This window comes from Zosterops lateralis, assembly GCF_965231275.1.
Source record: "Zosterops lateralis genome assembly, chromosome: 10".
NCBI lineage: Eukaryota > Metazoa > Chordata > Aves > Passeriformes > Zosteropidae > Zosterops > Zosterops lateralis.
Window position 1 is genome coordinate 8,735,437 of NC_139770.1, and position 67,391 is coordinate 8,802,827.

A 67,391-nucleotide genomic window follows, 5' to 3' on the forward strand; every position below is an offset into this window, starting at 1 on the left:
TCCCAAGGGCACATCCCCAGTGCAGGAATGAGCCCAGAAGCCAGGATGACAGCCACCCTTCCTCCTCCTGCTGCCTCTCAGGGCTCCAGCACCTAGCAGGCCCTTTTCCCCCTGCAGAAACAGTGGCTGAGCTCTGCTGCAAGCACACGCCAGGGAAAGGGGCTGGCGGCCGCTGGCAGCCGCTTCCAGCGATTCCACCCTGGAGCTTGTGGCTGGGCTTTAGATCTGCTAAGCCTGCTTCAAACTTTGCACTGGGAGAAGTGATTTGTCTGCAAATGTTATGTGGTTAAAATAAATGCAGAGAATTTTAATCCTGGGAATTTGGAAAGTAGGAGATTTAAAATAACAAAACCCTTTCATATGGCACTTAATCCGAAATTAGCTGGGTTTTAAGTTTTACAGCAGTAGCTGATCATTCCTCGGCCACCTCCCGCTTGGCGTGGGAAGGGGGGGCTCCCCAGATTCCCGGAGCAGGGAGAAGTGGGGGCTGCAGGATGGGCTCTCCCGGCCCTGCCATGCCTCGCCGTGCCAGGGCGGTGCCGGAATAGTGACGGCACTCTTTTTTTGTTGACGTGGAATGGATCTCCCACAGCTACTTAAGGTTTTAATTGCCCTGTGATTAAAGTTTTCATTACTAAGCAATTAGCACCTGAAATTTTAAGTGCTGAAGTGTTTAACTGCATCCTGAAGCTGCCAGAGGTGAGGGGTGGTGGATGTGGGTGGGAGGGGAGAAGGTTTTGAAGTAGGGACCATGAGCAGCAGAAGGTGGATTCCTTGCTGGGTGTAACTGGGCTGGCACGGGTGCTGCCGGCCGCCCCAACCCGCTGGCAGCACCAAACTCCTGGCAGCACAGGGAGGAGCTCCCGGAGGGGCAAGCGCCCAGGAAGCCTGGGAAGGAGACAGGCTGGAGCCGCGCTGGTCTGGCGAGGAACACACCGGCTGGGCGAGCTGGCACCCAGCAGCGCTCCCTGCTGAGAACGGGGCCCCACGGGGCTCCTCTTGCACTGGGGATGGCACAAGGGACCCCCCAGCAGCCGCATGGCTGACCCAGGTGCCTGCTCAGATGCCGCCCCTCCGAGTGCAGCCCTTCGGAGAGAGGACTTGGAGATGTCACTTGATGCCATGATGGCCCCTACTACAATGATATCCAGCCCAGAAACACGGGGAAATCCCCATTCAGCTTCCCACATCCCCAGCACAGCTGCACTCCAGGTGAGCAGACAACGGAGGCCTCTTGCAGGGCTTTTTCTTGCATTCATCCAGTTCCACCCTTCAAACACATGTCCCCATACTTACCTCGTGGCAATGCACTCCTGAGACTGGCTGCCTGGTGAGGAATGTACTCCCTTCTGTTTGTTTTTAGACTCTTGCTGGGTAATTTCATTTGATGCCCCTTAGATCTTCTGAGAAAATAGGAATAATTGTTCCCTAATCACTTTTCCTTATGAAATTGCAGCTGAGGGTGCTGCATGCGAAGGAGATGAGGGGCTGGTGCAGCAGGCAGGGTGCATGGGTGCACCCGTGTGCGGGGCCATGGTCTGACAGACCCCGTGCATGTCCCTGTGTGGCATGGACCTGTCACCGGAGCACATCAGCCTGTGTTTGGAACTGGGGAGTGAAAGTCAGGCTTGCTCCAGTAGGATGGAGTCTCTGGGTGAGAAATTTCTTACGGAGAGAGGGCTGGGCTGGGAGGCTTGTCCTCTGAACCTTCCATGGCCGTTGCTGCTTTTCGAGGTTTTCCTTTCATGTCTGCCACTCCCTGTCTGCACAGGAATGCCTCCCAGGGACACCGTGAGCACCGCAGCTTCGCAGTGCAGGCTGGAGGCTATTCTAAGGCAGAGCATCACTAACTCGGGTCAGTGCTGCAGACAAACTCCCCTGCCTGTCCCACAGCCCCACGTTTCATCTCTCAGCCCATCCCTGTCCACGTCTTGCCGACACGGTGCTCGTTGCAGCCCTATTCAGCTCCAGCCATCACCTCAAGGTGCCAGGGAGGGGATCAGGGTTGAGTGTACGTGCGGGGACATTGTGTGGCTGGGAGCTGCCCGTGTTTACACAGACATGCCTATCCCCCAGCCACGCCATCACCCCGTCCCTCGGGGGCCACAGCAGCGCCATCCTCAGCACCGAGTCCGTGCCCAAGCAGGCGGGCTGGCACTACAGACCCAGCGCCTGCCAGCAAATACCACGCAGTTACCACAGTTATTTGGTATTGTGCAGACGCCGGAGCCCTGCCAGCGCTGCTCCCCAGGCTGCCCACCAGCTGCAGCACACAGGCAGCGAGCAGGGCTCCCTGGCCAGCGAGCTGCCCTGAAATCCTCAGCCCCCCAGCCGGGACCGCGGCGCTGCAGCCGCCGGCAGCAGGGAGCCTGAGGCCCCGGGGAGAGGCCGGCGGGCAGCACCAGCCCAGGGGGAGAGAGTGGGGGCTCATTAATTACAGCACGTGGGGAGCGACGCGATTGTATGGAGCATCTTCCCCCGGCCCGCGCACCCCCGCTGCCTGCTCCAATTTCTCATCCTATTCTGAAATAAATTCCTTTCGGGCTGAAATTTGCCAGGCATGGCTTGGCTCCAAGGGGAATTCTTGGAGAAAGTTTAAGTAAAATTGGTTCAGCCATTTTTGAGTTATTCAAGTGTGAATAAGCAATTTCCCCATGTGCTCCGTTCAGAAATTTTGTGCTTGGGTAACTCGGACCTCTGGAATTGCAGAATAAACGAGGTTTCTGCATCTCACTAAGCTGGTAGGGAGGGATTTCCCGGGAGTGACTTCACAGGGAGACAGCAAATCTTCCCACCCTGAGGCTGGCCTTTGGTTAATATTCTCAGCATCTCCACCAGTCCCTAGCCCTCTCCTTCCCCACTGATGCTGCATTATCCCCCCGTGCATGTGTTAACGATGCCAGCTTCATCACTCGCTTCTCTGCTGCTTATCTCCTTGAGTGACAGCATGTCCAAACCAACAACTTCGGCTTCTTCGCTCAAACTTTGGGATTTTCCACAAGTGCAATCCCTTTACTGCTGCTTTGCTCCCCAGCCACTTCCCTTTACCTGGAGAGTGCAATGCCTCACTTGCTGCGTGTCCTGTCCCTCACAGAGACTTGTCACAGTCATATATTGTATGTCTGTCTTAAATTAGCACCCTGGCTCTCTTGGGCATGACTTTTCCTTCAGGAATCATGCCCAGTGGTGCTGGGGCACTGTGGCAGTCCTCAGGGCACAGCATTCTGGTGAGACTCCCTGCAGTTCCCAGAGGATACCAGCATTCCTGCAGCAGGAATTGGTCATCTCCAAATTTTCTGCAGCCCAGGCAGAGCTCAGGTCTGTGCCAGCCTCTCTGGCCAGGACTTGGGAAGCCAAATCCTTCCATAACATGGAAGTAAAACGCCCATCCACAGCCCTGGTGGGAGTGTACAGCAGAAGGCAGAGGGGATATAGATGTGCTCTGTGTCTGTCCTCACAGAGGAGAGGTCAAACATAGCCAGCCCTGATAACCTCCCAAATTCCTGCTCCTGCCAGCAGCTGTGGGGAAGGTGGCCAGGAGTGTGGTCTTGTGGCCTCCCCGCTGTGCCAGTGCGGGGCCAGGGCTGGGGCTGCATGGCAAGGGAGTTTCTGGGGCAGGTTTCTGGGGCAGGAGCACTGTGAGGAGGTGCTGCTTGCAGATGGCAGGTGTCTGCAGGGACAGCCCAGATGGCTCTGCCAGGGGGACGGGGCCTCCCAGGGTGAAGCAACCAGCCATGCACCCCACTGCCCCTGGACCTGCTGGAGTTCCAGCCACTCCCAGGGACCAGGGGCATGAGCATTTCCCAACATCAGGGGCTTGGTGGATTTTGCTAAGCCCAAGTGAAGCCTCCTCAGGTATCTGAGGGGAGGATGCAGCGCAGAGGGTCAGGATAGGTCACAGCCCGTGTCCCACACCCATCATGGCAAATATGTGTCTGTCCTGAAGGATGTGGAAGTGCCAGCTCCAACAACCAGGACAGTGTGTGTGGATACACCATCCCGAGGGAGCAGAGTCTGTCCCAGACACGGCCCCAAGAGCTTCCCATAGAAAAGTCAGGACAGAGGGGAAAGAAGACTGAGGCACCCACAGGCTTGGAAGCTGTGGATGCATGGATGGTAACCAGCACCTTCTCTCACGAGGAATGTGATGGGGGAAGCACCTTGTGGGTAGGGGTCCTGGGAGGGGTCACTTCAGGGTGCTCTCTGTATGGTTTCAGCTTGGCCAGGATCTCAGCATTGATCCCCGTCTGTGTGGTGGGAATTGTGGTGCGAATAGGGTGGGGAAGCTTATGATACAATGAGATGGGATGAGTGAGGTAGGATGGGATGTATGGGATGAGCTGGGGGAGAATGGGGTGAGATGGGTTGGCAAAGGACGGGATGCATGAGAGACAGGATGGGACTGTGGAGAATGGGATGACAATGGGTGGCACAGGTAAACCAGGCTGCCAGTTGTGTGGCACAGAGGAGCCCACGGTCCCGTCATCACACACTCTACCAGGCTCACGCACTCACCCGCACCCGGAGGGGCGGGGGACAGGGCAGCACGGGCCGAGGCTCTGTGGGGCAGGCCGGGAGCGCGGCCCCTTTAAGAGCCCAGTTCCGCGGGCGGCCGCTGGGTGGGGCGCGCTCCCCGCCCTGCGCCTCCCGCGCCAGGGGGCGGGGCCACGGGGGGCGCGCCGAGCAGCGCCCGCCCCCTCCAATTCATCTTTCCGCTGAGGCTCCGCCCCCCGCCGCGGCACCCCCCAATCGGCGCCGCGCTCGCCGTCGCCAGGGGCGCCGGGTTGCCAGGGGCGGGGTGATTGGCGGGCAGGCCCCGCCCCGCTCGGCTCAGCAGCGGCGGCGGCGGCGGCGGCGCCAGAGCGCGAGCGTGGCGCGGCGGCGAGAGGAGCCGCGCGTGGCGCCGAGCTCGGGACTGCCCGGCGGGGCCGCCCGCACCGCCCCCGCCATGGCCGCGGCCCGCCCGGGGGCCCCCCCGCCGCCGCCGCCGCTGCTCCCCCTCCTGCTGCTCCTGCTGCTCCCCGGTGGCCGCCGCGCTTTGGAAGGTGAGTACCGGGCGGGCGTGCCCGTCCGCCGCACCGGGGCCCGGGCGATCGCGTACGGGTGCACGCATCCTCCGGGATGTCCCAGGCCCGTCGTCGCGCCGTGGATGCCCGGTGGTACCCGGGGAGGGCTCGCCGCCGCAGCCCCGCTCCCGGCGCTCAGCCGCCCTCAGTAGGTTTTAGAGTCAACGCCCCGTGGAACCGAGCCCGGCACGGCAGAGCCGCGGCATCCGCGGCCGGCGGCTGCTGGCAGGGAGCGGCGCCTCTTTGGATACTCGGTTCACGTTTCGAGGCTTTTCGCCACGACCGAGAGGGCTGGAAAATTAATATTTCTTTCAGTGGAAGCTCGCGGCGTGCCAAAACTGGTGGGGCCGCGGAAGGAGTGTCGGTGCGCCGTGTCCGGCTCCATCCCTTCCCCGGCAGGGCTCGCCGCGCCCGCTGCCTTAACCCCCGAACCTCCAGCCTGGGACCTCCGGGCCGAGTGGCCCGACAGGGTCTGCGCTCCGCGGCTCGCCCACCCTCGGGCTCCGATGGAGTTGGGAATAGAACGGGGAGTAATTCCCTCCTCCTTGGAGAGCGAACCCGGGTCCGCGGGGCAGCGCCGCTGCACCCCCAGCTCTGAGCGAGGAAAGAGGCTTTTGGCCCCTCTGGGGTACTGGGGTTTCACGGGCGGACAAGGCGGGTCGCCCCGGAGAGAAGAAGAGGGCCCGGGCGGGTTTTTGTCTCGGCGCAAAGTGTCCGGGGCTGCAGCCGGAGTGCCAGGGGCGGCGGCGTTCCCGTGTCCGGTAACCGAGCCCGCTGCCGGAGCGGCGGGAGGGGGCTGGAAGGGAGGGACGGAAGGGAGATCTCCCGGCCGTACGGGAGCTGTGCGTGCCCCCGCCCGGGCAGGGGGCGGCGGGGGCTGCTCGGAGGCGGTGTCGTGCTTCGGGCTCCCGCTGCCGTCGCCCCGCGTTGCGAGGTTGGGGCCGCGGCGCCGGGGGTGGTCGTGGGCAGGAGCCCTCCCCCGCTGCGGTGGTTGGGGGACGTCTTTCCTGTACCTTTGGGCTTTGTAGAAAGTTTTGGGGGTGCTTGTTGTCCGCGTTCCTTTTCATCCTCCCTCCATGCGATTTTTTTTGTTTTTTCTTTAAAATGAGAAAAACAAAAATTAAAACTCCTCGTCCTTGGTACGCTGTAGGAATCAAAGCCGTGGGCCTGCCGTGGGCTCCCGGCTAAGCGGGAACCCCGCGGCAGGAGGGGAAGGGGAGAAGCCGCCGGCACTCAGCTCTGGCGGGATGGAGGCTCCCGACCCCCGCCCGGGGATCCCTGCCTTCTGGAGAGGTGCCGGAGGATGAAGTTGTGGGCAGGGAGCCCGGCAGGGCCCCACGCTTGCGGAGAGCCCCGCCGCGCTTGAGGGTAGCCCCTCGCAACCTGCTTCCCATCAGCGGTTTAGGAATTTGGGAAGGAGAGCTGGCGTGGGAGCTGGCACCACCAGTGTGTATCACCTGGGGACAGTCCCTCCAGTCCCCGGGGAGACAGGGAGCCCCAGCCCCTGGCAACCCGGCCCCACTGCCGTCCGGGGATGGAGCAGTGTGAAGAGTCGGATGCAGAGAAAATAAACAGCCCCTGTTGAGGAATCGCTGGGGTTTTTAGCTTCCCCAGTGTGTGGAAGGGTCAGGGGCTGAACACACCATCTGAGGTCAGGGCCCAGCTGGGTACCAGCCCAGTGGGACCACTTTGGGGCTGGCTGGCAGCTGCCCTGCAGTTTTTGAGCTGGCCCAAATTCCTCGTGGGATTCTCTCTCTCTCTTTTTTTTTTTTTTTTTTTTTTTTTTTTTTTTTTTTTTTTTTTTTTTTTTTTTTGCTTTGCTTTGCTCGTTTTCAAGCTGGAGGGAAAGTTGCAGCTGGCCTGGAGAGCCTTCTGCCTTGCCCAGCTTAAGGGAGCCGCTGCTTGCATCAGGGTCAGCAAGCTCCCACTCTTCTGCTACGTTTGGCATTTCTGTCCACGCTCAACGCTGCTTCCTGATGGGGACTGGCGCGTTCCAGAGGTTACTGTAAATCTCATGTGCACGTTTGTTTGGATATTTTAGTGCTGATCATAAATCTGGCATGGCCATAAATCTGTACGCACGTCCTGCAGACAACGGCAGCGAGCAGTCCCCAGACCCAGCCACTTTACCGTCCCCTTCGAGATGCAACGGGCTGGGCTTGCGGCTGGTACCGGGCTGGAGGGGCTGGGGGCTTTGGGGCTGGATGGCGCTCCCCATTCCCGAGGGGATGGCGGGGAGTTGGGTTTCTTTACAAGGCCTCATGGGGGTGGAGGAGAAAAGCCGCGCTCGGCAGCAGCTCAGTGAGGGCTTTGTGCTGCCGAGGAGAAAATGGTTTCTCTCCAGATCCTGTAAGTGCGCTGGGTCTGTTTGAAGTCACAATGTGTTTTTCTTCTCCGGTTCAGCAGTCCCCAGGCCGGCTGCAGAAGGAATGCTCTGTCCGGGGGCAACAGCGGATCCTTTCTCCAGCACAGGGGTTTGAGCCGAGACATTTGTCCCAGCGGGGCTGTGGGAACAGAGGCCCTGTGGGGAGTGGATGCGGTGGAACAGCATGGGGAATGTGTTGTGTTCCAGGCCCTTGCAGACCATCCAGGGGTAAAATCCAAGGCTTCAAAACACCCTGGCCCAAGGGAGCGTGGATAGCCACAGACTGGATCTGCCTGTCGTCCTGGGGGTGTGAATAGACTGGGACAGGGACCTGCTCTCCCTAGGAGCCACTCTACCAGGCTGTTCCTGTCCTGAGCAGCCTCTATGGATTCAGGACTCCATTTAAAGTTGGAGTTTCCCACGTGCTTCCCCGTGAATTCCCATGCAGAAGCCCTGTAGTTTGCTACACGTAGTCCTCAGCAGATTTGGGCTCTAGTGAAACAGCCAAATCCCGCAACGCAGACAGATTTTTAGGGGGGGTTTTCTTTATCTGGGCTCTGCCTAGTGGCACCTCCCAGACCCCAGCTGGGTCTTACACAGATTGACCACAGTCCCCTCTGCACCGGCAAACTCCTGCTTAATTGCCCCTTGTGCTGGAACTACCAGGTATTTTCTTGGCAGAGAGATCTTCTTTCTGTTTAATTACTTTTCACAGAAATTGCACGTTTCTTGGCGGGGCAATGGGTGAAGTTGGTCCTGCTGTTTTATGTATACTTGGGGTAGGGCTGTGAGGGAAAGTGGATCGTGGGGCTCCACAACACTCGCTGGATTCATTAAATCTCCCGTTCCTCGGTAAAAGCTGCGCTGGAGGAAGCCTTCCCGTCCGTGCTCCTGAGGAGGGGAGGAGAAGTGCTTTCCTTTGTGTCAAGCGGAGCATGCGGAGAGCCGGGGAGAGGGAAAACTTGGAGCGCCAGGGTCCGTTTGCAGCCCCACATTTCTCCCTCAGTGTACAGCGAGGCTGTGGCTGCCAGGCCATGCCTGCCCAGCCCATGCAATTGGGAATAGCGGCCTCTGGTTTTTAAGGAATGAACCGAAACTCCTTGTTTTGTTATGATGACTTACTGCGAGAGATATTTGGGGAAACCAGTTTGTTGCATTTTCTTTCCGTGAGCCGTTTGCTGCTGCTGCTGGAGCAGAGGAGCTTGGCGTTTAATTAAAACAGCCCCAGCAATCTGAATCACAGACTTGCATGTTTTTAAAATTGTAGCTGTTCCTGTTGTGCTGAGTCAAACTGGTTTGTCGGGATTAAGCGTCTCCGCCTGGGAGCTGCGCTGGGGGAAGGGTGCTGGGGCGGCCCCGGGGTCGGAATCCCCGTTCCCAGCTGGTGCAGACCACAGGGTGGGTGTCAGCCTCCCCCGCAGGAGAACCCTGGGAAAGGGGGACTAGACCCAAGGGCTGTGGTGGAGCTGGTGGTTGCCGTTGCCGCAAGCTTCTCAGCGGTTGAAACCATAATGAGCTGCTGTTGTTTCTGGGTCCAGCATGTTCCCATGAAGCATTTGGGGGATGAAGGGGATGGGGGTGTCCCTCCATGGACAGGAATCTCCTTGCAGAGCCCCATGCCCCAGGGGATGGGCTGCCATCTTGAAGGCCAGGCAGCCTGTTGCAGTGACACTCCCACCCAACTAGGACCGTCCCATTTGAAGTCATGTTTTGTTTTTTTAACTGCATTTTTGTTGTTGTTGTTGTTGCTCCAAACCCAGCCCTGTGCTCTGGCTGGGCGGTGCTGGCAGTGGGGCATGGGCCTTTCCCTCACAGAGCTGAGCCCCAAGTGGGAGCCATTTTGTAGGGAGGGTAGGTGGGCATCCTGCCTATGAAGGAACAGGCTTGGTACTGTTGGTGAAGCCAAATCCTCTTGCACTTAGGGACCATTATCACCCACCCTCAGCCAGGCCACGGAGGAGTCGTGGAGCTGAGATTGGGAGTGGGGCAATGTCTCCTTTCCACAGGCCCATGTCCCTTCCCCACAGTGCCACCGTTCCCAGAGAGGCTGCATCCCTCCCCTGGTGCCTGCTTTCCCCTCAGCACAGCTCAGCCCTCCAGTCCATGCTCCCTGAGTCGGGAGGTAGCGGGCCCAGTGCTGTCTTCGCATGGCTGCCCCGCTGAAGAGGAGCGGGAGCCATCTTGAGAAGAGGCTGGAGCGCAGCGGCAGGGCCGAGCGCAGGCCCCACGGCCGCTCTCCGTGCACGTGCCAGCGTGTGCTGGCTGAGGGTCCCGGGCTGGGACAGGGGGGAGGATTTTGCTGGGGGGTTCTCTTTATTTTATTTTTGCCCATTGCTAAGCCCTGCTGCGCTGTGGGGCCTGGCGTTTCTCATGCATGTGGCAGGAGCTGTTGACAAACACCTGTTTCTCGGCCCCCTCCCCAGGAATGCCCCGGGGGCCCTGCGGGGGCTGCAGAGCCGAAGGGGTGGGCAGCAGGGATGTCCCCTCCCAGGGGAACCCTCCCCCAGGATTCTCCTGCCCAGCAGCAGCTGCGGGGGGATTTGAGCCTCCCTGTTCCTCCGTGAGGTGTGGCTATTGCGCAGGGCTGCCGAAATCCATCCCTGTCCCGGGGAAGGGACACTGCTGTCCCTATGTCCCCTGCACCCAGTCCTGCATCTCTCGGGTACTGGGTGCCTGCCCAGCAAGGGCTGGGGCGCGGGGGGACCCTGCAGGGAGGGGGGGCACACACACGCGGCGTGCTATCCAAGGCCTTTTTTTATTAATGAGAAAAATGTGCAGGGCTTGAACGATCGCCAGGAACAGATTTATTCTAGTTCCCCAGAAATTAAACCGAAATGAAGGAGCGAGTCAGCCCGGCCCGGCACCCCCTCCTGACTCTGTGCTTGTTTTAACTTTGGAAGAATCTGACTTTGGGGGTGGGGGAGGTGGAGGAGGGAGGGGGGGGCAATATTTGGGTTTAAGCAGTTCCAGATGGGCTTGGTGCTCTCAGAGAGCTGAGGAAGCGAGCAGAGAGCAGCGTAGAGATTTGGGTAACTGCCCCAGGCAGTGGAGAGGAGGGAGATCTTGGCAGAAACTCCCACTCTGCGCTGCCGGGATGGGATGGAGCTTGGCAGCCAAGCTACCCGTCTGTGGGGCGAGCCTTTGGATGTGCACGGAGTAACCTTTTTTGGGGAAGGGGTGGGTTTTTTTTTTTCTTTTAAAGATCATTACTCCTTCTCTGGGCACTTTCCAAAAGTACAACCTGGAAAAAAACGGAGCTGGAGGGGAAGAGGGGCCTTTTGGATCTCAGCCTGACGCAAACAGTTGCCCTGCAGAGGCAGGTCTGCAGTACTGACTGTCTTCTTCTTCTTCCCCTGGGGACTTTGGGGCTCTTCATCCACCCACAGAAGCCCAGTTCAGCTTGGTGGCCCCGTGGGGACATCTGCCCCATGAAACCATGGCCACAGGGCAGTGGGGTCACAGAGAGAGGTGACAGGAATGGCCCCATCATAACATGTCCCGGGAACAAGGGTGAATTTGCAGGCTGATTTGCTGCCTATGTCCTAGTCAATGGCATTTGTGTCAAACAGGTCTGGCCTCTCCTGATCAGATGAATTATTTCTGTGGCAGCAGAGGACGATGGCATGGCCATTCCTGCTGGGGACAGCGACCTATAAATCTGTCCTGCCTGCTGGCCATGGAGCTCCTGCCTGCCTGGCACGGCTGGTCACATTGTCCATATGGCAGAGAGCTGCAGTGGGTAGCCCCTTCCCCTGGGCCAGGCAGGGACATTCCTGTCCCAAGTGGGCAGTCTGGCAGCAGGCAAGGATGAGAAGCTGTCTGTGGGATGTGTCCATTCCCCCTTTGCGCACAGCCTGGCACAGCAAAAGCATCTTTTCCCCCTGGACAAGCTGAAGCAGCAAGTACCAGGGCGCATCCACCACATGAGCAAGGATGGCAGCTCTTCCTTGGCCAAGCTGACCCTGGCGTAGCACACTGGGCTCTGACATCCGAAATCCCCGTGGTATTAATAGAACAGTAATTGCAGTGCAGGGCTGGGCTCAGGCAGCTGGCTCCCATCCTCTCCCAGTGTCAGTACGGCCTTTCTGCAGGACCAGGGCCTGGCAGCGGGACCTGGCAGGCTTTGGGCAGCCCGCAGCACGTGTCCTTGGTGTGCAGCTGGAGGGCAGAAGCTGCTGTCCTGCAAAAGTCCGAGCCTTCAAGTGCTGTGCTTTAGAAGGGGCTGCACACAGTGTGATGCTGGCAGATGCTGGAGCCCAGCTTGACATGGCTCTGCTCATAAAATGGCAGAAATCTGCCCTTCTCGCCTTGATCCAGTGCGTGACCAGGCAGAAGGGAGCACCCATCCCTCCCTGCATCCCAGCCACTGCCACTTGATCTGCCTTTTGCAGAACTGGCACCTGTCCTCTCTCACATGCTTCAGTCTGTCTCGCAGCCATCAGGAAACAGCTCCTGGTGAGGAGCACGTGGCCGGAAAACCCTCTTCAGCCAGTTAGCGGGCGGTGGGTTGGTGACAGGACAGGACTGGATGGAGGGAGAATTCCTGTCCCCCTCCGCCCCATGTGCCAGGCAGCTCTCAGTCATCTGGGCTCTGGATCTGGCCAGTGCAGAAGATGCAGGACATTGGGGTTGGATGGGCAGGACTGTGAGAGAGATGCAGAAGGCCAGTGGCTCAGAGCCGTGGGACCATCACCTGGCTTGAGGTTAATACCCCAGTGTAGGTGTGGGATTGGGAAATGAAGGATGCATCCTTGGAACATTGTTGGAATTGGAGTTCTAGGCCCTGCTGTGAGCTTACCATGATGCTGGCAGGGCTGGAACTGGCAGTAGTGAATGATGCTAGGAGTGGCAGTGCTGCCCACCCCTGGCTGGGCTCTCTGAGCAGGGACAGCCTGGCTTGGTGTGTGTATGCACCCTGTGTGCGCAGAGGGGCCTTAATCTCAGTTGGGGCCTCTGGGCCCTGCCATAATGCAGAAATAATGAGTCTATTATTAAGTGCCCACAGTACTTCTTCACTCTGGTGGCTCGCCTCCAGCAGCAGGCAGAACCTGCCCCACTTGAAGTGGATGTGTCATCATTTGCCTCAGCAAATCCAATCCCCTTTGATGATGGGCCAAACGCCCTTGGCATGAAGGGCCACAGCTGTGATACAGGCCCCTTTTTTTTTTCTTTCTTCCCCTCCTCTCTTCCCTTTGTTCCCAGTTCACTGACAAGTCGCTGGCTTGCCTCAGACCTGGGACAAGTGGACATTGGTGGCCATGGGCAGTCAGCGCCCCTGTGCCTCCCTGGAGAGGGATGGGGTGGGGGGCCAGCTCTCGTGGTAACCTTGCGTCTCCCCCCTCGGCGCTGGGGAGCAGCAGGCGCCCTGCTCGTCATAAGGACAGGTTCCCAGCGTGGGCGGTGATAGGGAGTGCTCCAGCCCTTCCCTTGGGCTGAACCGCACTGCCTGGCCTGCCCGGCCTGACAGTCGGGGAGGGCAAGGGTGGGACCAGCACAGCCCCCTGGCCTTGCGCTGGGCACTAAGATGGATGGGTGTGCAGGGGGTCCCTAGAAGAGATGGAATTCCTGAGGGAAGATGAGAGTGTGTGAGTTGCGCAGCATGCTGGCAGTGCTGCCAGCACTAGCAGACAGTGGCAGGAACTAGCAGATAGTGCCTGCCAGAACTCAGGCTCCTAAATCCCATGCCTGGAACCTCCACCATGGGTACCCCCTTACCACCAAGGGTGCCTGCTGGTGCCCTGCCTGATGCCTCCCATGCTGGCTGCAGCCTTCCTCCCTGCGCTCCTGGCTCTTGACTGCATCAGCAAGAGCCTCTCCTCCCTGCAGTGCAGCTCCAACACAAGGGGCTGCCAAGTGCCAAAACCTCCCAGCACGCCACCTCCTTTGCTCCAAAGCTGCTGTCTGTGGTGTGCTCCATCCATGGAGCACATGGGCTGAGTGGGACAGGAGAGCTTCCTAAATGTAGGCAGTATGTGGAGTTCCCTAGCCTTGGAGCAGGGACATCCCCTGCCTGGGAGGAGGATGGCTACAGGGTTTAGCTGGGGTCAGAGGGGAAAGAACCCTCCTGGAAGAGGAGGAGGGATCTGGGTGAGCCACATGCTTCAAGAAAACGTGTTGCAGGGTCTCCCAGACCTGACGCGCTCACAGGGCGCTCCTGTGGCTCAGCTTTTGTGTACGGAACGCTTGTCAGCGGGAAAAGTGCAACCTCAGGTTCTCTCCCACAGGCAGCTCTTTGTTCCCAGATAAAGGACCATACACCAAAGGCCCTTTGTGCCGCTGCTCAGAACAGTGCTGGGATTAATTGTACCGATAGGTGCTTGAATGGGGAGCACACAAGGCCACTCACTCCTGGTGTAATTATCTTCAAAACTGAGAAAGAAATTAAAATATACAGAGATGCCCCTTTTGGTGGCGTTTTGACTAGCAGGCAGTCTTCAAGATTAAAAGTGCATCTCTAAACAAGCTAGCTTTCCTTCCAGAGGAGAAAAACATGGCAGTGAGGGGAAGAGGCATCTGGCACCACTGTTAGCAGCCACCATGGTGGAAGCCAAGCCATATCCTAGAGCAAATGGCCCAGTCACTGATGGCATCTGCAGGAGCTCAGTGTGGGGCAAGTGGCCACAATAAGGCTGGTCTGGGCCACTTGCCCCCCGCTGAGCTCCTGCAGACACAGTGCCACGGTGTGCATAGCTCACAGAGAGCATGGGCACATTGCAGAACAGGTTCCTCTGTTTGCAGCGAGGCTGCGTAGGTGTCTTTACTAACTTTTCTCCCTTGCCTTCCTCCAGGATGCTCTGGACTTCCATGAGTTGCCTTCTCATCGGGGCAAAGAATTGGCATCTATATTGCCAGTGTATCCTGATAAAAGCCATCAGTCTGTGTATTCAAAGGAGAGAGCGTTCAAAGTGGAGCTTATTGGTGGAGACAATTGAGTCTTCCCCAGTGGCTTCATCTTGAAAGAATTTTGATATTTCCCCCCCTTTTCTGGCTCAGCCATCACTGCCGTGCACGTCTGCCGCTCAACAGCGCGAGACGGGCTCTCTGGGCCTCTTAAGGGGGGAGTTCAAACATTTTCGCTGGCCTCAGACCATGCATGCTGCATTCCTGAGCCTCAGCACCGGGAGAAAGAGGTCCCTGGCTCCAGATGGGTCCTTGCCAGGACTTCAAACACCTAGTGAACTGCTGGGGACTCTGTGGAGGTGGTGGAAGGGCTGCTGGGAAAGGACCACTAGTCTTTGCAGCTCAGGGTGTGCTTGGGAGGAGATGTGCAGGGCAGGGAGGAGGCAGGCAGAATGATGCTGACAGCCCTGTCCAAGGAGTAAGAATCTTTCCCTGTCCTGGGATCCTACTTTGCCATGGAACTCCTGCTTCTATGTGGAGTCAGCCCTGGCCAGCTGTGTTTGCTGAGCATAGCAAGGCTTCTGCTCCATCCCTTGCTTTTGCCCAGCTGAAGGTAAGGAGAAGACAACTCCCAGCGCTGCAGACAGTGATAAAGCAGGCCTTAGGGTGACTTCCCCACCTGGAGAAATTGGGAGCCAATTTCCCGTTGACTAATGCGACCAGGCTCTTGCTGTGGTGTGCGGGATTGAAGTGGCTTTGACTCACTGTTCAGCCAGCCCTGACACCGTTCACGTCCCTCCACAGCACCTGTAAACCTGAACCGCGCCGGGAAATCACCGGTGACACTTCTCAACCCGCCTCTGGCACTATGGGCCAGAGAGAGAGAGCGGCTGGTTGATCCTGAACCACTGAAGCCCAGTGCTTGGGCTCTCCAGCCCTGGACACTCTCACATGCCCTTTCATGCGTGGCCAGTGCTTGATGTGCCCCAGTGGTTTTGGGAAAGAGGACCAGGTTCAGGGCCAGGCCACGGTGAGAGCTCTGTGGCACTTTTAAGGGCTGAGAGCAGTTTCTGCAACTCAGCTCAGCATGTGCCACCCGCCCCTGGACCTTCCCCTGTGGACACAGCACAGAAGCCCACAGGACCTTCCACCCATGACCTTCACAATGGCAGGCTGGAAGGGTCTGGGAGGCTCCATTGACCCCACCTGGGTCACTCCCGTGGCTGCAGGAAACCCCCTCTGCCCTCTGTGCTCAGCCTGCTTCCTTTAGCTGAGTTGCTCAGTGATTTTTTTTATTATTATTTCCCCTCCCCACTTCTCTCTGTGTGGTTTACGTGGCTCTCACGCCAACAGCCGGCTTGGCTCTGTCAGTTTTTCTCTCTGCTGGTCAGATGGCAGATGCTGCCAAATTAGGATGCAGGCAGCGAGCCTCCTCTCCAAGCTGAGGTTCTGCCCACAGCCAACACTTGAGGGGAAGGACGCTGCCAGAGGGGACAACTGCCATGACATGGGCTTCCTGCGTGGGGCTGTTGCTGTGCAGGAGAGTTCCCTCATACCCTGGACAGGTTTGGGAAGCAAACACCCACCATGGTCTGGTCAGTCAAAGCTATGCTGTGGCTTGCCACAGCATCCTTGTGTCGCTCTATTTGCGGGCACACCCTGCCACCCAGATCCCCATCTCGCCAGCCTGACTCACTGCCACAGCCGCTCATCCATCAGCAGCCCCAGCCCTGAGAACACAGGCCATCCTTCCCCCGCTCCTCCTGCAGAAACACCCCCCAGCTGGCCGTGTGGGCAGCAGGGCCTTGCACTGGCTGGACCTGCACAGAGTATCTGCACCGGGAGTTGGCAGCCCCACACTGTGAGCGCTGAGCACACGCTTGGCTCTGAACACCGCCAGCATGGCGTGTCTAGGCCCTCACAGCACTGCTGTGCCCTTATTAGGGCAGCCAGTGCAGGGCCTGTCCCCCACAGAGGTGTGGGCAGCCCCCATCTGGAACCTGCTCCCCCGTCATCTGGCATTGCCCACCTGCCCTGGCAGCCACCCCGTGCAGGGGTCTGGGAAGCACAGCAGTGTCTGCAGTGGTCCTGTGGCCCTGCAGAACCATGCTTGGGATCCTGTCGGGGTTCAGTAAGTGATGGTGTGGGAAATGGGAAGGGGGAGAGAGAGAGCAGCTTACTGGGCAAGTGGTGCCATGGGACTGAGCAGAGGCTGCATTATGGGTGCACAGTGTCCCACTCCTCCTGCATTACCTGCTTGACAGAGGGCTTCTTCCTTCTCTCTCTCTGTTTTTGCCAGATGCCCCTAGTCTGTGTTCTTGAGAAACAGCAAATAACTACTGCCCAGTAACCATCTCTGCACTGGTGTCGGTTGTAGATGCTGCTCCTCTGCACCTCTCCCGATGGGAGGTGGCACCATGAGAGGTTTTCCTCCCTCTGTCCCCAGTGCCGTGTCCACTGCTAGTGCCACCAGCCCACAACGGGACTGTGTGTTTGCTCCAGGTGAATAGCCTGGGCAATAAGCAGGCTTGCTGGCCCAGCTGGGAACCTGGCAAGCCACGAGGCAGGTCAGAGAGCCCACGTGTCCCCAAATGTGCTTGTTTATTTGTGCTGCGGTGGCACCCACAGCTTGTGCTCCCAGCCTGTCTGTGGGCGCTGGCTTGGGAGCTGCTGGCGGGTCTCCCCGGGGTGGGACACGGGAAGAAGGTGTTTACCTCCAGTCGGCCTTCATCTGAAACCCTGCGATGCGGGAATGCTTCCTTCCTCCTCCACACTTCCTCCCTGGCTGGGTCAGCCTAGGGTTTTCCTGGGGTGAAAGGAAAGAAGCTGACATTGCCTCTTGCTGTGGGGCTGAACCATGGTGCTGCCACAACTGAGCTGCCCTGGCCCATCTCTGTGCCCCAGCTGGTGATAGTGAGCAGCTCCCAGCCCACTGGTGGGACTAGGAGGCTCCCTGCCCTTTGTCTTGAGCCCGGATGGGCTGAGAAGTGGACGGATGGATGGGCAGCCCTTGGGGAGCTGCATGGGATTTGGGATGGGGCCCTCATCAGGAAGGTGTTTTGTTGCTGGTCCTGCCTCCTGCTCAGTGCAGGTAGCAAAGCCCCCTTGAGCACACCCGGGTCTCCAGGCATTTCCACCTCTCTTCTGCCAAACTCCCCTAGGCAGAAGAAAGTCCAGAGGACCCAGGGGTGCTGGGGTGCCTGTTCACCTCCAAACAGCCTAAGGGCCATCCTGGGAGCAGGGCTCACAGGGCTAGCAGCTCACAGAGGGGTCATTGGCCCCTGAGCATGTCAGTGCGCTCTCATCCTTGTGCTTCACTCTTGGTTTTTTGCGCGTGGTGCTCTCGCGGAGCCACGCGGCTCTGCCTGGGATTAGCGACAGCTGCCTGCAATTGCAGCTCTTCCCAGACAAGCGTCTTGCTCCCCCAAGGCTGGGGCTGGGGCTGTTTGGGGAATGCTGCCGGGGTGGTTTGTCTTGTAGTCTGCTCCAGGAATGTTGGCCAGACGGTCAAATTCTTCTCCCCTCTTGTAAAATGAGTGATGTGGGGCGTCTCTGGGAGAGCAGCCTGCCAGTCCCTCCTCCTCTGGATAAACCTGCCTGGCCCGCACCGCCCTGTCATGGGAACGGGCCCTTTCAACCCCAGCCACATTAAATACGCACCCTGCCAAAGCAGAGGGGGAGGGTGTGGACAGGGGCGCCTGGCCTTCCTCCTTTGGCACCCCCTGCACTGCCTGGGGGGCACATTCAGCTGTGCTAGTGGCTGGGGATGGCAGCCTGTCCCCATCTCCCCCTTGCCACCTGGCCAGCTCCTCTTCCTGCCACTTGCCTGCTGCAGCACAGCTCTCCGGGGACGTCTTGCTCTTCCTGTTCTCTTGACAGGAGAAAAGAAATCTGGAGTCTGTCTGCGTTGCTCCCCCTCCTCCCACCATGTCTCACCCCCCAAGTTGCTGTTTTCCACAGAAATGTCAGGCTCAGCTCTCCTCTCCCCCACTCCTCCTGTTTTTTTTCCTCTCTAATCTTGGCCTTCATCTCCAATTACTTCTTTCCTTCCTTTCTCTCCAGAGACCCTGATGGACACGAAATGGGTGACCTCTGAGTTGGCATGGACAACTCATCCGGAGACAGGGGTAAGTTTGGAACCAGCTCTGGTCCTGACCTCCAAAGGGCAGAGCTGGCCCCGGCCCCATGGGAATCATGGTTGCTCACCAGCGCCTTTGTGAAGCTGGCTGCATCTTTCTCCTTCCCTCCTGTGCATATCCTCGGCTCATGAAGCCATCTCCTCTTGACTCCGTGCCAGTGGAGTGGGAGTGCCATGGTCCCTGGCCTGGGTTGCTCTTAGTCACCTTGATGACCAGGAGGGTTGTGATGGGTGGAGGTGCAGCTGCTGCTCTTCCCTGTTGCCTGTTCCCCCCACCCTGTGCCATTCACTGTGTGTCTGTGGCATTGACGTCCCTGGCTGAGGACCTAACCCTTTTCCTCTCAATCACAGTGGGAAGAAGTCAGTGGCTATGACGAGGCCATGAACCCTATCCGCACGTACCAGGTCTGCAATGTACGGGAGGCCAACCAGAACAACTGGCTGCGAACCAAATTCATCCAGCGCCAGGATGTCCAGCGCGTCTATGTGGAGCTGAAGTTCACTGTGCGGGACTGCAACAGCATCCCCAACATCCCTGGCTCCTGCAAAGAGACCTTCAACCTCTTCTATTATGAGTCAGATACGGATTCTGCCTCTGCAAACAGCCCTTTCTGGATGGAGAACCCCTATATCAAAGTGGATACAATTGCCCCAGATGAGAGCTTCTCCAAGCTGGAGTCTGGCCGCGTGAACACCAAGGTGCGCAGCTTTGGCCCTCTCTCCAAGAATGGTTTTTACCTTGCCTTCCAAGACCTGGGAGCCTGCATGTCCCTCATCTCCGTCCGGGCTTTCTACAAGAAATGCTCCAACACCATTGCTGGCTTTGCTATCTTCCCGGAGACTTTAACAGGGGCTGAGCCCACTTCCCTGGTCATCGCACCAGGCACCTGCATCCCCAATGCAGTGGAGGTGTCTGTGCCCCTAAAGCTGTACTGCAACGGTGATGGTGAGTGGATGGTACCCGTGGGAGCATGTACGTGTGCTGCTGGATATGAGCCCACCATGAAGGATACCCAGTGTCAAGGTATGTGCATGGCAGAGTGATCGTGGCTTTTGTTCCCATGGGTGCATTGATGTGAAGGAGGTGGTTTTGCGTTGAGCTCAGTCTGGTCTTGGATGCTTTTCCCTGATGAGTGAGCAGGGTGATATCTCAGAGGACTCGTCTGCAGTTTGACTCCGAAGCTTTAAAATCTTTGTGGTCTGGACTTGTGGAGTGTCTGCTGGGAAGAGACACTTCCAGGAACCACCAGTGCTACCCTCTGCGGGATGCATCTCCTTGCACAGAGCTGCAGCTCAAGGCATGGTGCTCAGCAGGAATCCAGCACATTTAAGCCCTTGAGCATTACCAAAATCGCTCTCTCATCGCTGCTGCCATATCCAGCATCTTCCCTCTCTCCCTCCTGCAGTGCTCGGGGCTGGGGCGAGTGATTGTTCTTGGCAAGTGTGATTTCACGCTGCTTGTGCGGAGGCACTCAGAAGCCCTGGTGGTGAACAGGGCTCCACTGTGGGAGAAGCCATGCTGATGCATGCTCCCCCTTCCAGTGCTGAAAGCTAGCAGCAGGGATGGTAGGGACCAGCATGAAGGCAGGGGATCTGAAGCTCCTTGTTCTTGCTGGAAGGGAAGGAAACATTCTGCCCATGGCAATGTTGGGGATGGAGAGCCACCCTAGCAGTGGGATAGTTCTGCATGGGTCCTGCAGCTGCCATGCTCTCCCACGATAGCTTTGGTGTTGCTGTTTAACCCCAATTCGGGTGTGTTGATAAGGAAAAATCTGTCTGGGTGAAAGTTGCACTCCCTTGGGGTGATTTTTTTCTTGGGAGCTGTCTCTGGCAGGCAGGACCCTGCCCTGGGGTGGCTGAGGTTTAGGGCAGAAAGTTTGCCGTTCCCCTTGGCTGCAGGCATTGTACAGGGAGTGGGATGCTGGCTGGGCCCCCAGCACTGGATGCCTTGTTCTCACCGATGACGGGATGCTTGGCACCGGCCCTTTGCTCTTGGCAGGGGCCATGTGATTTGGGATGGCCTGTGACGTGGGGCTCGGGCCAGGCTGGCCTCCCCATTGGCTTTGGGAGCAGCGTAGCTGACAGCCATGCTGCTGTGGCTAGTTAGGGAGAGGTCAGTCTCCACGGGCCACAGCTCTGCCAGAGCCTCTGGCACCATGAGTGCCAGCATAGCTCTGACTTCAGTGCCACAGCCCCCTGCATCAGTCTTAAGAGCAGCCAATCTGGCTCCTCCTGAGCAGATGGACACCAGTGCCAGGCATCCATCCGCACTTTAGACTGCACTGAGGTCCATGCTCCTGGGGAGCTGCTCTCCTTCTTGCTTGGACTGGGAGATCTTAGACCATACACAATGTTGGCTCTTTCTCAGCAGAGAGTGGGGTTTGAGCATAAGGTGACACAGTTTCCAGCCAGTACCAGGGCTGTGCTGAGAGGGGGCATCCCAAGGCAGGACAGAGCTCCTCAGATTAGGCTCAGGAGCCTGGGGCAATGTCCTGTCTCCACATCCCCAAGCTGGACAGACTCCCATGTGGCAGCTTTCCCAGTGCCTTTGATTTCCCACCCAGCCCCAGCTTCTGCTGCAGCAGGCAGGGAAGCCATGCTGGGCCATGGGCACGTCTCCATCCGGCAGCCTGCCTTCTTGCTGGGCAGAAGCGGCGGTGTCCTCACGTTTCTCTGGGAAAGTTGCGCTGCGCTTGTAGGATCAGATTTTCCGCCATATGATCATGTGTTTTAAGTGGAAACAGCTGAAGAAGGGCTGGGAGAAGCCGGAGCTGCAGCTCCTTTTCTCCTCTTGGCTGGATGTTCCCTTACCCCATTTCCACAGTCCAGCACCACCAATAACTCCTGTGTCGTGGGCAGCAGTGTGGATGCAGGCCCCCAAAGCTGGGGTTTCATCACTCCCTCCCCAGGGAGCCTGCAGGGGCTTCACCGTGCGGGTGAGCAGCGCTCCAGAGTACCAGATGGCATTTTAATAAATAACAATACCCAGTTACTGCTTAGATGGGATAAGCCCTGTTGTAAATCTCCCCCTTTTCCCAGACTTTCAGTGGCCTTTGAAGACCTCCTCCTCCTCCTCCTCTTTATCTCCATCCAGAGCCAAGATTAGAGCTCGCATTCAGACCTGTTACAATGCAGCTTGTATCCCGGTCCCTCGGGAGCAGAGGGCTCATCCTGCCCGACTGAAGACAGTTTCTTTGGCATGCTTTGTAAGGCGATACGCCAGGCTGGTACCTGGCGCTCTTCTCCTGAGTTGCCACAGCATTGATTTGGCATCTCATTCTCAGGCTCATTATCTTTATTTAATTAGCACACGGCCCTTCTGGGGGTTGTGCTGCTTCCCACACACTCCCTACCACGCAGAGCTGCAGAGGCAGCTCTTGGAGGACAAGGAGGAGCTGCTGGCCAGGGAGGGGGGCAAAGGATTCCACATGCCTCCGTGGGCTGGGGTGCACTGCATTCACACCCCAAGCCCTGCAGCCCCTGGGGTTTAGCCTTTTCCCCAGCCCCATCTCTTCTCCTTTTGGTTAGGAGGTGCCCAAACAGTTCAGGGGATTTGGTGTCAAGGGCCTCCCCAAAAATGCTCCTGGGCATGTGCTCCATGATAGATTTGTTGGGATTTGCACCCCTTGTGTTGCTGACTTCACACAAAGACAGAAAGGCTCCTGTGCCAGGCTGAGCAGTGAGCCCCCTCTTTGCATATTCCCTCTGCTCATAGAGGAGCCCAGGAGGAGGACCACAGTACCCCCAGAGCCTGCACCCCACTTGGGAGGGGAACTGAGTCCATGTGGTGCAGTCTGGGGATACCCAAACTGTAGGAGCACTGGGGGTGACAGTGTCCAGCATGACACCACATCTTCCTGAGACCCATTTCTCAGTCTTCTTGATGTTTCTTTTCTTGTGGCACCAGGCACTGAACATTTGGGCACAATCAGTAGGTGAGTGCAGGTCAGGCTAGGGCCAAAATCAGGATTTTTGCAAAAATAAATTTCCCTTGCAATCAGTGACTAATGAAAACATCACCCTGAATTAAATAAAAAAAATTGCCAAGCAAGCATTGCACTTGCCAACTGTTTGCAGCTTTGCATTGCAACATGGGCTTGCTGCATGAAACCCAGGAAGTGAAACTGCCTGGGATTAATTGCCCGGGATTCCAGATCAAAGGCAGCAGCAGGGAAGGCAGGGAGAGCTGCCGGTTTACAGCCAGGCAGCTCCACAATGGGTTACTTGTAACACAGTCGAGGAAATCTGCCCCTGCCGTCCTGCCTGTGACCCACTGTGGCTCAAGAAGCAGCTTTGCTTATTGAATTTTTTTTTTCTTTTCTTAGAAAAAAGGAAAAAAATTGTTTTCCTGCCTGTTCCTTGGATGCCACTTCAAACCCCCAAGGGCTCTTTCCCTTCTCTCCCTTCAGATTTACTCCATTCACTTTTGGACTGCGCTAGTGTGAAATATTTTCACCCAAAGGGTGATTATTTTACTTTTTTTTAAATAACTGCCTTTTAAGAGAGACTTAAAAACAGAGTTACCGCCTCGTCTGTAGCCAGGCTGTTGCTTCCACAGCTCTACTCCATCTGTAGCCACTTACGACAGCGAGAAGGGAGCGAGCTGTGCAGGTTCATAAAGCACAGATCGTCCCGAACAAACCTGACTGCTGCCTCTAAAGAAATTACAGGGTTGATGGGCAAGGGGATATGATCAGTCTAATTTATCTAGGCTCAGGCGAGGCATCCTGCCTCAGTCCTACAGGGAGAGAAATAGCTGGAAGGATGCTGGAATATTGTAGTGTGAATGGGAAGCAGTCGAAACATGAAACATGGTAGTTTGGGGCTGGTTTTTCCCAATGTGTCACAGCTCTCCCTGCCTTCCCCAAGGGAGGGGACCCCAAAGTTTTGGGGATGCATGCGTGGTTCACTGCTGCTTGCCTGCATCCCATGCAATAATGGAGGCTGCCTACGGGATGAGTCATTGCTCTCTGCTGCTGCCAGAAGGGTTTTATTTCGGTGTTTTTTTCAGCTCCCTTCCTTGAACTTTATTCACCAGGGTGGGGATTGTATTTGGGAATAGTACCCTCTTCCCCCAGCTCTGGAGAGCTGCAGCTCTTCAAGGCAGGATCAGGCCCTGGAGGTGGGCGGCTGATGAAAATCCTGGAAGGGCTGCCAGAAGCAGGCGGGTGGCCGGGTTTGCCATGCCGGGTGTGCGATGCCTCGCAGGGGGTGCAGGGGCAGCTTTACAGCAGGGCTCTGTTACTGTCCTCCTCCCTCCCACACCCCACACAAATCCCCTCTGTGGCTGATCCCTGCTGTCAGGCCAGACTGCCTCTCCCTCCCATCAAGCCAGCAGCTCCTCTTCAGACCGGGGAGCTCCGCTCCGGTTCCCTGACCTGTTATCCTGTGGCTGTCACTGACTGTCATGTTCTCCCCAGAAGTGACCGCAACACAGCACCAGGAGATGTGATCTGTGTGCAGAGGTTCAGAGTTGTTATTTTATTTGAGGACACTTCAGCAGGAAAAGTGCTTATGCAAAGCTCTCGGTAGGGAGAAGGGAGCCTGGCTTCCCAGCTCCGGCTGGATGGAGTCACGTTCCCACTCCAGAGCTCCCAGGCTCGTTCCGCAGCGTGCCGGCCAAGACAGTGGTTGTTGTACAGGCAGTTTCTTGCAGAGAAGAGATGACACAGCGGCTTATCCACCAGGGACCTGGGATCAGCTTTCAGCTCGGTTACAGCCTTCAAATGTGGCGGCTGAGAGCTGTCACGCTGCCACCGAGGTCTTTATGCTCTGATTTATTAAGCAGGGTTGGAAACTTAAACACTGGAGTGCATCTGGGCCTCAGTCCCTCTGCTGCTCTTCCTCTTCTTAACAGCACTGGTTCATGGCTCATCCCCCTCCTGCTAGGGTGGCAGGAGGATGCAAAAAAACAACCTTCATCCCTTGTGCCTGCACTGGGCACTACTGAGGGGTGGCAGGCAGTTGCTGATGGACAGCTCTGCCTGTCCCTTCCTCCTGTGTTTGGGAGGCCACTATCACCTCCATGCCTATAACCTACGGGGCACCGGCTGGCACTTCTCGTGCAGGAGACCAAGTGCCCTCATCCCTCCTGCATCCTTTGCAAGCACCTGGCAGTCCTTAGCTGCCATGCCATGCTTGGGCTGTCAGCTTCACACAAGCTCTGGTTGCTCTGACTTCACTCTCCCCCCAACAAGCCTGTTCAGGGGGTTTTGTCCCTGATGGATCTGGGCTCCTCTCCATAACCAAAGCATGTTTGGCAGCTTTCTGAGCCCAGAGCGTTCCTGTCCAAGAGGTTTCAGTCATCTCTCATTCCTCAACAATCTGGTTCCTTATGTGTGAATCTGCATCCACCCAGTTTGAACTGCCTGGGACTCCAGCTGGGGTGGGTCTGCCTATGCCAAGGGCTGCTCTGCGAACTCTGAGCCTCTGCTGTCCACGTAAAGACACATTTTCGTGCGGCCTGGTTGTCCAAGGTTGGGGAGACAGAAGCCCTGGACCTGCTTCCCATTGCTTGCCAAGGAGAAGATCTGTCCACTCCTCTGCCTTCCAGCCTGCATAGTCGGGACAGGCAAAGCTTTGATTTCCATAGGGAAGGCCCAGAGGCTGGGTGAACTCAGGTCAAGGAGCTGGAGTCAGTTGAGCCATGTAGTCAGTCCTGTTTTGACCAAAGAAGAGTCTCATTGCCGGAAGGCTCGCACCCTTGGGAGCAGGAAGCAGCTCCTGACACCCATCCAGGCAGAGGGGCTGGAAGAGCAGGCAGTTGTCTCTGTGAGGGGCTGCTCTCCTGTCCCCCTGCCCAGCAGCACTACACTGGAGCAGGGCTTCTCCCATGGGGTTGCTGCTGCCTAGTGCCTGGACAAACCAAGGACCCAAGACAGCACCTGGAGCTGTGTGCGGGTCCCTGCGGGGCCGGCCCAGCAGCGTGTGACTCACAGCACTCCACACCCCGTGTGGGGCTGCAACCAGCCGGAAAACTTCCACAGAGGGTGTCAGGAGATGGCTCATAGCAGGAAACTTCCACTTGCCACAGCCTGGTGAAGCACCAGGAAACGTTCCCCTGTTTTCAGGATGATGTGTGACAGGCATGGGAGGTGGGAGAGTTATGTGCCCTCGAAGCTTCCCTAACATGGTGGAGTGAGGAGAACGTGCCCTCTTTCGGGGCTGTCAGTGCTGATGCTGCCCCAGCTGTGGCAAACAGGGTGATGCCAAAGCAGAGCCGGCGCCAGTAGGTCTCTCACCTCATCCAGCTGCAAACACAGAGCACAGAATCCTCTTCCTTGGGCAGCAGTATGATAAATTGGGCTATTTTGAGGTGTGGGTCAGGTTCCCGAGGCCGCTCTGCTCCTCGGCTCAAGTGCTGTTAGTCCTTTCACGTGCCCCTCATTACAAATAAACACCTTGTGGTGCCAATCGAGCCATATCCCAGGACTTGTGGCTCCTTGAAGGACCCTGATCGGAAGCGGAGGAGGGAGGTGGCAGTGATGCTGAAGCAGCTCTTCAGCCAAGGACCTGCAGGAATGTTTTCATCTTGCTCAGCACTCCACTTGAGCCGACCTCGTGAGGTGCCGCCGCCCCGGGACTGAGAAGTGGCTCAAGAGCCTGAGGCGGAAGGTTTGGGGCTGAGTGGCTGATTTTGGGTGGTAGAGGCCTCTCGCAGGGGCTGCTGCAGACAGGGCTGAGGAATTCTTTCCTTCCTAGCCTTATTTCCCCAGAGGATGGACCCGGCACTGTGAAGTAATACCCTTGGGAAGGGCAGTGAAGAAACAAAACTGAGGAATGCAGTTCCTGGATGGACCTGCCCTGTCCCCTCATACTGCTGGTGGTGACCAACTCTTCCACCTCCAATTACTTCGGGACTGCTGCTGGAGCACAGCATTTCCTGGCAGAGCTGTGCCTGAACTGTCTGGTGCTTCCAGCTTTCTCACCCTACCCAGCCATACCCTGGGCATGGCTGATGACAGTGGAAAGGCTTGTAGGAGGCCTGGGATCTTCAAGCCACTGATCAAATATTTGGCAGGGCAGCGAGGAAGGGTCTACCCAGCTATGGTGGGAGCAGTGCATATTTTCTGGGTTCAGTTTATAACTCAGTCTTAAAAACAGGTCTGTTTTTCTTTCCTCCAGCGTGTGGCCCAGGAACTTTCAAGTCTAAGCAGGGAGAAGGTCCCTGCTCTCCCTGCCCTCCCAATAGCCGGACCACCTCTGGAGCAGCAATGGTCTGCACTTGTCGAAATGGCTTTTTCCGGGCAGACACGGACCCCGCAGACAGCGCCTGCACCAGTGAGTCCTGCTCTGGGCAAGGAGGGGAGGCAAGGGAAGCTGTGGAGGTGGTGAGGATCTGTGTCTGGGGTGGAGGTATATGCTGTGCCCATGCCAGGGGTGAGCTGGCCATGAAGACACACCACCCTTGCCCCTCACGTTTCCCCGCAGGTGTCCCCTCAGCCCCCCGCAATGTCATCTCCAACGTGAACGAGACGTCGCTGGGGCTGGAGTGGAGCGAGCCACAGGACACGGGCGGGCGGGATGACCTGCTCTACAACGTCATCTGCAAGAAGTGCAGCGTGGAGCGGCGCCTGTGCACCCGCTGCGACGACAACGTGGAGTTCGTGCCGCGCCAGCTCGGCCTCACTGAGCGACGCATCTACATCAGCAACCTGATGGCCCACACCCAGTACACCTTTGAGATCCAGGCCGTGAATGGCATCTCCAACAAGAGTCCCTACGCTCCCCATTTTGCCTCTGTCAACATCACCACCAACCAGGCAGGTCAGTGGAGCCACCAGGGAGCAGGGGCTGTATCTCCTCCACAGAGCAGAGTGGAGCAGAGATTTCTTTCTGACAGCCTGGGAGCCTGCAGTCCTTTGTGGTACCGCCTAACTGGCTCTCTGGGCCTGCATCTAATCCCCTGGGTAAACTGTCCTCTCTGTTTAAGGCATGTCCCTAGAGGAGATGAGATCAGAATGCATGCAAGTGCAGAAGACTAGGGCTGACAGATGCTCAAGAGAGCTCTGGATATCCTAGACCTACCCCAGAGATGCTGTGCCTGCTGTGAGGGGAGGAGGAAGGAAATGAGATTTCTCTCCTCTGTGCCTGGGAAGGCTCAGCACCAGCCCAAGCCTTTGCAGGCAGCCAAGTGCTCTGCCATTCCCTCCTTCCTCCCGCTCTGGCCCCACTCCAGCGTGCTGGTAATCTCCAGCCACTGCGCACTGATCTGATTTCACGGGTCTTGCTGCTGGGGTGGAGCACAGAGCTCCTGGCGAGTGGAGGAGGAGAGGGAGCCCCAGTTTGGGCTGTCAGGGCCCTTCCCCAGACCAGTGTGCATCTAGGCATGGGGTGAAGCATGACCTCAGTGCTATTTCTTGAGGCTCCCCTTGGTGCTGAGATCACACCTCCTTACGGAGACTTGGGGGAGGCCAGTCTTAAAGTTTTTCCATGCCTTTCCACCAAGATTATATCCAAGCAGGTCGCAGGCAGAGCATCCCCTACACTGTGTGGGATGGTGGAGGGGGAAACCTGGCACAGGTGCCTCATTCCTTCCCTGCCCTCCTTCCTAGCCCCATCTGCTGTGCCAACAATGCACCTGCACAGCAGCACCGGGAACAGCATGACGCTTTCATGGACTCCCCCAGAGAGACCCAATGGCATCATTCTGGACTACGAGATCAAGTACTCAGAGAAGGTAACGCAGGAGCAGCCTTTTCCCTCCTCCAGCCCTTCTAGCTGGCCATCAGCACCATGGCAAAGGGGGACCCTGCAGACATGGTTCCTGGGGGATATGGGAGCCAGCAAATGAAGGGTGGCTTCACAGAGGTGACACCCATATGTCTCTCCTACAGCAAGGCCAGAATGATGGCATTGCCAACACAGTCACCAGCCAGAAGAACTCGGTGCGGCTGGACGGGCTGAAGGCCAACGCTCGGTACATGGTGCAGGTCCGGGCGCGCACCGTGGCGGGATACGGCCGCTACAGCCTCCCCACGGAGTTTCAGACAACTGCGGAGGGCGGTAGGTACCAGCACTGGGCTGCCTCCATCACCCAGCCCTCCCATGTGTGCTCCTTGCCCAGCTTGACTTTGATTCTGCCTGCCCCTCCATCAGGTTCCACCAGCAAGACTTTCCAGGAGCTGCCTCTGATCGTGGGATCGGCCACTGCAGGGCTGGTGTTCGTCATCGTGGTGGTGGTGATTGCTATCGTCTGCTTCAGGTACTGGCTTTTCAGGGAAGAGGGCTTCAAATCTGGATTTGGGGGTTGTTCATGTCTGCCACAGATCTTTCCCCCTTACCTGTGGGCAGAGCTCTGGCAGCTCCAGTCACCGAGTGAAGGACTAGACCGACCACACGTGGGTCCCAGAGCAGAGGTCCTGTGGGAGGATTGTGCCTCTGCTTCCCCAGCATGAGCTGGGCTCTGCCCAGGCTCTGCCATGCACTTAGCACAACTAGGGCATCTCCTCCCATTGCGCCTCGGGCGGAGGGATGGCTCTGCACACAGGCTGCCAGAGGGAAGGCTCTCTGGCATAGGCTGTCTGTGCTGGGATTTGGAAGTTGGCAGTGAATGTCTTTGCCCCATCAGGAAAGGGATGGTTACTGAACACCTCCTCTCGTCTCCTTTGGGCAGGAAGCAGCGCAACAACACCGACCCTGAGTACACAGAGAAACTGCAGCAATATGGTGAGTGTGAGAGCCCAGCAAATGGACTCTGCCTGCCCTCTCCCAATTCCTGTCCCATGCGAAGGGGCAACCTTTGCTAACAAGGGATAGGCTGCTGCTTCCCTCCTGGTGATGACTTCTGCCCTTGCAGTTACCCCTGGGATGAAGGTGTACATTGACCCTTTCACCTACGAGGACCCAAATGAAGCTGTCCGGGAATTCGCCAAAGAGATTGACATCTCCTGTGTGAAAATTGAGGAGGTCATTGGAGCAGGCAAGTCCCGGGGCTGGGCACAGCAGGTGCTGAGACTGCTGCCTCTCTGTCCTGTGGCTCATCATGCTGCTCCCCTCTCTCCTTCCCACTACAGGGGAGTTTGGTGAAGTGTGCCGTGGGCGCCTGAAGCTGCCTGGCCGCCGTGAGATCTTTGTGGCCATCAAGACACTGAAGGTGGGCTACACGGAGCGGCAGAGACGTGACTTCCTGAGCGAGGCCAGCATCATGGGCCAGTTTGACCACCCCAACATCATCCACCTGGAGGGGGTGGTGACCAAGAGCCGCCCCGTCATGATCATCACGGAATTCATGGAGAACTGTGCGCTTGACTCCTTCCTCCGGGTGAGCATCCATCCCCTCCTGCCCTGGGCTGGGGGCTGCAGACTTCACAGACATCATGAGTGGGAGAAGAGGGGTGGCTCTAGGGAGGAGGAAGGTGATGGTAGCACACTGGCATCTGTCCTTTAGCTGTTCAGGGTGTTGCAAACTCCTCTGATCTCTCCTCTGGCAGCTGAATGATGGGCAGTTCACAGTCATCCAGCTGGTGGGAATGATGCGAGGCATCGCCGCTGGCATGAAGTACCTTTCGGAGATGAACTATGTGCATCGGGATCTGGCTGCCCGCAACATCCTGGTCAACAGCAACTTGGTCTGCAAAGTGTCTGACTTCGGGCTCTCTCGCTTTCTGGAGGATGACCCAGCTGACCCCACCTACACCAGCTCCCTGGTATGGGACACTCACGAGGAATCCAAAGATGTAGGGGTGGGGGGAGACACTCAGTTATGCACTAAATTATGGAGCTGTGTATCCATGCAGGGGGGCAAGATCCCAATCAGATGGACAGCTCCTGAGGCCATCGCCTACCGCAAATTCACTTCAGCTAGCGACGTGTGGAGCTACGGCATCGTCATGTGGGAAGTGATGTCCTATGGGGAGCGACCCTACTGGGATATGTCCAACCAGGATGTAAGTGCTCTCCGGGGAGTAGGGAACCGAGAGCTGTAGGCTGCCTGTGGGAGCCCAGGTGGCTCATAGCCTGCCTCTGCCTATCTCTCTGCAGGTGATCAATGCTGTGGAGCAGGATTACCGCCTGCCACCCCCCATGGACTGCCCCACTGCACTGCACCAGCTGATGCTGGACTGCTGGGTGCGGGACCGCAACCTAAGGCCTAAATTTGCACAGATTGTCAACACGCTGGACAAGCTCATCCGCAATGCTGCCAGCCTGAAGGTCATCGCCAGCGTCCAGTCTGGGTCAGTGACATCCTTGTTTCCAGCCAGCACTTACTCCAATTCCAGGGAGCACTGGAGTGGTTGAGAATAGAGCTATGGGAGGGCAGGGATAAGAAATGTCCCTTGCTTTCAGTTACACCTCTCCATCCCTTGCTCCCTGTGACCTGTGGCTCTCTTGCCCTTTAGCATATCCCAACCGCTCCTGGACCGCACTGTCCCAGATTACACCACCTTCACCACTGTGGGAGACTGGCTGGATGCCATCAAAATGGGACGGTACAAGGAGAACTTTGTCAATGCTGGGTTTGCCTCCTTTGACCTGGTGGCACAGATGACTGCAGAGTAAGTCCCTGCTTGGAGGGGAGGAGGGAGAAAACTGGGACTGGGGCTGCTGAACACTGTCCCTTGCCTATCTGACAGCCAACTTCTCTCACCTGGGCACGTGGTGGGCTGAATTAAGGACTGAGATTCAGCATCCCAACGGAGTTCAGGTTTAGGATTTGGCTCCAGTCCCCTCTGGTGTTAGAGGGAGCACTGGAGCTTGGCAGAGGGCTGTAATGTTGGATAGGTCCCTTGCCCCAGTGGGGCAGGGTCACATGTTGATGTTGCTGGTGGCTGAGTCTTCACCTTTTCCTTGCAGGGACCTGCTGAGGATAGGAGTGACGCTAGCAGGGCACCAGAAGAAGATCCTGAGCAGCATTCAGGACATGAGGCTGCAGATGAACCAGACGCTCCCAGTGCAGGTTTGACCACAGGGGATTCTGCATTGGAACGGACCAAGGGAACCTGCCAAAAAGGTTCAGTTTGCGGTGCAGCCCAGCTTCCTGTTTTCCCCTCCACATGGCGCTCCTCTGCCTCGGACGGTCGCCTGGGACGGGATGGGACGGGACGCCCTTCCCTGGATCGAAGGCACTCATGCTGAGAGGGAGCCCAGCTTTTCGTCCCGTGTCCTGGAATGGCGAGGCAGCAACACATCTTCATATTGAAGATGGATTATGGGACAGAGATGGCACATCCCACTTCCCACCCTGTCTTGGTGCTCATCGGTTTGAAGAGTTGTTCTGCTTCTTGGATTTCTTTTCACCCTGTTTTCCTCCCAGTCTTCACTTCCCTCACCTCCCCGAGGCCACAGACTGTTGACCCGTCCGCTGAGTCCGTCAGACACGTCTGAAGCCTTCCCTAACTCTGTTCCCCACATGGAAGCAGCCGGGGGAGGCCGAGCCAACGACAGGGCTGGGGCCACCAGCCCCAGACAATCACTCCTCTCCTCCAGCCCTGGCAAGCCCTCCGCCCAAGGGTCTGCACTGGAACATGTCCGAAGGGAAGGCTTCACTCCCTTTCTTGGCTTTGCACGCCAGAACCCGAACCCGATTTACTATGCAGGGAGTTAGGCAAAAAAGAAAAAAAGAAAAAAAAAAAAAAAAAGAGAGATATTAAAAAAAGGTAAGAGGGAGCAGAAAGGGGAGGGAGGGGGATCAGGTGCACGGCTCCTCATCTCTTACCCTCTTGGTTCTCCTGGCCGGCTCTGGACTGCAGAGCGAGGCCAATCAGCACGTTTGCACAGGGACCCTCCGCCCCCGGACCGACGGCAGCCGCGCCCCCCCAGGGGCCGGAGAGCGGGGCTGGGGTGGGGGCTGCGCCGGGGGCCGCGGCTCCCCCAGCCTCCTCTTTTATGCAGAAGGAGCAGGTGCCGCCGGCGCGGCTGCCCACTCCTGACACACGCTGTGATTGCTGCCAAAAGACTCACTCACCTTTCCCTGAGGATTCACTGCAGCCCGGTTCCTCCGAGCCGAGGGAGAGACTCCCAGCGTGCCTGAGTGTGCGTGAGTGTGTGCATGCGTGCGTGAGTGTGTGCTGGCCGCAGGACTGTGGGAGGCAATGGGCAGAATAAAGGCAATAAGAATTTTACCCGAGTTTCCTTTGCTCGATCGCGCTCTCATTGGATGGGCCCGGCTGCCTGCAGCTTCGCTGCCCACCAGGGTCATTCTCCTCCTCCTGGCCGACCCCAAGCTGGCTGTGTGCCCCTTTCTGCTCTCCCCTTCTCTTGCTGTCATGTTTTCAGGTTGTCCGACAGGGACTAGGCAGTGATGCTGTACCAACCCTGTGGTGCTGAGAGACTCAGCAAGCTCCCCGTGGGGCACATAGGGTGGAGGCTCTGAGTCCCAGGTCAGAGCCAGTCAGGAAACTCTAATGTACTAGAGATACTCAGAATTTTTTTCCCCTATACCCTCCTCAAGTCAGGCTGGAACTATGGGAACCAAACAGGGAATGTGAAAGCTAAGCAGGAAACAGCCGCCGTGCGCAGTGCTCATCCAATGCCAGAGGGTCCCCACAGCTCCGGGGCTTCTCCAGAGGGAACTGCTCCTCCCCTGTTCCCTCTGGGCAGTCTGGCCCTCAGCAGGAGGGTTGCAGCAGCCCCTGGCACTCCTGGATTACTGGCCTCACTTCTCCTCTACAAAATGGCTCCTGAGCAGGGGGGAGCTCACCAGGTGAACAGACCAGCTGCAGGTGGCAAAGTAACTCCCTGGGAGAGCAGATCTGGTGGGGCCAATGCCCTCAGTCTAGGCAGTCTAGGGGAGATTTGTCCACAGTAGCCAAGTGGAACCCCAATTGCTCGTCCTGGGTTTCTCAGGTCCCCCTCAGCTGCAGTACACCTTGCTAACTGTTTTTTGGGGTGCTTAGCTGGCAGTCCAGATGGGCAAGTGATTTCTCCCCAAAATGAGGGGGTGCACTCCTATGCTCCCCAGTGCTTGGCCCTGATCCCCTCCTCCCTGGGCTGACAGGACAGGTGCTGGTTTTCCCCTTTCCTTGAAACAGGCCTGCTGTTGGGTTTCTCATTAACCCTGTCCTTCTCTACAGGGTAAACAAGTCCAGGAGGGCAGGTGGCAGCAGGTCTTGCAGTAGGAATTGTCTCCCCACATCCCACCATCTCCTCTGTGACATTTATTTGGGATGTTGGCTGACAAGGACACCACAGCCCCATTTTGCTGGGGTTTTCCATCCTGGTTTGCTCACTACCGTGGCTGCTCCCCAGCCCTGCCATGGTGGGACCCCAAACAGCAGCGCTGGACAGACCTCACCCCTCTCCCAGATCAGGAAGAGAAACCTGGCATTGAGAGGCTTTTAAGAGCAAGTGGCTGAAGATATATGAGAGCCTGTTTGGGGCCTGCTAACCCCCCTCAGCCCCCCCCATGCAGAAGCACAATGGGGCACAGGGGCTGCCCCTGCCTCCCTTGCCCCCCAGCCCCTGCTGCTGCAAAGTTTGGGGTCCCACCAGCCCTGGTGTATCTCAGACATCCCCATCTCAGCCTTCCATCCCGGCCTGGCTTTGCTTTGAGAAGGGGTTCTTCTCATTTTAAACAACCCCCTTCACCCACCCTTCTCTATGCACACCCTGCTCCCATGGGGCAGGACACACCATCCCTGCAGCCAGCCCTGGGGTCTCGCCCCAGCCACAGGGGTGCACCCAGCAGCTCTCCACATCCTGTACCTGCCTCCTCCCTTTCCATACAGATCTGGGGGAAAGCTGTGTTCCATGGTGAAAGAAAAGCAACAGCGAAAAACAGCAGCCAGGGAAATCAATGCGAGCGTGCGTTTGTAAAAATATTTTTTAACAGAAAGACTTTTTTTCAATTAAATTATTTAAGGAATTTTATGGAGGTCTGTGGTGCCTGTGTGGTTCTTGGGGGGCTCTGGGTGGCAGGGAGCCCTGTGCTGGGCAGGTGAGGGTGTGTTTGGGAACTGTGTGTGTAAAAATGAGTCCATGGTAATGAACAGGAGGCATGTAACCCCACTTGGGTGCAAGCCCAGTCCAATACCTCCCCAAAAGATGCTCCCTGCCTCTTCCTAGAATAGCCAATGGGTGAGGACATTTTGAGAGGCTGAGTGAACCAGATGATGCTCCGAGCTCTTGGGTGCCACTGCGGGAACATTCTGGGGCCACGGGGATGGGAGCAGCGTGGGGTGGCCCTTGGGAAACCTGGTGGCCACGCTGGGCTGGGGAGAAGGCAAGCCCTGCCTGCACCCCTGCCTGTGCTCTGCCTGCGCCCTGCGCTTCCCCGCTCCCAGCCCCTGCAAAAGAGCCTTTTGTGCTGCTGGGTTTTTTCCCCCCTTTTAATTCCTAACCAGGAGATTAAGGGAAGACAAAGGCTACGATTGTTCCCGCTCTGCAGAGAGCTGGAAAGTTCGGGGAGGGGGGATCGTCCCTTTCCAGACAGACCCAGAGGAGGGGGACATGCGCCCCAGGTGGAGGGGCCGGGATGGGGGGAACACCCTGGGAGCGGCGGTGGGGGGTCCCAGGGGCACAGCTGGGATGAAGGCGCACTGGGTGTTGAGGGGGAACCCTGCTGGGGTGGCCCGGGGGCTCAGGGCTCCAGCAGGAGGGTGGGACGCTATCTGCAGCAGAGGAGGAGGAGGAGGAAGGCTGAGGAGAATGGGTTGGCCGGCTCGGCGGCTGCTTGGCGTTTTCCCTGCTAACTCTTGGCTGACACCTCAACAACTTGGCAGGGAGAGGATCCCGCAGCCCCGTCAGCCGCCTGGGGCCGGCACAGCTGGAAGGGATCACGGCTCGGCATGGCTCGGCACGGCTTGGCACAGCACGTCTGTGACCCCGCAGGCCAGCACGAGGCACGGGGCAGTGAAGGGACGGGCTTTCTCTACAACCTCCACCATGCCTTGTCCCCACTGCCACCCTGTGCCCAAGGGAATGGCCAAGCACAGCCATGCTGGGGACCACATCCTGAACCCACTCAGCCGAGATGGGCCGGATGCCGGCCAGGCGGGTCATTGCCTCAGTGCTGGAGCCAAGGACACACCATGACCCGGGAAGGGGCTGTCCCCACAGAACAAGGGACAGGACCCAGCACATTTTCCCATGCTCACAAGAAGCTATGAAACACCCACAAACACCCTAGTTCTGCTCCTTCTGTTTCCCGTTAAGATTATTTATTGGTAATTTTTAAGACCACTTACAGGCTCTGTTCACGTGCCAGGACCCTACACGGCTTTTTCCCAGGGCTTTTTTTTTTAATTATTACAAAAAAAAAAAAAAAAAAAAAAAAAAACCGAATTGTTTTAATCATTTTCTTTCCATTCCTTCCTTCCAGTCTCCTTTGGTTGCTAGCAAAGGACTTGCACATGGTGCAGCATCCATCCTCATCTGCCACTACCGCAGCCTGTCCTTCCTGCCCACTGCTGCTGGGGCTGCAGACCCATCCCTGATCAGGGCTGAGTGTCCCCACAGGGGGGCCATGGGGGACAAGACCCCCAGAAGCTGCCAACCAACCTGAGAGATTATGGAAAAGGGGATCTGAGGGCCGGGGGGCTGCCTTGGGGAGCAGGAGGCAGCTCTCTCGCAGATGCCTGGGAGCTGACATCGTCTTTGGCAGCACAGCCAGTGAGCAAATGCACGCGCATCAATCACCCCACGCCTGTCTGCCGTGTTTGGGGAGCAGAATCTGACCCAACACTGGACCAGGAGGCAAAAAGCAGCTTTGGGTTATTTAACAAGACCAGGGCAATGCCTTGACTCCGTGTGGTCTGGGAAAGGCTGGATCTTCAGGGGAAATCAGATAGAAAGCAATGGTGGCCTTGCTGGTAGGGCTGGGGCTGGTGCCAGGGGCTGCATTGCTCCCACCAAGTGCTGCCCTGGCTGGAAATGCTGGCTCCTTCGGGAATGAGGGGGCAAAGGACTGCTGCATGGCTGGAAGCAAGAGGCAGAGATGCCCCCATCCCTGCTATAACTTGCCTTACCCAGGTTTCGCTGGCCAACTCCCCTGCCCAGTCCTGGAGTATCACAGATATTGTTGCCTGTGCCCCATGCCACTGCCCACCCAGTCCTTCCTGCCACCTAAATCCTGCATCTTCAGATGAGAACACCCTTCACCCTGCCCCAGTCCCCCAACAACCACAGCCCAGCTGCTGCTGAGCCCCCTGGTTGCCCCCATCTCGCTTTGATCTCCCTCGGAGCCGCGGCCAGTATCGCCGGGGGCCGCCCCGGGTGTCAGACTGGTTCAGCCGCACATTTCTGGCTAATGAGAAATTTCCTCTCCCCGGCACCCGGCCAGGTTTTTTTTTAGCTCCGGTATCGCTACCCCACCTCTGCCTCCGCCACGGCAGCCTGAGTCAGGGGGGCCCCGGGCCACCTCCCGCCCGCTGGCTTCAGCCACCGCCACGGTGCTTGCCAGGCCCCAGCAGAACCCTCTCTCCATGCCTTCCCCTGAGGATGGCGTGACCAGGAGCCTGGCAAAACCAAAACTCCGATGACCCATCCTGTTGCAAGAGGCAAACACTGCAGAGTGACGCCCTGAACCCGGGCGCTGCCCTGAAGCCGCCGGGGTGGATGGGCTGAGCCTGGGAAGGGGGTCGGGGCAGCAGCAGGTGGGGAGCTCGGCTGGCACACCCTGCTGTGCCCCACTGTCCCCGCTGCCCGGGTCCGTGCTCGGGGAACCACAGCCCGGGGCGTCTGGGGAAGTTCAAAGGGAAACGGAAAACCAGCAGTCTCCGCTGTGTGTGAGGGTTTGGGCTTGGATCCCCACTCCCCGTGTCACAGCCTGAAGTCATTTAATGCCATTAACGGGTTTTCTCGCTCTGAACTCACTAATGAGCCTGCGTGGGAAGCAGCAGGGACCGAGGGCCTCCAAACTGGGGCAGTGGAAAGAACGAGTGGCTCCTAGCAGAGCATATTGGGGGGAGAGGTAACTATCATCCACCCTTAACTCCCTGCATTGAGTCCTGCTTGCTCTTGGTGCTCCCCAGCCAGCCCCGCTGACCCCCAGCACATCGCTGCCACCCCAGCAGCCCCACACTGGGTGCCTGGAAACAAAGGTGTCTCATGTAATCTCCTTAAGGGGTGGCTCAACTTCTGCCACCTCCCTGTAGTTTCCCCCATCCTGCTGTCCCCATTGTCACCCAGGCGGGGAACCAGGACTGCACCCCGGGAGCATGAAGCTGAAACCATGACCCATCCCCAGGGCGATGAGTCAGGCTGTGCCAGGTGATTTCTGCTGGAAAGCACCTTTCAGCACCATCCCCTTTCTTGTCCCTATCCCTGTTCCTGTCCCTGTGCCTCACCCCGTCATCCTCCAATGGCACAGAAGGACCCCACGGGAGGCACTGACAGAGAGGAGGAAGGTAAAAGCTCCGTGGAGATGGTGGATGCTTCTGTCCACAGCCCAGCCTTGCAGGAAGCGGAGCAGGAGGATGAGCCAAGCCTAGGGCAGAAACACTGGAGCACAAGCACCGAGGTGTGTGACCCAGAGTCATCAGACCTGTGCAAACAAAACACGGGACTACAGGGATGGGGGACAGCCAGGCAGAGACATGACAAGGGCCCATCCCGTAACACCCTCAGCTCTGGGGCTCATGGGGTAAAGGACCCAGGTGATGGAGCGGTGGCACAGCACATCTGGAGGCTGGTATGAGGCAGGATCTGCCCCTGACGGTGTGATAACAGCCGTGCTGTGGTCCCAGCCATTGTCCCCCTTGGGCCCGGGTGGCAGGCAGGGCACAGGGTGCACTGGCACCAGGGGTGCGGGATGCTGTTCACATGCTCCAGGCGGGTAGGCAGTGGGTGATGGACGAGGCACGTCCCGGCCTCTGCGCCGAGATAATCCCGTCCCTGCCGGCCCGCGGTCGGCATTTATCTTGCGCCAGGGCTGACGTCACCCTCCAAGACCCCAGCCAAGGAGGCCTCACTGCTCTTCCTGGCTTTTCCCAGGGACAAGGGGCTTTGGGCCCCTCGCCCCAGGCTGCGAGCAGGTGGATTTATGACCACGGCCATGCTCCGGCATCCAGGGGACAGGAGAGGCAACGAGACCTTTATAGCTTTAATACACCTTTCTGACAGTGAAGTTTAAATGGCCTCGTAAACTCCCTTGTCACCCACCCCCAGCAGAAGGCAGCAGTTTATTAGGGCTGTAATTCTTCTCCTGGCATTCCATCAGTGTCCTTTTAATCTGCACTTGGGGGTTTTTTATTTCTGCTTAATACCAGCAGCTGTAAATGCTGTTAGGGATCATCTTGTGCAGGGACCCTCGGGGGGGAGACCGGGCACGGGGGCACGGATACAATGGAACAGGGGGAACTGGAGGCTGGGACAGCCCAGTTCCAACTGAGGGGTCAAAGTGGTGAAGAGGAGACAAATTTTCCTGCTCCAAGCACATGTTTCCTCTGCAAAGCAGGCCCAAGCAGGATGCATCCATGATGCAAGGAAAGCCTTTCCAGGGAACCTTGGGATTTCAGCAGCGGAGCCGGCCGGGAGCTAATCCTTTGTGCCAGGCTTTCCATTTTCATCTCATTAACTCCCGCTCTCTGTGCCGCTGCCCTCTCAGTTTTTCTGGCGGGGAGATAAGTCTCCGTGCTCGGTGCGGTGAATCCTCCGCGCCTGCTCGCCCAACGCTCCCGGTTGCACTGACGCTGGCAGGCAGCTTCCATCCAATTACAGCGGGGTGAAGCTCATTTTAATTGCATAGAGCAACTGGGATTACGCAGACTTTATCTCCTAATTCCCTCTTTATCTCTTAACTTCACACTCACTGCTTGCATTGAAGGCAGGACAGCTTGTGCCGGGGTTTGCAATTTCTGAAGTACCCTTTCCCCCCGCACCAACCCTTTGCCCAGATGGGGTTGGCCCAAAAATGCCCCTAAATGCTGATGTTGAGGAACCCTCTGTGTCCCTCCAGATATCCCTGCAGTACCTGGGGGGTCAAGCCCACGTGCTGGGGTATGACACCCATTACACAGGCTGCTTGTCACACATCACCTGGAAGCAGAGACTCTCTAGGAGAGGCTTGGGATGGGCACAGCATGAGTAAAGAGCTTTTCCTCTTTACAGCCCATGATAGAAGGTGCCCAGCACCACTGCTGAGGCTTCTGAAGGGCTCAAGGAGTCCCTGTGAGGGAGGGACGAGTTGCTTGCCACCAAAAATGCACACTGAGGACAGCAAGAATCTCAGCCAGCTCCTTGGGGGCTCTTCAGGACCCTTTATCTGCTCCGTGCACTTAACCAGGATGAAAGCTTCTGCAGGGCTCTGGGGGCTTGTTAGTGGAGTCAAAACATGTTTTTTAATCTCTCCAGGTATGAATAGCACCCATGAGTCCCTGACTCCCCCTACAAAAGGAGGTGCCACCATTTCTCTCTGCAGCAGGAGCAGGCAGAACCATAGTCCTCTGCTCTTCCCACCTTTATTTATTCAGCCACTAAGACATCCCTGGGTACCCCCCAGCCACCCTGGCTTGGGCATCCAGCAACACCCTCTTGGTGTGCAGATATGTCCACCCTGACCCAGAGCGAGCTCTTGAGATAGTGAGATAGCCAGAGGCTGCCCCGGATGGGGCACTTGGCAGGGCTGGCCCCGATAACAAGCTGGCAGCTGGTCCCCTTTCCTTGAAATGTTTCCTCGTTGGTTTGATGTCTCTTGGCTTCACCAAGCACCAGGTGCCAGGCTCACCCTGCTGCAGGTGGGTAAACTGAGGCAGCAGGGCAGGGGTCAGGTGCCTGGCTTAGCAAGCTCTGCATCAGCACAGCTGGGTGTTAATTAGACACCATTAGCACACGCTAATTAATGTAATTCCAATGACCCACAATTCTGGAGCGTGAGAGCTGCTCCTCACCCTGTGCCATTGCTGTGAACAGCTGTGCCCCTGCCATGACTGGTGGCAGCAGGGAGGGGACCAACCAGGCAGCCACCGATGGCAGTGCCAGTGTCACGCTAGCAAAGCCCTCCCAGGGCTCCTTCCTGCAGGCTGGCACGCTCCTGGCCCCCACTCCCCAGGCACTGCCAGCACAAGCCAGACCCAGCAGATCAGGCACTTCGGGCGCTGGCAGAGCCACACTAAACCTGTCAGTTTTGACAGCAGGAGTGCCCCAAATAACCATCTCCTTGGCGTCCTGTTGGCTGCCCTCCCTCATGGATGGGGGGCTGAGCACACTGGGGGGGCAGGGGCTTTGGCTGGGGGCTGTGGCAGCGAAAGGGTGACTCTTAATCCGGCGGCAGCTGCGGGGCCCAGGCTTGCTTGTTCAAGGGATATGGCAGCTCGGTCAACAATCCCTGGCCCGATTCGGGGGGGATTAGCAGCCCCCTGGGGAGGGAAGGGGCCCACATGAATATTGGGCGGGTGGGAACACAGCCCAGTGGGAACAAAGCCAGACAGGGAGGCAGCAGGGAGCAGGCACCCGCCATCCCTAGGCATCCCCAAGGTGGGGGACAGGGGCTTGAGGACTGTCCCTGTCCCCATCCTACTTTCACACTGCAGAGTGCTGACAGGAGGGAGCTCTGGTTATCATCCCACGCCACCCCAGTGTGATAACCCTACGCCAGCGTCCAGCCACCCCCTTGACCCCGTGTCCATCCTCATGTCCCACCATGGCAAGCCCCAGAGGGAGGTGGCACAGGAAGTGCCCAAACGCTGGCATTTGGGAAACGAGGGCAAGTGTGTAAACTAGTCCTTGTTTGCCACAGGTCGGCCGGCTGGGGATAATCTAGGCTGGGGAGGCCATAGGGTATAAAGCCACCCAAGAGGAGAGCTGGGCTGTCTGGGGCCCCCAGTGGTGGTGGGAGACTCCCACACATCCAGGGCCAGACTCAGACTACTAAAACACCTGTGGATTCAAACTGGGAGGCTCCAGCTCCTGCACAAGCAGCAGGTAGGACCCATGAGAGGAGAAGAGGACAGTTTGCCTTGGTGACATCCAACCCTAAGTTTCCCATGTGCTCGGCACCCCTCTATTCCCTCTGCATCCTGCTGTGCCCCACACTTGGTCCTGGTGTGGGGACCCTTTGCCCAGTGCTTGGGGTTACTGATCTGCAAGGTCTCTGGGAGCAGCCCTGCAGCACTCAGTGTTTGCTCAGGCAAGCCCCAGGACCATGTCTGCCCTGGCCTTACCTCCCTGGGGAGCAGAAGCCCTCTCCAGGGCAACTCCCTTGTGGACTGAGAGAGTCCCCAGGGTGAGTGCAGGGTCCTTTGATGCCTTAACTTGGAGCCACAAAGGCAGGTGAGACTGGGGTGTGCACCCTGGGAGAGGTGTCCTGGGTGGTGGTACTTGGGGAATAAACCCCCACCCCTGGGGTCATGTGCTGGGTACATGTACACGTGTAACTGGGTGCTCCCTGGGACCCCCCTCACCCTGTTCCCCACGGGTGCTGAGCAGGGGCCACTTTTCTGCTCCGTTAGCCACGGCTGTGCCGGCACATAATGACATGGTAATTGTGAGCAGAGGCCCGGCCACACGCACTGCCCAGCTAGCTGACCAGCCCTCCAAACCTGGGGTAGCTGCTGCCTGGGGGGGGGGGGGTCCCACCATCTGCCCCCTCACCCGCCCATGGGACCCCCATGTCTGGCTCCATCCAGGACTTGTCCCAGTGGTAATGAGGGGGGAAACCTCCCAGCAGGCTGTGGTCACCTCCTCGCCTGGGAGCTGAGAAACCTGTTCTTCCCCGTGGTGTTTACACGGGTAAGAGGGGTCCTCTGCCGCTGCACATCGCATTTTCTGCTTGGTCACTTCCATCTGTGTCCCCGCATAATGATTTTTTCTGCTACATTAATTTAACACACTGCGGCGAGCCGAGGCGCTGGGACCCCGGGCTGCTTAATTGTGTCAAAGGAAAGGCTCCTGCTTTCATTGGCAACCGGGGCTGCTCCGGGGTGGGTGTCCCCGCGGGGGGGTGGGAAGGGGTCTCAGGGTGGTCGTAGGGGCTGGAGGGAGGCAGCAGTGGGAGGGTGTAGGGTGTTAGAGAGGTTGGTGTGAGCCCCCCAGCCCTGGGGCAGGCAGCAAGTCCTGGCTCAGGCTGTCTGTTGGGGAATCTGAAGCGAGGGTGAGAGATCCTGGGGACCCTAAACTTCCTTTCCCAAGAGCCTGGCTCCATGGGGTATCTCACATCATCCCTTCAGATGGTGCAGCAGGATGGCAGCAGCACATCCTGATGCCCAACTCTCCGCTTGGGGCCGGCGGTCCCCGCCCGGGGCCGGCGGGAGCCAGAGGGTTAAGTGATGTTTGTGTTGGCTGAATGAGGCGGGAGCCGAACAAGCCCCCACAAATGGAGGTGAAGGGCTGCCCAGACGGGATGTGACAACCCGATTTCAGGGCTGTCAGCCCCAGCATGGTGGGCATTGAGCGGGAACATTCCTCCCCGACACTCCCTGCTCCCCTGGCTCCAGCACCGAGACACCGACAAAGGCATCGGGCAGCCCCTGCCCAGCTCGCCCCACCATCTGGGGTGCCATGGGGCATCCGTGGGGCACTGCGGAGCTCGAGGAGCCCCCAGGCAGAGGGGGATGCCTGGAGCCCCCTCGCCCTCCCCGCTGGCGGCCCCGCCATAAGTGGCCTTTGGTATTTGCAAACATTGTGGCGAGGGGCTGGGAAGGTCTCGGCCCACCCCAGCGGGCGCCTTTGTGCAGCGCGGACCCCCGGGGGCTCATTTCCATCTCGCCCGGGCGCTCGCCTCGTTCCTTTCAGTGCCGACAAGCCTTGCTCCCCGCTCCACCAGCGTGGCCGAGCTGCAGCAGCAGTGCCAAGAGCACAGCTGTGCCCCGGCCCGGCACTGTCCCCATCCCGGGGGTTCATGCCCCATCCCGGTGTGCTGAGCTGCTGTGAGTGTCACTACCCCGTGCTGCTCTGTCCTTGTCCCACTGAGGGTCTGTGCACACCCCCATATGGCTGTGTCCACTCTTGCACAGGCTGACACGATCAGGGGTGTGTGTGTGTGTGTGTACTCCCCCCGTGCACAGCTGCACCCAGTGGTGCACACCTGCCCACCCACCTGCGGCCAGCTCCAGCTGTGTGTAGCCACTCTGCCCTTTTCACACCCCCATGTACACCCCCTACCCTCGGGGTCCCCCAAAACCCCCATCCCAGCTGAGCAGGGTGCCTGGGGCTGACAGGCTGCTCCATCCACTCCCTGGCACGGGCACATCATGAGCTACTCTGGGCTTCCCACAGCTTCCGGCATCCTCCCATCGCCACCACAGCCACATCCCCCGCCAGACCCCAGGGACCCAGCCCAGTGCAATCTCCAGCAGTGCCCGTTTGCTGGAACCGGTGTTTTATAGTCCTACTCAACACCTGCAGATCAATGCCAATCCGCATTTTATTTGGTTTTGGAGTCATAAAGGTGAATTGACCCAGCTGCACCTCTGCAACTGCTCTCCCCTGGTGCCAGGTGCGGGGTGGGAGAGGAGGGCAGGGACAGGGGACTCGAGGACACAGTGCCCATCCCTCACCGTGCCCAAGGGAGATGGGGTTGCTCTTTTCTCGTGCTTTTTGTGACTGGAAAATCTCCTCGGGGGCCCCCGGCGGTGACCTCTTCCTGGGCGCAGCGCTAAGCCCTTTGTAATGGGATTTTGTGGCAGAACCGGCAAATTAGGGGCGAAGTGAATGTGTTAAGCTGCTGGTTTCTTTCTGGCGGTTCCCCCTCCCCAGCCCACGCCGGCCGGAGATCGAACAAAGGCGAGGAGCTCTGCTTTTATCTCGGGTCCTTAGAAGTCAGAGCTGTACAGGGCTGTGCTTCCCCCTCCGGAACAGGCAGGATGGGACAGAGATGGGGACATGGACGTGCAGAGGCCGCGGCTCCGGCAAAGAAGCGTGGGAGGAACGCGCTGCAAGCGAGTTGTGCCAACACATTGGCTGTGGCGATAGATTTGGGGAAGGGGCACAAAAGAACTCATCTCCAGGTCAGGGAGATATGGCAACGAGGGCGTGGGACCCCTCAGCATCCAAGACAGGGAACAGCAGTGGGAGGGCAGCTGGGGTGGGGAAATCTATGGGTCTGGCCCAGCATGAAGGTGGTCCCCGGGCCACGCTGGGGCTCAGCAGCGGCAGGACCCGCCTCTGCTTCAGTGTTAATATTATTACAGCACCGAGGCTTCATTAACACTGACAAACACAAGCCATAAATACTTGTTAAAATCCCACATCACTGATGGGATTGGCAGCACGTGCGTCCCCTCCTGTCACTTCTTGTACCACAACTATCCAGGGTCCCTTTGCCATCCTGAGAGAGGGCAGGGAGTTCTTTCTGCCCCTTGAAAGAGAAGAATGGGCAACCCCCAGCCTGGGGCATCTCCCCGAGGCACAGCCATCCCCACCAGGAGGTCTCTTTCCAAGGGTGCTCCAGCATCCCTTCCACTTAGGGTGAGGGCTGTTCCCCTGCGACCTGCCCCAGTGCCCTGGGTCTCTCAGCACCCTCAGGCAAGAACAAAGTACCGTGGGGGCTGGGTGGGAAGGATGTTGCTTTGACACCCCAAAAGCCCCCAAATGCAGGCAGGGAGCAGGCAGGGGACAGTGTGCTGCCCCCAGGGCCCACATAAGGGCCTGATTTATTGCTGTCTCTTAAAGGATGCCATTAAGACAGCGTCCGGAGCTGGGAGCACAGCTGCCAGAGCAGATCAGTGCCTGATTAATGTTGGGCAACTTGTTATATTGTCAGATAATTATCCCCAAACTGTATGACTTTTCTGCTAAGTGGCAGCGCTTAATTGCGTTTTTAATTACACTGCCATCACCGAAACCCCTCCGCGGGATGCAGGGATGCTGGGAGCCAGGCAGAGGCAGGGTAGGGGGCCTGGGACCCTTTGCAGAGGGCATGGCAGGGGCATCCCGCTCCCACAGTACCCTCCTGGCATGGGACACACAGCTGTGGCATCCCCAAGCCGTGAGTGCTCCAGACAGCGAGGTTTTGGAGTGATCCTTCTTGGTGCTCCCCCAGGTGGGGGGCACATGGGGTGCAGAAAAAGGGGGAGTAAGGCAGGGTGCTCCCTTTGCACTCTGCAAAGCTTTGAGGGATCACCATCCCCTGCAAGCCCCCCCATCCCCATCCAGCCAGGGGCAGCTCAAGGTCTGGCTTCCCCTCACAGGCAGGGATGGGTCAGGGGTCAATACATTTAAAATTCCTCCTTGATCTCAAACTCTGGAGGGCAGCCGGCGGGCAGTGGCTGCACGGGGAGCACCCACCAGCACCTCGGGCAGGCAGAACACGTGTGGGCAGAAGTGGGCAGCTGTGTCTGTGTGTGTGAGTCCATGTCTGTTCATGTGTGTGCATCTTTGGGGGTGCATGGGCACAGAGACCACCTGTGTGTGTGCATGTGGATTTGGGGGTGTGCATGCCTGCACGAGTGCCCTCGTGTGCACACACACACATTGCTGATGTGCACATCTGGCTGTGTTGGTGTGCGTGTATCGGTGTACATGTGAGCAAACATGGAGGTCTGTGCACACCTGTGAGCCTGTCTGTGCACGTCTGAGTGCCTGGAGGAGGAGGAGGTGCCTGTGTCTGTCCATGCTGGGACATCAGTGCCTCATGTAGTTAGTTGTCTGTGTGTGTGTGTGTCTGTGTGTCTGTGTGTGTGTAAAAGTGTGCCTGCACACCTGGGTGTGTGGACACCCCTGTGCCCCCACCCAGCCAGTTCTGCCATCTGGGGTGGCTGCAGAAGGTCCTGAATCTGTCCCCTGCCCCAGCCGTGCTGGACCTCCCAGGGAGACTCCCCAGCTGACCCCGTGGGGGCAGCAGGGACAGAACCCTCGGGGCTTCAGGTGCAGGAGGCACCTGCAGGTCACAGCAACTCCTCTCCCTCACCCATCCCCCCCTGGGACAATGATGCTCCCAGTGCTGCAAGAGACACAGCCTGGGACCCCCAGCACTGCTGGACTGCCAGACCCCTCTGCTGTGTCCCCCAGGGCCAGGGGCCAGCTGGGGCTGTTCCTGCCGGGGTACAAGGTGCTGCTGCTGGGCAACCCCCACACCACGTCCCTCCTCACCAGCCGGACGCTGGGCAGTGCCGGGAGGAAATCCAGGCGTTATCGGGCAGCCGGCTGCAGCCCTTGCCGTGGCCTCTGGCCTGAAATTTCCTGCCATGGCCATCACAACAGAATTTATCCCGGGCTGTGCCTTCCTCACCACGGTGGGGTCCAGACAAGCTTCCCTTTGACACCTCAGGGGTGAGGGGATGTGGTGGATCAGGCTCCCCAGATCCCTGTCAAACCAGTGGAGAGGAAAAAACACGGATTTTGACGGGGAAGGAGCCAGTCCTAAGCCCCGCCTTGGTGCTCTTTTGTGTCCCTCACACAGGGTACACAGACTGGGGCAAGAATCAGGCTTGGGGAGTAATAAGCCCCCCTGAAAGGCATCCTGCCCCCAGCAGCCCCCCTACAAGCCCCTCTTATCTTCATGGCAGCCGGATGGGGTCTCACCAGAGAGAGGCTGAAATTTCCAGGAAAAAATGTAAATAAAGGTCCCTGTCCCGCCTGTCCCCTTATCTCAGGAATCCGGAGCGCGCCGGGCCCTTCTCACAGCCATATTTCATCCCAGCCACCCCTACTGGCCACGAACTAAAGCAACAACGATGGGGATGTGTAAGAGACTTAAAAATCACAGTTGCCTTAAACATTGTCAAGGCCACAGAATGGAGGGAGTCTGTGTCTCAGGGCCCACAAGGACCCCAGGACCATGGAAGCCACAAAACATACCAGGCTGGGGTCACTTTCCCGCCGCACATGGCTGGGGGTTCATAGGATGGTCAGAGAGGTTTGGTACTTCAGACCTCAACACATACCGCCCAGCCATGGGGGTTCCAGGATGGGAAAGCTTTTGGGTTCCCATTGCCCACCTGATGTCCCCAGGCAGCAGGGTCAGGGCTCAGCCGATTCCCCTCCCTGCTCCCTGATCAGCTGCTAATGATGTCTCCTGACCCTGCTCGAAAAGAACGTAAATTATTCAGCTTCTCATCAGGGCAATTAAATTAACTCGTCATTGCAGGCCATGAATATTTCAGGGGGACAGGGGCTGGGGGGGCAGGGGTGACAGGGCTGGGGCTGAGCCCCATTCCTGGGCCAGGAGGTGCAGTGAGTGTGTCCATTCTCAGACCACGGGGGACAGAGAGGGTGGGGTGGGGTGTAGGGGTCGGTGGTCTCTGGGCAGAGGTCTTGAAGTCTGGTGCCCAGATGTCTGGGTCCCATGTGGGCAGTCTGTCCCGTTGCCCCGTCTGTCTGGGTTATTTTCCCTGCTGCTGACAGAGGCCAGGTGCCAGCAGCCAACCCCTGCCCCACTCCCAGAGCACCTCCTACAGCCCACATCGCCCCCCTTTTCCAGGAGGGACACCTGGGGTTGGTGGCACTGCAAGGGGCTGCCTCCACCCTAGAGATCCCAAATCCCCCCTGCCTTCCCCTTGCCCCTGGCTGTGCCAACTCCTGCTCGCTCCCCTCCCCAGAGCCTGCGGGTTCTCCGTCAGGATTTCTCTTTCCTTTCTTCCTCGCACTGAACAATTAATAATTTATCCCATAATAAAAGAGGAAACAGTTAATGAGATGAAAACAAGCCAGAAACATCTGCTGGGGCTGCTTTCATCGCCTCCCCGGGCCGCCTGCGCAGGAAGCGGGGGCGGGAGGGGGACGGGGGCGCCGGGGGGGCCACGGCAGCAGGAGGCTGTCCCCGCACACAGCCTTCCTTGCCACGGCCCCCTCCTCCTCGGGGACCCCCAGGCCAAGCACTCTCTCCCCACTGCACCATCAAAACCTGGCTGAGAGCTGCCAAATAGCACTGGGGGTTCTGCCATGGGGGTGCTACCCTAAAAAGGGCAGTGAAGACTGTTGGTCTGATGCTGCCCAGTGTCCCCAGAGATGTGCCTGGGTGCTGAAAGGGGACAGGATTGTCCCCTCAGTTCCCTCTGTCCCCAGCCCCCATGCCCAGCTGTTATTCATTATTGGCGATCTGATCTCCAGTGAGTGGGGCTGCCCCCAGGAGCTGATACTATCGGGGTAGCAACACAACCCCAAACCCTGCTGGGGTGCCAGGGGGGACACGTGGGGATGGGGCAGGGCACCGTGCCAGCAAGGGGGACTGCAGGGCTGACCCCATGACTCAGTGCTTTGCTGAGATTTATGGAGTCCAAGGAGGAAGCTTATTTTGGGACCGCTTATTTCAGAACTGTGGCTTCATGGCATGTGAGGAGAGGTGTGAGGGGACATGCCTGGGATGCAGTGGAGATGCAGGGTGCTGGGGAAAGGGAGGGCAGGGAGAGGGGGCACTGAGAGCAGGAAGGGGACAGGCAGGGAAGGGGAAGGGGAAGGCAGCAATGCCCAGAGGCTGCTGACGTGTGGCCAAGACCCAGACTGGAAGAAAGAGCCAGCCCCGACCAGCCCCACCATCAGCTCGGTCATGGGGGGGACTGTGAGGGCCCCATGGAGGCATCCTGGACTGCAGGGATGGGGCTGGGGTGCGGGTTTGGGCAGGGGCAGCAGAGCTTGTGCAGGATGCTGCCGCCTGCCTCTGTTTCCAATTTAGCTGATCCTCACCCCGATCCCTGCAGCTCCCTAATCTGTTTGTCTTCCAAAGCCGTTAAGTTAATTCCGATCCCAGCAAAATCCCACGGCTTTCATCCCAGCCCACCCTCCAGCTCCATGAGTCTGGCAGGGGCATGGTGGTCTGGCAGCTGCCAGTGTCCAGCACGGAGCCCCTTCCATCATGAAGGAGCAGGAATCGCTCCTGCAGGCTCCCAGACCAGTCTCCAGCAGCCCCATGGTCCCTCCCGGGGCCGGGTGTCGCTAAGGGCCATCATGGGGACAGGCGGCTGTGATGACAGCTGGGGAGATGGCCTGTCCCTCTGCCAGCCCGGACAGGCACCCGGCCCCACTCTGAGAGGTGCCGCGGAAAAACTGACATCAGCATCAGCCCGGAGGAATTCGGCCTCCCTGGCCCATCCCAGCTGGGGACAGAGACGGAAACAGGGGCCTCTGCCACGTACCACAGCAAGGTGAAGTAGGAGGAGGGGTGTATAAGCCCCTTCTTTGCTGTACCCCTTCCCGGGGGCCAGGAGCAGCCCAGAGGGTCTGTGAGATCCCCAGGGAACAGTCACTGATTCTGCTTCCTGTAAGCACAGCCCCCTTCAAGCTCTGACTGCAGAGAACAGCCCGCTCATGACACTGGTGTCACCTCCTGTGCCAGTCAGGGACGGTGGTTGGGGCTGAATTCCTCAGGATCTCAGTGAGGAGAAAAAAAGTTCTAATCCCCTCCCAGATACCTTGGGGCTTCTGGTATGGTTAAGGCCTGGTCACCCCTTGGTCCCTTCTGTCCCACACCCCAGAGGAGGGCGATGAGGAAGTTGGGGAGAGATGGTGACACCCCCCAATCGCCTCCGTACTGGAGACCCCGACATCCTGCTCCCCTCCCCCAGTCACACTCCATCATCTCCTCATTCCCAACCCCGGTAATTGGTGGCCCGGTGACAGACGGGCTCATTAACAGCTTAATTTCGGCTTCATCTCTTCCTGCCTGACCCCAGCCCAGGTGGAGACTGGCCCAGCAGGGTGCCGGGATGGGCACCCGGAGGCCGCACTGCTGCATCCCATGGGGCACCCACGGAGCTGGTGGGAGAGCAAAGGGGGGCACAACACGGGCTGGCAGCGCTGCCCCGGGCAGCCCACACGGCCTTGGCTCCCCGACATCGGGGTGCATGGGGGGACCCCCATTCCTCGGCATGGGGACAGTGCCTACCTGCTCCTTGCCCCACTGGGATGGGCAGGGATACCACCCCGGCAGGTGCCGGCCGTTGCCCACCTCTCCTGGCCTCACCCTGCCCGTGTTTGCTTCCGTAACGGCGGCGGCCTTTCGGCTCCTTTGTGCGGCGGATAACAGGAATCGCCGCTGCCTCTGAAGTACCGGCCACCGGCCCCACACCCCAAACTGGGCAGCAGGATGTGGGCATGTGAACAAAGGAGTCCAGGCCAGGGCACGGGCAGGAGTGCAGCAGGTGTGGGCATGGGGTGCAGGCGGGTTTCTCATCCCGCTGCTCTTCTGCTTTGCCTTCAGGTCTGTATTGCAGCCCACGAGCCCATCCCCAGCACCAGGGCAGTGCCCAAAACCCTGTCCCTGTCCCCCTCCCAAGAAAAGCAGCTGGCGACAGCCCACAATGGCTGATGTGGGGCCCCCAAAGGCTGCCCCACCGGATGGAGGCCTGGCTGCCTTTCAAAGGCGCTTGTGTTGTATAATTTATCGGCAGGAGATAACAGACAAGCGGCTAACGAAGGAGGAGGCTGTACCCCTGCTCTGGGGAGTCTGGAACCACAGGCACTAGTGCTGCCAGGATCCATCACACTGGGGGCACACACACCTCCCTGGCCGAGGTATAGGTCTCATTTTGGTTTGGGGATGCCTCAAGGCAGAGCCAGAGATGGTCTCACTCTGTGCCCTGCCTTGGAGCTGCTGCCTGCCTTGTAAAGAGACCCCAGGAGTTACTGCATGACCAGAGCAAGGGGAGCCTGGATCCAGTATTTGAGGGGTTCTTCACCCCAGGGACACATGGACTTCCCAGCATGGAGGAAGGGCAGCAGGCATGGAGGGGCACAGGGTAGGGAAGGGCTGGTCCCACGGGCACTGGGGCAGCACCTGGCGCCAGATCTGAGGAGAGTTTGTTTAATCCCAGATAAGGAGGCAACACCAGGCACCTGGCTGGCAAACGGGCGCTTCCTGGGCAACAACAACAAAGTCAGTGCTGACCCCCCAGCCCCCTCCAGCACCTGTGCCAGGACTGTCTGTTCAGCCCTGGCTGCAGAGCCTGGCGTTAGCTGGGTACATGAGTCCCTCTGGCCACCCACACTCCTGTGGCACAGCATGGCATGGCATGTCATGGCACATGGCACGGGGTCAGTCAAGCAGCCAGCACACGGCACAGCCAGGGCAGATGGGCATGGAGTGCAGGGAAAAGCAGGGTGCCCCATCCTCTGCCAACCCAGGCCAGATTTACACCGGGGCCAGCAACCCCCTGGCCAATCCTGCCCCAAGGGTTGTGCGGGCACGGGGCCAAGGAGGGGGCTTAGGGACAAAGATGGTTCTTGGCATCATGGTCCTGCTGAACAGCCAGTGCCCAGGAGGTTCAGGGCTGTGCCAGCCTCCTGCTGCCACTCTGATCCTGTGGCATCTGTGGGGCATCTGGAAGTCCACCCCCTGCTTCCCCATCTGGCCCTGCAGGTGGCTGTGTGCCCGTGACTCTGCCCAGGGTGGGGGCTCAGCTGTGCCCTGTCCCACAAGGGCAGGGAGGCAGACGGCGGTGCTGGCGGGCAGGGGACAGTGCTGGAGGGCAGGGGACAGTGCTGGCTGGCAGGAGACAGTGCTGGAGGGCAGGGGGCAGTGCTGACGGGCAGGGGGCAGTGCTGGCGGGCAGGGGACAGTGCTGGAGGGCAGGGGACAGTGCTGGCTGGCAGGGGACAGTGCTGGCGGGCAGGGGGCAGTGCTGGAGGGCAGACAGCAGTGCTGGCGGGCAGGGGACAGTGCTGGCGGGCAGGGGACAGTGCTGGCTGGCAGGGGACAGTGCTGGCGGGCAGGGGGCAGTGCTGGCGGGCAGGGGACAGTGCTGGCGGGCAGGGTCACCGGGCAGCAGCACCCCTGGGGCTGCCTCGCCGGCTGGTGAGCACAGTCCCAGCTGCCTGCTGGCCTGTACCGAGTGTGCCAGGTCTCAGCAGGGGCAGACAGGCCCAGCCGGGTGGGATTAGCCCTTTGTGTCACCCCGCAGTGGCCCTGAGAGCATCCAAGCAGGGGGCACAGCTGTGCCATGGCCTTCCAGCCTGAATCACACCAGGATCCCAACGGGTACCCCTGAGTACAGGAGGGGCTGGCACATGGACCCCTCCCTGAAAAACAGCCCTGGCCCCCACACCACCCTGGCCCAGCCGGCTGGTGTCCGCCAGGCAGGTCACGTCCCTCCAGGACAGCACCCTGAGGATTCTGGAAAGGGGAGCTGGGAATACTGGTGAGTCTGGCTGTGGTGGGACTCCCTCTGATCCGGCACACCCTGGGGCTGTCCTGCCATGTTCGGTGTGCTGCTGCCACCCCCTGGCAACCTGCACAGCCCCGGGTGTTCCCCACAGCCCCTCACACGGGGGTGTCCAGGTCCCCTGCACCAGCCCAGCACTGCCCCCCAGACAAGAGGGCACGCGGGATGCGGGATGCCCGGAGGGCACCGTAACTCTGGGGAAGGGTCCACACCTCTCACCTTGGGCCAGAGGGGAGCCGCTCTACGGCCACCACATCCCGGCAGGGAGGAGGTTTCTGCCCCTCCCCGAGCCAGGGTGGACAGAGTGGGGAGGGGGCTGCGGGGCTGGGGGCGTTACCCACCCAGGTTATGATTAGAAGGAGCCGAGGCTCCGTCCCAGCGCATTAAGACTGTCCCCGCTGAGTGCTGAGTGCCACCGCCGCGGGGTGACCCCGCCGTGAACCGCCCACGCTCCCCCGACCAGCCACCAGAGCCCTGGCACCAGCACCCCCCTTCACCAGTGTCCCCGCTGTGTGTCACCGCACTGCCCCGTTCCGCTGCCTGCGCCTCAGGCATGCGTGAGGATGCGCTGGCACCGTGTCACGGCGGGGACATGCCATGGAGAGGTCACACCTGTGTGTGTCTGGGGACCGCAGGGGTCTCGTGACGGGCCGCCCGGTGCGGATGCTGGGGCACCTCGGCTCTGGGAGCCATCCCGCGCCACCGCCTGGAAATGGGCTGTGTCTCCACGGAGCCGCCTCGCTGCAGGCTTAGGGTTGCAGGGGAGCCGTGTCCCATAGATGTCCCCACTGACCACCTCGTGGTCCCCAGGGAGATGGTGGCATGTGACGCGCACACAGCGCCGGGACACCCGCCGTCCTCAGTGCCCATCTCAGCGGGACACCATCAGTCTCCTCTGTGCCACATCTGGGCGGGCACGCGCTGCCCAAAGGAGGCGCAGGGACCCCGCTGCCGGGCGGGGAAGAATTTGTCCGGGCAGGCTGGTGGTGCCATTCGGGGAATGGGGAGAACAAGGCTGAACTCTTGAACCCGCACCGACCAGATGCCAGGCATGGAGCCCCCCGTGGTGCCCAACGTGTGAGCAGCCCCCGGCCGTGCCAGACCCCCCTGCCGCCCGCACGGTTCACCGGCAGGACACGGGGGACGGTGCCCCTCCCCGCCGTGGCTGGCGGGCGAGGAGAAGGAGCCGGTGGGGGCTGCAGCCCTAAGAGCTATCGCTGGCGGAGTCCGCGCAGCTCATCGCACCCATGTCCAGCTGCCATCGGGGGGCGAGGGTGACGCTCCTCTGTCCCATGCGGCGGCGGCGGAACAGCGGCTGCGAGAGCCCCGCGGGACATGCCGGACCCCTCCCGGGACACCCCGGACACCTGCTGGGACATCCCAGACCCGTCCCGGGACACCCCGGACCCCTCCCAGGACATGCTGGACCCCTCCCGGGACACCCCGGACACCTCCCGGGACACCCCAGACCCCTCCCGGGACACCCCAGATCCCTGCCGGGACACCCCTGCCGCACTCCCGGTTCCCGCCGCGCGGGGGCGCTGCCGTGCCCGCTCGGTGCCGGGGGCGGGGCCGCGGCGCGCGGGTCCCTCCGCGGGCTCGCAGCGCCCCCTGCCGGCCGCGGGCGGGGGAGGCGGGGGCACGCGGACCGCGCGCGCTCCCGCCGGCCCCGGGGCTCCTGGCGGGGAAAGTGGCCCCGCCCACCGTGAAGCCGCTTCCGCCCCGCCGCGCGGTGGGATTGCGTCATCAGTGTGCGCCGGGCGGGAGCGGCGCCGGGAGCCGGTGTGGAGCCGCTGCCATGGCCGGGATCCTCTTCGAGGACATCTTCGACGTGAAGGACATCGACCCAGAGGGAAAGAAGTTCGACCGCGGTGAGTTGGGCCCCAGCCCGCTTCTCCCGGCTCCCCGTCCGCCCGTCCCGCCGGCGCTGGGCCCTCCGCGTGTTGCCAGCCTCCGGAGCGCCCCCGCTTCCCCAGGGCTTCCCCAGCCCGGCTGCTGTGCCCTCCACACCCCCGCGGGCCCTGTGCTTTCCATTCCTCGCCCCACCGTGTTCCCCTCCCTGCCCGTGCACACCTCCGTCAGCTGCCAGGCTCTGGCATCTGTCCCAAACCCATCCCAAAACGGCTCCGGTGCCAGCCGGGGGTGAGAATACGACCCCGTTCCCACCCAGCCCTCGGAGATCTCTGTCCTGGCCCCTGACTCTGCTGCTCTCCCCAGTGTCCCGCCTGCACTGCGAGAGCGAGTCCTTCAAGATGGATCTCATCCTGGACGTGAACATCCAGATCTATCCCGTGGATCTCGGTAAGCCATCGGGCTGCTGGCACAGCCGGTGTCAGCTTGGGTGGGCGAGGTTAGAGAAGATGGAGCCAGGAACTGCTGTGATCAAGAAATAAACTGCCTCAGGCTTCCTTGTGCCCCTGTTTTGTCCCCCAGGTAACAGGAGGTTCAGGGCACTCTCAGTGCATTGAGGCTGAGCTGGGTTTCTGGTTCACCTCCCTGTGTGTATTTGGGCTCACCTCTGTCCCTTTCCCCACAGACACTGTCTGGGGAAGCTGTTTCAGCTGATGGTAACCAGGCTTTAAGGGAGATCTGAAATTAACTTCTGCAGCTAAATGCATGGAAAAGAGAATATTACCCTTGATGAAACACAGAAGGGCTGAAGCTGATGCTGCAGGGGGCTCATATACCTGCCCAGGGTCTAGCCAAGCCCTCTGGGGGAATACAAGGGAATATCTTGTTGTGTACCCTGAAAACACCAGCAGTGGTGTCCTTCTGACTCTGGTTTCCTCCGTGATGTGGGGAGCAAGGAGACACAGGATCCAGTGTCACCTTTCACACGTTCCCTACAATCCTGCTGGAGGACTGGCAGCAGGGACAGAACTTGTTTAGCACCCCCTGCCAGGGTGGCCCTTTGCCACCACCCTGAGTTCTGGGTGTATGTGCTGCTGCTCTGGTTGTGCTCCAACATTCTCACTGCTCCTCTGGCCTCTTGCAGGGGACAAATTCCGCCTGGTCATCGCCAGCACCTTGTATGAGGACGGCACCCTGGATGACGGCGAGTACAACCCCACGGATGACCGGCCATCCAGGTACAGGGCCCAGCTGGGACCCCTGTGGGCAGGGACGAGGGAAAAAGTGAAGTGCTGAGGTTGAATGTTTCAGCTTGGACACTAAGAGGAATTTCTTCATGGAGGAGGTGGTTAAATATTGGAATGGGCTGCCCAGAAGGATGGTGGAGTCACTATCCCTAGCATTGTTTAAAGAAAGATTGGATGTGGCCCTCATGCCATGGTGGTTGACAAGGTGGTGTTCAGTTGCAGGTTGGACTTGATGATCTGAGAGGTCTTTTCCAATCTAATTGACTGTGTAGCTGTGAGGTACCTTCTCCCAGAGGGTCCTGAGCTGGGGGAACAGCCAGGTTTGATTCTTTGCTGACCTCAGGCTGTGCTGTTGCAGGGCAGACCAGTTTGAGTACGTGATGTACGGCAAGGTGTACCGGATTGAGGGGGACGAGACCTCCACGGAGGCCGCCACGCGCCTGTGAGTGCCTGTCGAGAGTGGGGGACACAGTGCCCTGGGGGAGGTGGGGAGTGCTGGGATCTCGGCTTGGGTCTCCCATGGGATTCCCTGCTCTCACTACTCCTCTCCTCCCACCTCAGCTCTGCCTATGTGTCCTACGGGGGGCTGCTCATGCGGCTGCAGGGAGATGCAAACAACCTGCACGGCTTTGAGGTGGACTCCCGTGTTTACCTGCTGATGAAGAAGTTGGCCTTCTAGCACACCTCCATGGGCTGCCCCACAGACATCCAGGTGGAGCTCTGAGAGTCTGCTCCAGCATCCATGTTGCCCAGCTTCTTCAGAGCTTGGGAGGCAGGAGCAGTCTCCCTCCTCATCCCAGTGTCTTCTGACTGTCTTCTGGGATCCACATCTCTGTTTGTGAGGAGAGAGGTGCCTGATATCTGAGTGGACACCATGCTGGGTGCTCTGGTCTTGCCTGATGGCATCTCCTCACCTTCGCCTGTGCTCAACAGCCAGGAGGAAACGGACTGGAACAGCTGCCTGCCTGCCTCTGGGGACTGGGGACCATTGCCTCAGGAACCAGCCTGAGGCAGGCTGCCTTGGTTTTGATTAAACTGGGATGTTTTCTACACCTGGCTCTGTTTGCTGAGAGATGAGGCTGGCAGGGAGTGGATGCACGTCCGCAAGGGCAAAGGGGGAACCTTGCCACTTCCCAAAGCATAGGAAGTCCAAACCTGCGGCAGGTGGGTACAGAGAGGAGGAGTGTCAGCTCAGTCCCCATGCAGGGCTGTGCCGGGGGATCCTGCAGCACTGGTGGGGGCAGGCACTGGGCAGAACTGGGAGCATGTCCCAGAGGAGCTGGCTTCTGCCCCAGGTCCAGGCACAAGGACACACACAGCTCTTTAGAAAAATAGCTCTTTTAATTGAAAAGCATTCACAGTAGAGGTGCCTGCCCGTATGGGAGCAGGGCCTGTGCCTGCTGGCACGAGTGTCACTGTCTGCCTCCATGCGCTGCACAGTGGACAAAGACTTGAGGAACAGGTGCCAACCCTGTGGGCATCTTCCTGGGCACCCAGAGCACAGCTTAGTGCCCTGCAGGATTGCTCCAGCATCTCTTTGTGGTTGAACCCTGTGTGCAGCCACATCAGGCCCCGCCTGGAGGGTCTCTGCTGTCCCCCTGTCCTTGTTTGCACAAGACCTTGGCCAGGTCGTGGAAGAAGAAGCGCAACTTGCCCTGTACCAGCTTCCGGTAGGTGAGGAAAATGCTGGTGATGTGGGTCTGCTCCATGGAGTGTGGGGAGCAGCTTGGCTCCCAGTGTCCTGCCTGAGGAGCAAGAGGGGGACAGAGAGGTGACAAACACCGTTGCATCCAGCCCAGCCTAGCTGGCACCTGTGGTGGTCTGTCTCGTGTGGGGAGGTCTCACCTCCCAGCTGAAGGTCTGCAGGAGCAGGAAGAAGGAGTTGGCGTGTCGGTAGAGCTGGCTCAGCTGCCTGGCCCCGCACTCATCGCTCACCTGGCCCTGGGCCCCTGCTGCAGCACCCACCAGCAGGGCCAGGTCACACAGGATCTCCCGCCGCTTGGTCTCGTTCTAGGGGAGCAGACAGTGACCCCCAGGGCCTCGTTGCTTCCTGCGCTCACCTTAGGTCTGGATGGGGTCCTTTACCCTCCCTGTGCCACCAGATATGCCGACAAGCATCTTGTTCAGCATTTCTGGTGCTTGTGCCAACCCAAGGTTCCTTCTCCAGTCCTGTTAGCACACCAGTGCCAGCACCCTCCTCCCAGCCCCTCTCACCGATTTGGATTTCCATTGCTGGAAAGTGAAGTCCACCAAGGGCAGCACTGCAGGGCAGCTGAGTGCAGGCAGGGCCTGGCACTGGCCCTAGTGAGGAAAGATGTCAAGATGAGGTGCCAGGAACTGTGCATATCCCTGGTCATGGGTTTTATGGGGGACTATATCCTCACCACTCTCTTTTCCATGTCCTTGGCCTCCATGATGTATTTCTGGATAAGCCTGTTGTCACAGACCAGCCGTGTTGGGCTGGCATGGTCCTCTTTCACGTGCAGGAGGAAGGATGTGAGGAGGAGCAGTCCTGGAGGAGATGAGGTTACCTTGTGCACTGTGCCAGCCTCCCTGGGCACTGCCAGCCCAGAGCCAAGCCTGCAACAGCAAGTCCTCTCCCCAGCCCTTTGGTGGTGTTGATGGCCCCGTGGTGGGGATGCAGGGAGGTGTGAGTGGCTGAAGAGGGCCCAGTGCTGCTCTCCAGTCAGCCAGCAAGGGGTGCCCAGTGCTCACGGGGGAGAGCTGGGGGTTTCCGTGCCAGTGGTGTGTGCCAAGGGGCTGCTCAGCCACGTCTGCCAGGTTTTTCGGCCGTGCTCCAGGCAAAGAAACAGGGCTGTACTCCCTGTGCAGACCGGGGCCAGCCCTCCAGATCCCTGCCAAGAGCAGTTCCAGGCGTCATGTGCACTTCGGGGAATCCCGGCCTGCAGTGTCCCACAGGGAACATCTGTTCCTGGCCGCTGCCCTGGCTGAGTGCTCCCCTGCCGGCACTGCCTTCCCCAGTGCTGCTGCACACCGCTGTGCCCAGCAACTGCCCATCCTGCCAGCTTCTCCAGTGCCCTCTTTGCATCCTCCTGCCTGCCCCACTCCCTGCCCTGCCACTACACCTGTCCCCAAAAATCCTCAGTGCAGCCTGTTTACCTAGGATGGGCATGGAGAGATGCTTGGTTGCCCTCACATGCTGGCAGTGGCTAGGTCCAACCAGCCCAGAGCCACCCTTGGGGTTTGATGCCCATCTGGGATTCATCGTGCAGGAGACACTCTGGCTGTGGGGCCACAGTATCAGCTGTCCCTTCCTGCGCACTCAGTCCCCCCTTTTAGCCACACACTCACTGTTCAGCTCCATGCTCGGCTGGGGGCTTCGGCCCTGCATCTTCCACCCTGGGGCCCGCGGCTGCTCCCTGGCTCCCGTTCCCCTTCCATGGAGGGCGGTGGTGGCGCGGGTTCCCCGCGAGCCGCCCAGCCGGGACGGAGGGCCGGCGGCCGGGAGCGGCCCCGGGACAGCACGGCGCGGCTCTGCGGCTCCGGCCCGGCCGCCCAGCCGAGGCAGCACGATTTCCTGTTGTGTCGCCGCTGACCTTCCAGCAAAATCACAGCAGGGGCCCCGGGCCCGGGGGAAGGTTTCCTGCCTCCGGCCGCTTCCTCCCTTGGCTCGGGGCACGGGAAAGGCGTCCCTGGGCGCCCTCGGTGGCTGCTCACCTGCCCCCAGGCCTGAGCGCTCAGCAGCCAGCACCTCAGTGCTCAGTGCCTCAGCTCTGCCTGCCCAGGGGTAGAGGGTGGCCCTGATACCTGCAGAAGGGATGGCATCAGTGACCCTGCATTGGACAACCCCGGGAACATCGGCCCTAATGAGGTGCTGCTCCTGACTGTGGCAGCCAGGGATGAAAGCCACCAAAAACCCTCTCCCAGAGGTGGACCATAATGCTGGTGACCCTCTCCCAGAGGTGGACTTCATCCTTGGTCACGTTTACCCTATTAGACCCCATCCCCATTGACCCTCACACAGAGGCATGCTCTGACCCCTGCCCCCATCAGAGGTGACTCAGAGAGCTGGAGATCCCCAGGATGGATGTTGTTCATGGGATCCCTCTGAGCTGGGGAGGGCGATGGATCACAGGGGCTATGGATAGTGCATGGCCCCAGGGCTGTTTTACCAGGGCTATTGGTTGGGACTGGGTTGTGTGAGGCACCCGCAGATGTCCCCTCCCCATCCCTAGGAGAAGCACCAGGGGCCTGTTCAGCACCATGCCCTGGCATGGCTGTGACATTCCCTGGCAAAGTCAGCTCTCCCTGGGCACTCTGGCAGGGGGTGCACATCCCCATGCCCATGTGAGTGTCCCCGTACTGCACACGTGTACACACCCACCACGTGCGCCCTCCAGCCTACGTGTGCACACGTGTGTTCTCCTGGCACATGTCAGGGCATGCGCTCAGATAACCCTCCACCCCGGCAGCCCCCCCACGGCTTCCCTGTGGGGGACACCCCCCTCCCTGCACACATCCTCTCACTCCCGGGCTCCCTGCAGCTCGTACGTTTCCTTCTCACACCCCGGCTCTCGCACACTCTGGCACGTTCCCACCCCCGTCCCTGTGGACAGCAATTCCCGGCAGCGCCTGGCTGGGTGACAACAGTTAAAGTAAACACCTCAGCCCCGTTCCACCTGCCCCATGCCCTGCTCAGCCCACAGCAGCCCACCTTGCAGGGTGCCTAGATGGGGGGTCCAGCGGGTGCCACGACTCCAGGGATAAGACTGGCTGCCTCGGCTTGTCTGGACACGGCTGACAGCAACGGGACCTGTGAGCACCGGGGTCAAACACCTCCAGGCTTCCCCTGCACGGCCGTGGCCGTTCTGCGGACGTGACGAGCTGCAATCGTGCCCGCAATCACGCCCGTCAACACCCTCAGCCCCTCTGCCAGCCCTGGCCTCGGGCCCACCGCCCCCATGTCAGTCCCTGCCATGCCCCCACCATGTCCGTTCCCTGTCCCTCTCTGGGTGCAAAGTCACTGGCGATGCCAGGCTGGAGAGCTGCGGTGCCCTGCATTCCTTCTGGATTAGGCAAACAAACGCGTCAGGGGAAACTGGAGAGCAACTGGAAACTGGAGGTCTAATGGACCCCCCATGGGCAGCCTAAGGTGCCCACAATAGTCCCTTTACTCCAAAATATTCCTTTCGACAATGCCAGAAGCTGCCAGGCAGCATGAGCCTGTGCCCGTGGGCAGCCTGGTATTCCTCTGCTGGAAAGGGCAATGCCAGCATTTGCTGCCCGCGCCAGGGGGGCAGAGGATGTGCGGGAGGGCCCCTTCTTCTGGCCCCAGCCCGATCCCACGGATGATTCGTGCTGTAGAGGGAGGGAGTGTAGGGGCAGTAAGTGGGGCACAGGGACCCCAGGGGAACACGGGGTCACCAGCCAGGCAGGCCGGGCTCTGGCAGGGGACAGGAAGCCAGGCGGGGGCCGCGGGGCTGCACAGCTGGCCGGATCCCGGTGCCAAGATTCCCACCTCTCCTTACAGGGTGCAAAGTGCTGGGAATCCCGCTGCAGGGACAGCCGTTCGCACCCACTTTGCCAAGGTGCTGAAGACAGCAGGAGGTGACAGGAGTCAGGGAAGGGGAGGGGGAGAAGAGGAGGAAGACGCCGAAGTGGGGGGGAGACTGGTTCGGTGGCACAGCTGCTGTCCCCGCAGGCCACCCAGATGTGCTCGGTGGGCACCCCCAGGATGTCAGCCAGCATGGGAAGCAAACCTGGCCTTCCAGGGGCAGGGATGGGGGTCCCAGCCCCCTTTGAAGCCCCCATAAAAGGGTCTGGCATAAAGGAAAGAGAAAGTCAAAGGAACAAAGAGAGCGGATAATCCCGGCGTGAGCAAACAGCCCCGTTTGCTCAGGGCACAGCTGGCTCCGGGGCCAGGGAAAGGAGCACAGCGGGGCTCTGCGGGTGCCAGGCAGCGGGGGACCCGCTACCCGGGCTGCCCCTCCCCGAGCACGGGCAGTCCCCGGGAGCAGCGTCCCTCCTGGACCCTCCGGGCTTTTTTGCTACATATGCAAATTTCCAATAAACATCCGTGGGCAAATCCGTGCAACCCGGTCCTTGCGCTGCTCCCAGACAGCCGTCCCGGGAGAACACCCGCGCTGCCGGGTAAACGGACTCGCAAGATGCACCTTGGTCGGGAGACAGCAGCTTGGGGGTGAAGGATGGCAGGGTTTCCCCTTTCCCAGTTTTCAGCAAGCCACATGCTGCCCAGCACAAACTCCTCGGTGCTGCCCAGAGGATGTCCATGGGCAAACCCTCCTTGCCTTGGGCAAGGGCACCTAATGCCAGTATTGCATCTGGGGCGATTCCTCCTCTACCATCCCTTCTCAGCCACGCTTCCCACTCCAATGGGGCGCACGGAGTGTGCTGGGAGGGCACCTCGTCCCTCCACCTCCATCTCATGGAGAGGAGAAGGGGTTAATGCCAGGCAGCCGAGCCGCAGGTGGGCGCAAGAATGAAATTCCTTCTCGCTGTCCTGCGAAGTCTGGGCACAAATATTTGCCTGCATGTCCGGTGGGGAGGGGGGAGACCACCATCGCTTCTGGGAGCTTGCTAATCCCCATGCCAAACAAGGCCCCCACATGCCCCACATGCCCCCTGCCTTCCTCCTTCTGGGGTCACCCTGCAAAGCCTTTGAGGAGGGGACATTTGGGGTCAGGGGGACACCAGCACCTTTGGGTGCGTGCTCCTATGAGCAGGGAGCACTATGGGGTTGACTGAGCACTGGGAACAGGTATCTTGTTCAGGGACACTGCCAGGATCTGCTTGGCATGGCAGATGAGACTGTTTTGGGGTTTCCCTTCTGCTCCCCGTGGCCACCACAGCAGGATGAGACGAAGGCGAGGGCCCCAGCCATTCCCATCATGTCAGCAATGCACCCTCCATAATAAATTCCATGTGTTCCCAGACAGAAAATAGCCAACTTCCCCGCCCCATTGCCCCCCCAAACTGCATCCCCCTTCAGTACCTACCACCCCCAAAACTCCCTGTATCCCCAGACCCCCCTGGCCTTCATCTGGGATGGCCCAGCCCTGCAAGTCGCCTACCAGTTGTGCAAATATTGCCGGAACGGCTGTAATCCCTGTGTCCAACGTGAATTATGAGATATTTCCACCCATTACGACAGCCCCCCCCCCCCCCCCCCCCTCCCCGCCCCGCCGCGTGTGTGAGGCCGGGGGGATTAGACACGGCACAAGCCACGCTCAGCACAAAGCTTTGGGGAGGCTGACGGCTCTCTGCATCCCACAACGGGGCGGGGCAGTCGAGGGGGGCTCTTTTTGGAGAGAGGGAGTGCCCCACATGCCTTCTCGTCCTCAGGCTTATGCCTGGAGGGGGTGTTGGGGTGCCCAGAAGGCAGTGGGAGGTTGTGAGAAGGGGGATCCAGGGCATGCAGTTTCACCACCTCATCCCTGGGGAATAGAGGCTCCTTCCTGTCGCCCTGAGCCGGGCTCATGTTCAAAGCCGCGAGCAGGCAGCAGCTAACGAGGGCAGACAATGGGAGCTGCGGAGGGCAGAGCTCGGGTGAGGGCCTGCTGAGACACCCCCCACGCCAGGCATGGCACAGCCCTGGCACCGTGATCCTCTGGAATACTCCATGGGACCCTCACCCCTGGGCAGGGCACATGCCCACAAAGCCCCTGCAGAACTACAGGCTGTTCTGTAGGGCACCGTTGGGGCACCTCACCTGTACTTTGCTGGGACAGGACACACCCCATGGGACCATCACCCCCCACCAAGGACAAGCCAGTGCCCGCCCTGGGAAGAGGTGGTGAGGGGAGGAGGAGTGAAGGTGCCGGGCTTGAGGCTGCCCATGGCCAGCCATCTCCATGGCGGTGCAGCTCCAGCTGCCTGCAGCTGGCAGCCCCATTGAGGATGTGCCAGTGCCAGGCCCAGCTCTGGAGCCTCAGAGGTGCCTTTGTGCAGAGTGCTGCTCCTCACACACATGTGCAGGTGCTGAGAAGCAGCTGGTGGGACTGGGGCCCTTTCCCAGCCCTGCCTTTGGCTGGCACCATCCCCTCTCCAGGAGCACAGGGACCCCCAAGGCTCTGTCAAGCCACCTCTGCCTATTGATGAGGGCATCCCTTGGCATTCCCAGGGACAGCCTAGGCAGTGGATAAGGGAAGCCCAGGCACGGCTGGAGCATCCATTTCCTCCCTGCCCATGTGCCCCCACTGCAGGGGCCATGCCCCCTCCCTGGGCAGGGATGCCCAGCACCCTCCTGACCTGGTTGGTCCTACGCCCCCAAACCATCCTGCTCCCAGCCTGCCAGTGCCGATGCCTTTGCAGCCCTTCTCTCCCTCACGCTGCCACCCCACGCCTGGGATTCCCCTGTGCCGAGGGGCTGCAGCCAGGCGGGTTCCCCGTCTCTCTTTCCTTTTCCCTGGAAAGGGGAGGGAGCTTCCCTCATCTCTTCCCCGTGTCCCGCAGACGAGCCAGGAGACTGTGACGAGCTCTGGGTGCGCAGAGCCAGCACCGGATTCCTGGCATCGGCGGGACAGCTGGGAGCCATCGCCCGCCTCCTCCCCGCTCAGCCCCGCTCACGTCCCGCCGTCCCCAGAGCCGCTGCTGTGCTGCAGCGGGCACCGCGCAGCGACACTGGCACAGCTACACAGACCCCAACCCTGCCCTGTCCTCCGCGCCGCTGGATCCCTGGCCAGCGAGGACGTCGGGAGAGAGGAGAGGGGACAGGTCAGTGACACTGCTGGGGACCGCGGGGAGGGCCAAAAGGTGCCATGCTGCCAGGCATGGTCGCTGTTTGCAGAAAGTGTTTGCAAGCAGCAGGGTGTCGGGGACAGCCATGCCCGGGGGATGCCCGAGCTCCTGGCGGTGTCCCAGCCCCGGTGATGCCAGCGGGCTGTCCCGTCGGAGCAAGGCTACTCCTTGCTGTCTTCTGCCAGCTCCTGCCACGAGCTGGGTCCCCAGCGAGGCCAAGCCCCCCTGTCCCAGTGCCCTCCCCGGGAGAGGTGTCACGCTGCGCGGAGACGTGTGCCAGACCAGGGCAGGGAGTGGGATGGGGCAGCCATGGATAAGCTGGGAATGGGTAACCCCATGCTGGTACTGGGGCAAGGGGCGGTGGGCTGCAGCCCCCCCAGCTGCTCGCTGGGCTGTGGGGAGGCCCATGAGGAGCTTTCTGGGGAGGCAGGAGCCTGTTGTGCTCCAGCTGTGCCGTGTTTCCCTAGCTACACCGCGCAGCTGGCCGGGTGTTTGCACCGCCCGGAGTTGATTTTGGCAGCCCCGCGCTTCCCCCTCCTCCCCTCCCCACCCGCCTTCCCCCTGCCGGGCGCCCGCCTGCCACGCACCCACCACCCTCAGCCTCCCCCTGCCACCCTCGGCGGGGGTGGCAACAGGGACATGGGTGACACAAAGTGCCCCCACTCCTCATAGGCTCCCCCTCCCCTAAATTCATGCCTCAGTTTCCCCAGATGGATGATGCTTTCCCAAAACTTTTTCATGGTGCCTACTCACTGCCAACCTCTGCCACCTCTACCAGCCCAGGTGTGGGTGAAGAATGGGACTGGTGCTGGTGCATCCCCCTTCCAGGTGTCCCTTCTCTCCCTGGGCAAGGGAACCCTGGCTCCTGTTCCCCTGCAGCCCCAGTCACTGGTGGGCAGGATCCCAGGGTCCCACTCTGGAACCTTGCTCTGCCCAGGGTGGGAAGCAGCTGCAGAAATTTAGGAATGTGGAAGGCACAAGCTGGAGGGGGTTGGTTGTGCCTTTGCAGAGAGTAGTGTGGATTGGGGGAGGGGGCTGGCCGTTTTGGGAGCCCATGCTCAGGGGTGCTGAGTGGATGGAGGAAGGGCTGGCTGCAGGTGGATGGACAGTGCCTTGCAGTGTCCTGGGGTGCCAAGGGGCCCGGGAGTGGACTGAGTGGATGGAGTAGTCATGCCTGAGGAGTGGAGGGCAATGAGCCCTGGAAGAGCTCATGACTGAAGGTGGACTGTGGATGTGGGGACGCCAGGATGCTCTGTGCCCAGGAGATCCCCCGCACTGGGAAGAGTAGAGACCAGACAGATTGAGACCAGCATTTGAATGGGTGTGCCCTGCAAATGCCTTATTCCCGAGGGGGCTTATCTGGATGAGAAGACTCCCGTGGGGATCATGGCCTTGAAGAGGGGAATGTGGACACCTGGGATGTCCAGTGCTCAGGAACACCCCATGCTCTGTGGAAGAGGCGTGGATCGTGGTGGTGGTGGTGTCACCACAGTGCCTTATATCCCAGAGGGTGCTGAGTGAACTGGGAGGGGATGCCTCCAGAATGCCCAAAGCCTGAGGGTGCTCGATGCTCTGAGGGAGGGTTATATCACAGAATCATATCATAGACTGGGCTGGGTTGCAACGGACCGTAAACATCATCTGGTTCCAACCTCCATCCCTCAGGTTCCCTGTGCCCTGGGGCTGGCATGTCAGTAGGGATGCTCTGCACTCGGGGGTACCACACGCCCGGGGAGACGGGGAGCAGTGAATGGGGGGGACATCCCGAGTGCGGGGGCACCCCCTGCCTGGCGGGGCAGCCGCGTGCCCCGGGTGTCGCGGGACGGGAGGGGACAGGACGTCCCGTGCCTCGCGGGGGCGGCGGGGCCGGAGCCCCGGGGATATGTGGGGGGGTCGGAGCGCGGCGGGGGGCGCATCCCCCCCCGGCCGGCCGCTGCCTGCGCCTCATTAGCGGGGCCTTTGTTTGCACAGGGCTCGCAGCTCCCGCTTGCCCATGCCGCCGCCTATAAAGCGGAGCCGGAGCCGGCGGCCGGGCAGAGGCGGCGGCAGCGCCCGGCAGCGCCCGGCCCCCCCTCCCCGCCGCCGCCGCCTCCGGTCCCGGTCCGCCCGCCCCGGCCGGCCGGCACCATGCGCGCCGCCGCGCTGTTGCTGCTCGCCCTGCTCCCGCTCCGGCCCCTGCCCGGCCGCGCCGCCCGCCCCAAGCTCACCCTGCCCATCCGGCCCGACACGGACCCGCTGCCCCCCGGCGGGGCGGCAGGTAGGAGCCCCCTGCCCTACACCCTTCCTTCCCCCGCTCCGCGCACCCCGGTCCCGGACAAGCCGCTGCCGCGCCCCCGTCACCCATCCCGCGCCGGGCACCCCCTCCCTGCCACCCCCGTCCTGTATCGCCTGCCTGCACCCCCCTCCTCTGGCACCCCGCGATCCGCCCCGGGCCCCCCGGCCGGCCGGGACCGGCACTGGGACCGGCACCGGGAGCGCAGCGGGCGGCGGGGCGGTGCCGGCCGCTCCGGGGCTGCGGCAGGGGGGTGTCCGCGGCCCGGAGGTGACCGGGGACGGCGGTGGGTGGTGGTGGGGTCTCCGCAGGCTGCGCCTTCGGGGGACACTTCTATGCTCTGGAGGAGACGTGGCACCCGGACCTGGGGGAGCCCTTCGGGGTGATGCGTTGCGTTATCTGTCACTGCGAGCCGGTGAGTGCCCCCACACACCCCTTTCCCGGGGAGACCCCCGGGACCCGGGTCTGCTGGGGAGGGGGCTCGCAAGGAGGGAGTTATATCCCTCTGTTCAATACACTCCTTCCCATGGAAGAGGGAAGCGGGATTCCTTCAGCCAGCCGGACACCTGGATGTCCTCCCCCGCGGCATGGGGGAGGAGAAGGGGGATTTAAAGGATCAGGCTTCATTCTTCCTCCCCCTCCTCGGGGATGGCCCCCGGCCCCCTCCCTCCCTCCTTCTGAGCAGCTCCCCGAGGCCGGGGCTGGCGGGGCCACGCACAGCTGGTCAGAGGCTGGGGGCTGTGGGAGGGGGCCCGGGTTTGGCTGCTGTACAGGCATCTGGGGACTGTGCAAGGTGTCCAGGGCTCCAGATGGAAAAATATGGGAGAAGCCAGGCTGTGCTGGGAGGGCATGACTTGGCACCCCTAGAAATGGCCTGGCACACCTTGGCACGGCTCTCCTGGGGTATTCTTGGCCCCCCACAACAGAGGAACCACCGGGGGAAGCCCGTGGGGAAAGTGAACTGCAAGAACATAAAGCAGGAC

General features: G+C 59.7%; 4 protein-coding genes across 7 annotated transcripts in view; 3 read left to right on the plus strand and 1 right to left on the minus strand.

Annotated features, from left to right (window-relative positions):
• Positions 1-4,948: 4,948 nt before the first annotated feature.
• EPHB3 (EPH receptor B3) lies at positions 4,949-34,219 on the plus strand (the record flags this gene model as incomplete). 3 transcript variants are annotated; one of them, XM_083868295.1, is made up of 16 exons in its annotated part: positions 4,949-5,045; positions 18,334-18,398; positions 18,761-19,433; positions 26,534-26,689; positions 26,840-27,175; positions 27,964-28,088; positions 28,246-28,414; positions 28,508-28,613; positions 28,980-29,077; positions 29,208-29,330; positions 29,425-29,672; positions 29,842-30,057; positions 30,148-30,297; positions 30,392-30,585; positions 30,751-30,906; positions 31,205-34,219. In XM_083868295.1, the coding sequence occupies 16 exons, from the start codon at positions 4,949-4,951 to the stop codon at positions 31,311-31,313; spliced, it is 3,021 nt and encodes a 1,006-aa protein (XP_083724421.1). In that variant the 3' UTR covers positions 31,314-34,219. The 3 variants fall into 3 exon arrangements, with proteins under 3 accessions (XP_083724421.1, XP_083724422.1, XP_083724420.1); XM_083868296.1 differs by having other exon boundaries at positions 29,025-29,077; XM_083868294.1 differs by having other exon boundaries at positions 29,025-29,077; positions 29,842-30,297.
• Positions 34,220-54,038: 19,819 nt separating this feature from the next.
• POLR2H (RNA polymerase II, I and III subunit H) lies at positions 54,039-56,462 on the plus strand. 2 transcript variants are annotated; one of them, XM_083868910.1, is made up of 5 exons: positions 54,045-54,191; positions 54,538-54,621; positions 55,316-55,409; positions 55,777-55,860; positions 55,980-56,462. In XM_083868910.1, the coding sequence occupies exons 1-5, from the start codon at positions 54,119-54,121 to the stop codon at positions 56,095-56,097; spliced, it is 453 nt and encodes a 150-aa protein (XP_083725036.1). In that variant the 5' UTR covers positions 54,045-54,118; the 3' UTR covers positions 56,098-56,462. The 2 variants fall into 2 exon arrangements, with proteins under 2 accessions (XP_083725037.1, XP_083725036.1); XM_083868911.1 differs by lacking the exons at positions 55,316-55,409; positions 55,777-55,860 and having other exon boundaries at positions 54,039-54,191.
• Positions 56,463-56,893: 431 nt separating this feature from the next.
• THPO (thrombopoietin) lies at positions 56,894-58,777 on the minus strand. The gene is made up of 5 exons (XM_083869005.1): positions 58,731-58,777; positions 57,803-57,930; positions 57,633-57,719; positions 57,264-57,428; positions 56,894-57,163 (listed from the first exon to the last, which is right to left on the minus strand). The coding sequence occupies exons 1-5, from the start codon at positions 58,768-58,770 to the stop codon at positions 56,984-56,986; spliced, it is 600 nt and encodes a 199-aa protein (XP_083725131.1). The 5' UTR covers positions 58,771-58,777; the 3' UTR covers positions 56,894-56,983.
• Positions 58,778-66,263: 7,486 nt separating this feature from the next.
• Positions 66,264-67,391, plus strand: part of CHRD (chordin) — a gene marked incomplete at its 5' end in the record, with an annotated part of 7,418 nt that continues 6,290 nt past the window's right edge. The window contains 3 exons of the mRNA XM_083868174.1: positions 66,264-66,393; positions 66,720-66,823; positions 67,335-67,391. The exon at positions 67,335-67,391 is cut by the window's right edge and continues 76 nt beyond it. Coding sequence (XP_083724300.1) covers positions 66,264-66,393; positions 66,720-66,823; positions 67,335-67,391 — 291 coding nt within the window. The remainder of the gene's footprint in view (positions 66,394-66,719; positions 66,824-67,334) is intronic.

Coding starts and splice junctions, on each gene's coding strand:
- POLR2H (XM_083868910.1), top strand. CDS start 54,119: ATGGCCGGGATCCTCTTCGAGGACATCTTCGACGTGAAGGACATCGAC. Junction 55,410..55,776: donor ACGGATGACCGGCCATCCAG/GTACAGGGCCCA, acceptor GTGCTGTTGCAG/GGCAGACCAGTTTGAGTACG. Junction 55,861..55,979: donor ACGGAGGCCGCCACGCGCCT/GTGAGTGCCTGT, acceptor CTCCCACCTCAG/CTCTGCCTATGTGTCCTACG.
- THPO (XM_083869005.1), bottom strand. CDS start 58,770: ATGCAGGGCCGAAGCCCCCAGCCGAGCATGGAGCTGAACA. Junction 57,931..58,730: donor GCCGAGCATGGAGCTGAACA/GTGAGTGTGTGG, acceptor CATCTCCTCCAG/GACTGCTCCTCCTCACATCC. Junction 57,429..57,632: donor AGCAATGGAAATCCAAATCG/GTGAGAGGGGCT, acceptor CTGCTCCCCTAG/AACGAGACCAAGCGGCGGGA.